The sequence below is a fragment of the Vigna angularis genome, chromosome 6 (assembly GCF_016808095.1).
Source record: "Vigna angularis cultivar LongXiaoDou No.4 chromosome 6, ASM1680809v1, whole genome shotgun sequence".
NCBI lineage: Eukaryota > Viridiplantae > Streptophyta > Magnoliopsida > Fabales > Fabaceae > Vigna > Vigna angularis.
This window is the reverse complement of record NC_068975.1, coordinates 6,686,586-6,758,674: the sequence shown is the minus strand read 5'-3', so window position 1 is coordinate 6,758,674 and position 72,089 is coordinate 6,686,586. Positions and strand designations below refer to the sequence as shown.

Sequence of the window (72,089 nt, the reverse complement as noted above, 5' to 3'; positions counted from 1 at the left end):
GTTTCAACACTTCTTTTCTAACCATCTCCTTCATTACATGGTTTAACCTTCTGTGAGGTTGAACACTCGGTCCATAATCCTCTTCCATAAAGATCTTATGCATACAATAAGTTGGGCTAATACCTTTAAGATCTGATATTGACCACCCAATCGCTTCTTTGTTAGCTTTCAAAATTTCTATCAACTGTTCTTCTTCTTGTAGAGACAAAGAGTTACTGATGATAACTGGCTTTTTTTCATCTTCTTCTAGAAATACATATTTCAAATGTGCTAGTAGTCTTTTTAATTCTAGTTTCTTTGCTTTGACTTCTTCTTCTTGACTAATTATTTCAAACTTTGTTTCCTCAACTGGAATTTTTTTCAATGTTTCCAAGTCCATCAGATATTCTTCAATTAATTTCTCTTCTCCTTCATCTAAATCTTCACGAGCATCAACAAGAGTTTTCTCTAATGGAGAAACATACCGCACCATCTTTTCTAGCATCATACAAACTTCATCAAGTTCGTTAAATTGAAAACACTCTTTATCATCATTCGAATATGTCATGGCTTTGATTACGTCAAAAGTGATTTCTTCATCATGAACTCTCAATTTAAGCTTACCATTCTCCACATCAATTAAAACTCTAGGAGTCTTCATAAAAGGTCTCCCAAGAATGAGAGCTACATCACTATTCCCTTCCATCTCCATTACAATAAAATATACAAACTTGTCAACCTTCACTAAAACATCTTCAACCACTCCATATGGATATTTAAGAGACCTATCTATCAGTTGAAGAGCCATTTTGGTAGGTTTGATTTCCAAACCTTCAATTGTTTTACACATGGATAGCGTCATTAAATTAATGCTAGCTCCCAAATCAATTAATGCTCTTCCAACTTCCAAATCTCCTATGGTGCATGGAATAGTGAAGCTTCCTGGATCTTTAAACTTAGGAGGTAATTTCTGTATGATTGCACTATAGTTACCCTGTACCTTGATAGTTTCCTTCTCAATGTATTTGTTTTTCTTTGTAAGAAGTTCCTTCAAAATTTTTGCATATGATGGCATTTATTGCAATGCTTCAGAGAATGGTATAGTAATTTCCAGTTTCTTAAACAACTCCATGAATCTTTCCAACTGTTTTTCTTTCTCCTTCCTTGAATAGTTCTTTGGATAAGGAAGTGGTTTTTCAAAGTCTCTTTCTTTTTGTCTCTTATCTCTCTCTTCTCTCTTTTTTTTTTTCTTTCTTCTCATCTTCTTCTTCTTTCTTTTTTTCTCTCTCAACTCTTTCTTTCCACTCATATGTTTCTTTTTCACTCTCATTTTCTTTCTCCTCTCTTTCTTTTTCTCTCTCCTATAACACTTTACCACTTCTGGTCACAATAGTTTTACACTCCTTTCTGATACTACCATTTTTCATCTTGTTGACTATTCGCTCAATATGGATCTTCATATTTTCAAATGCAACTTCCACATTATGCATTCGTCTTCAAGAATTTTTTGAAAGTCTCGTCAAGTTTTGTTGTCTTCTCAGATGGAGTAAATTGCATTTGCCATTTTTTGCTGCTGCCATTGGACCATTGAAACATTTGATATTTCTTGTGGTAATTGAGAAAGGTTCGTAATTACTTCTTCCAACTGTTGAGAAATAATTTTATTTTGAATAAGTAGGGCATCATTTGATCGTAGCAACTCCTTTTCACTAGGATCTCCTCTTTCACTGTTCAGTTCATTATCATTTGTAGCCATGTTTTCAATTATTTCTGTAGCTTCCTCTGGAGTTTTCCATTTGATATTTCCTCCAGCTGAGGCGTCAAGCATCATCTTGGTTTGTGAACCAAGACCTCAAAGGAAGATCAGGACTACTTCCACTTCATCAAAACCATGCGTGGGAGTTTTTCTTAGTAAGCTTTTATATCTGTCCCATGCATGACCTAGTGATTCCTCCATACCTTGCCTGAAAGATGAAATCTCTTGCTTTCCTTTATTTACCTTTGATTGTGGAAAGTATTTGTTTAGGAACTTTGTCACCACTGCTTCCCACTCTGTAAAGCTTCCTTCTGGAAAAGAGTTCAACCAAAGCTTAGCGTTGCCTCCTAATGAGAATGGAAACATGCTAAGTTTGATTGCTTCGTCCGACACCCCATTTATCTTTACTGTGATGCAAATCTCGTTAAACGTTGTGAGGTGCTCATATGGGCTTTCGTGAGACAACCCATTAAATTGGTTGCTCTTAACCCGTTGGATTAATGCTAGTTTCACCTCCATATTAGCCGCATTAACTCTTGGTCTTGCTATGCTATTGAAATGCTCAGGTCCAGCTATATTAATGTAATCTGCAAGAGTTCTTCTGGCATTATTATTCTCAATCTCCTCAATGCTATGGTCAGAACTTTGTGGTGATGGTTGTAACAGAGTTTTCGGAGAAGGAAAAAGTTCTCTAGATGTACGGATTCTTCTCCTCCGTCTACTCTCCTCTAATCCTTCAAGAAGAGGTTTTACAGTTTTCTTGCTCCTAGTTCGGATTGCTTCCTGCATACACAAGAAAACAAATCCCTAGAAGAATTGGTTAGCACAAAAAGATATAAAAGAAGATATAAGATCACAGATAAGAAGATAAAATAAAAACAGAAAATAAAAACAGAAAATAAAAATAGAAAAATAAAATAAAATAATAACCGAAAAATAAAAACAAAAAATAAAATACAAACAGAAAAATAAAAACAGAAAATAAAAACAGAAATTCAAATTTCAAAATTCAAAATTCAAGTCAAAGATAATCAATAATCACACAAATGAACTAGTTAAACCACGAGTCCCCGGCAACGGTGCCAAAAACTTGATGACAAATTTATGAACACCGAAAAATGACGCCACAAACTTGTTTAACCCTCGGCAAGTGTGACCGAATCGTATCAAGTAATAAACTCGGTAAGACCAAGTATCGTTCTCCCAAAGGACTCATGGCCTAGTTAATTATCTGATTTCTTGATTATTTAAGACTTGTGAACAATTGATTGTAGGTTTTAAATGCAAAAGACAATAATTAAATATGTATGCATGAGTTTTGATCAATGGAAAGGAGGAAATCAAACACTTTAATGTATTAGATGGATGAGTATGTTGTTGGGGTAATCAATTTCATCTTATCCACTCTCATATACTTTAGGAATTCATCATTCTTTTCATCAATGTTAATGCCACTCTCTAAATCACCTTGCAAGAAGGCCTATCCTTAATTACGAGTTCATACAATTCCTAGCATCCCTAATAATTAATTCTGAAGTGTAAAAGCTTAACGACAACCAACCCTCATATTCCTATGTCTAGGCAATATGCTATTGGGAGAAATTCCCCGAATCTAGATTTCCCCGTACGTTCCCATATCGACAAAATCAATAATCATGGCATTGAATGAGTTAAACAATGCAAGCTTTAAGCAAGGAGGAAAAACCCTAACTAATGATGAAAGAAAGCATGTATCTTAAAATAAGATGTTAAAACATAAATTCCATATATAAGTGTTTCACAAGACTACATTGATTCCCCAACAAGAATACAAGGTTTAGTTCACCATATTCATGGTGAAACTAGATGAACAATAATGAAAGAATGAAAAATAGAACCCTAAAAAGATGAGAAGGTAGCCTTAGCATCAAAGATCTTCCTCCAAGGGGTGGAAAGGTGTGTGTTTACTTCGTCTCTAGCCAAAGATACAAACCCTAGGAAGTCTTAAAGCTTATATACTATTCGTAATATTACAGAAAAGTGGGCCTAAGCTCAAAAGACCACCGCTCAGTGGCAAACTGCCGCTCAGCGATACTAGCGCAAAGTCAATTTTCCCCTCAACTGCATTTTCACCCCTCAACGGAGCCAACCGGTGTTCCTGTGTGCCGCTCAGCGGTAAACAGCCGCTGAGCGGTACTTGCAGCTTCTCCTTTTGCACTTTTTGAGTTCTATTCTGATTCCATCTCTATCCTTCTTCACTTCTTGCACCAAATTCACCTTAAAACCTGCATAAAACACTGAAATCAAGCATAAACCTGTCCAGCTCTCTTATTTTCAAAAATATGAACAAAAGCATGATTCCAAGCTAGTTTCTCAGTGTTAAAGGTTGCTTTTAGTATCAATTTTAAGCATAAAAATAACAGTTTTTCAACTGTTATCAACTATCCTTCATCATTCAGATGCGATTCAACATTTGCATAATCGCCAATTGATGAGAGTTGAAAAACTGTTATTTTTATACTTAATTTTGACCTTAAAGACAACCTTTATGACTTACAAATTAGCTTGAAATCATGTTTTTGCTTATGTTGCGGAAATAAGAGAGTTGAATAGGTTTTATGCTTGGTTTTCCTTGTTTTGGCAGATTTTAAGATGAATTGAATGAAAGAAATGAAGTAGCTAGGTGTTGGACTCAGAAAAGGAAGGAACCAAGCTCAAGCTCTATTCTTCACCTTCTAGGGTTCTATCTTTCATTCTTTCATTGTTTTTCATCTAGTTTCGCCACGTCTATGGTGAACCAAACCTTCATTGTTGTTGGAAAATCGATGTAATCCTTTGAAACTCTCATGTATTGAATTGGTTCTTTAATCTATATGCTTTCTTTTATTAATTGTTAGGGTTTTTCTTCTATACTCTATGCATGCTTTATTTAACTCATTCAATTGCATGATCATTGATGTTATTTGTATGGACACATATAAGTAAATCTAGAACTGAAGAAATTCTCCCAAGAGCAATATTGCCTAGATATAGGTATAGGAGGATTGGTTGCCTTTAAGCTGCTATGCGATTGTAATGCATGAATAATTGCTAGGGAGACAAGACATTGTTAAATAGTGATTAGGAGTAGGCTTTCTTCACCGAGACATCAGGTTTAAGGTAAATTAGAATGTGGCATTAACATTAATGAAGAAAGATGAATTCTTGAATACATGAGAGTGGATAGGATGAATCGGAAACCCCAACAACATAATCATTCATATTATACATCAACCATTTTTGCATCTTTCAAGTCCATTGATCAAAACTTTGCATTCATGTTTATTTTTCATTATTCAACAATAATATTTTCGGTTACAAGTCTAAGATAATCAACAAATCACATAATTGTTTAGGCCGTGAGTCCTTTGGGAAACGATACTTGGTCGTACCATTTTATTATTACTTGATACGATTTGGTACACTTGTCGAGGGTTAACAAGTTTTTGGCGCCGTTGTTGGGGACTCGTGGTTTAACTATTCTATTTGTGTGATTATTGATTAACTTTGACTTGATTTTTATCTTTTTATCTTTTATATTTTTTTTATCTTTTTGTTTTATCTTTTTAGCTTGTTTATCTTTTTGTGCTAACAAATGTTTTCTAGGGTTTTGTGCCTCAGGATGCAATTCGGACAAGAATTTAACTATATGGGCACTCAATTCTACCAAGGTAATCTCAATCATTGGAGGGAATCTCACTTAAGCATGGATCAAAGTCAATTTTTGCAAGCTGCCGGACAATTTGAGAACCAACCACAACAACAATGGCAGCAACAAAGCTCTCTGTCAGGAAGAAAGGCAAAGTTGGATGACGTCTTTCAACAATTTATGCAAGAGTCCATCTCCACTCAGAAAAGCATTGAAGGATCATGTAAAAGGATGGAGATGCAGATTGGTCACTTAATTGAGAGATTGGAAGATTTTGGGGTTGAAACTGAAGTTAACCCTAGGGATGAATGTCAAGCCATTATCACTGGAAGTGATAAGACTTTAGATGAGAAAGAGATAGAGAGAAAAGAAAAAGAAGAGTTGAGTGAGAAAGATAAAGATGTAGAAAAAGAAAGATAATTGGTTGAGAGAGAAGAGAGAAAGAAAATTTGTGTGAAGATTAAGAAATTGTGTGGAAAAAGAGAAGGAAAAAAGAAAGTAAGAGAAAACATTGTGTGAGGATAAAGAAAGTGAGAGAAAAGGAAAAGAGGACGAGAGGAAAAAAGAAAGAATCATCTGAAAAATCCCTACCTCATCTAAAAAAGTATCATAGGAAGGAGAAGGAATTTGAGCGCTTTATGGAAATCTTCAAGAAATTGGAGATTAAAGTCCCTATGATTGAGACATTGAAACATGTTCGTGGTTTTATCAAATTCTTGAAGAAGTTCAGCAAAAAGAAGAAAAAAGAAGATGGCACTTGAGCTTTATTGGATCAAGCTAGTGACGTTAAAAGAGTTCTTGCTGGGAGGCAACCCAGTGATTTAAAAACTTTTAATTTTTGGTTTGGTGATGTAATTTTGAACTTTTGGTATTTTTGTTTTGGTTATAAGTTTGTTACAGGGTTTACATCTATTGATGGATGTTAGGTGGAAGAGTATCTACTAAAGGATACTATGTTTGTATACACCTACTGATGGGTGTTGGTAAGAAAGATTTGCACTTACTGAAGGGTGCTAGAGGATTTTGGGTCAGGCTCGTGACGTTAAACAAGCGCTACCTGGGAGGCAACCCAGTTGATGGACTTTATCTCTGTTTGTTTTGATTTTGCTCTAGTTGCATTTTAGGGATTGGATGTATGAGTGATGTGAGAACCTAAATGCATGGGGTGAGTGAGAGGCATTGGTATAGGACACCTAGGGCAAGCTAGGAAGAAGGAGAGTTGGTGCTGCAAATGCCGCTCGGCGGTATTTATCGTTGGGCGCAATTGTTGCAGATTTGGGTGAACTGTTTTGGGCTTAGCGAGATTAGGCCCATTAGGTTATTTTTATACCCTAGGGTACGACTTTGCTTCCACTTTCAGATCTTCCTCTTCCCACACACTCTCAAGCACTCTCCAAAGAGTTTTCTTCACTTTTCCCATCTTCCCCCTTCACAAATATCTCTTTCAAACACTTTTGCACCAAGTTTCCACTCAAGTTTGGGGGTTTTGTGAGAGCATTGCTGTTGGGGGCTGATTTCTTCACTTTCTTAGAGCATTTTTCACTCATCTAGCATCTCCACCCAAGTAAGTACAAGCATTTTACATTCTAGGGTTTTTGGAAAGCATGGATTGATATGAACATGGTTGTCTAAGCATGATTCTTTAGGGATTTTGATTTTTATGCATGATTAGATGAATTAATTGCTATTTGAACTGACTAAAATGCTTGATTTGGGTCTAGAACTAGGAAGATTGCATGTGGGAGGAGATTAGAACATGTTTTGGGCAATTTTAAAAAATCTGCAGAATCGCCGCTCAGTGGAAATTTTGCTATGAGCGTGATTCCTGCAAAGTGGTTTTTAAGCTTGTTTTGGCTGCTGGCTTGATGTACAGATTGTGCTGAGGGGCTCTGTTTGCCCTTAGCGGTGATAGGAATGGTTTTAGGGTGTTGTTTGTGGTTTACTAATGTTTAACGATGTTTCTTATGGTTTTGTGAATTGTGTTTGATGTAGGGATGACCTCCTAATCGGGCAAGAGGATTAAGACTTTGGGATCAAAGAGGAAGGATAAGGAACCATACCGCTCTTACTCCAACAAGTTCCTTTCCCGCAAGCATGAGCGTCACTTCAATGCTATCCAAGATAGGAGGCTATTAATGGAAAGGAAGGCTGGACTGAAACCTGATTTTGCTCCACAGTTTGGAGAGAAATTGGAGAACAGGAATTGGGGGAAGCTAGCCATTTATCCTGTACCAGCTAACATAGCAGTGGGAAAGAATTCTACACCAACACAAGGAGATTGGGTGATCATCCTACTGAGGATTATTTGAGCTATGTTAAAGGACACGTCATTCAGTATGATCCTGATTCCATTAACAAATTTTTAGATACTGAATGGGCTGGTGAGCAGTGTTAGTTTGCTTTAAATATGGAAGAAGGAGCGGACTTTGGTGATGTGGAGAGTGTGCTATGTGTGCTTGGAGGGCACTTTCAGAGAAACAGGAATGGTGCAGTTGTGAACATCAAGAGAGCTGATCTGACTCCTCTAGAAAAGTATTGGATGACAGTTTCTCATGCCAACATCCAGTCGTGCTCACATGTCTTGGATATTACTGTTAGTAGGGCACTTCTTTTGTACTGTGTGCTCAGAGGGATGAGCATTAACATTGGCCATGTCATAGCTAATGAGATACAGGTGTGTGCCAGCACTATGAACAACAAAGCACCCTTGGGTCATCCCTCTTTGATTACACACCTATGTGAGCTAGTTGGGGTGAATATCTCGGCACCACCATTTGAGAGGCCTAGGAAAGCTATTCATGAGGCTTATTACAGAAAGTATTGTGGAGGTGATGAGGCAGCTCAGCCAGTACCACCACGCCATCCTCGTAGAGGGAGATGACCACCATAGGGCCAGACATCTGCAAAGCCTCATGAGGCAGAGCCATTTTAGATGAGGGACATGTATATGTCTCTTATAGATGCTAGGATGCAATCCATTCAAAGAGGGTAGGTGGCCACAACTGAGATGATTATTGGGATGTATGATACACCTCCAGCACATAGGTGGGACGAAGCAGAAACACACTTTTCACCCCCTTGGGGGTAGAATTGGAGATGGTGACGGCTCTCCTCTTCTCTTTCTCGGGTTTTCTATCTCTTCCTTTCTTTCATTCCATTGTTCATCTTGTTCTTCCATGACGATGGAGAACTAAACTTATTTTGTTGTTGGCGAATCAATGTATCATATGATCAAGGCCATTTGTTGGTAACCCTTTATTAGCCAAATGCATGATTTTAGCCCAATAAAAGAGAGCACAATGTGTTATATCCTTTGAACCCTTAGCTTTCAACATGATAGAAAACCCTTTTTGAAAAGCTTTACCTTGAGTTGAGTTGAAGATATCTTGTGGTATTGATAAATGTTCAAGTTTGGGGTTGTTGGGAGGTTTAAAAAGGGAATATGAAAAGCATTGAGCTAAGCATGTGAAAAGTAAAATAAAAAGGAAAAGAAAAGAAAGAAAAAGAAAGGTTCAATGCAAAAGAAAGTTGGAATGAAGGAAAGATGGTTATGTTTAGATGATTAACTTAACTCGTGGATTTTGTGATCCAGAAAAACCAATTTTCTTGTTAGCCCAGCCACATTATAAGCCATAAAAAAGTCCTTGTGATGATACTTGCTTGTGAATTTGTTTGATTGTGCTTAAATGAAAGACAAAGTTAATTCATGTGACATTGTGATAGTACAGTGAAGGACTGACCTCTTATACACTTGTGTGTTTGAGTGAAACACTTTATCTGGTGAGGAAAGATTCCATGAGCACATGCTTACATCTATCCTTAGTTAATAGATCATTCACGAGAATAACATTTGTTGGATACTATGTGATTATGTGAACATTAAGGCATGTGTGCATCTTGACTAAATTCTTTGTGATGAGCTGATTTGAGTAATTACTTGTCTTGGAAAAAAGAGTTTTGAATGTGGTGAACCATTGTATGGATTGGTGGAAGACTGAGTTACATCTTGTTTGCTTGAGGACAAGCAAAGTTCTAAGTTTAGGGGTGTAATAATAGTTGAAAAAATGTTATTTTTATACTTAATTTTGACCTTAAAGACAACCTTTATGACTTAGAAATTAGCTTGAAATCATGTTTTTGCTTATGTTGTGGAAATAAGAGAGTTGGATAGGTTTTATGCTTGGTTTTCCTTGTTTTGGCAGATTTTAAGATGAATTGAATGAAAGAAGTGAAGTAGCCAGGAGTTGGACTCAGAACAGGAAGGAAAAGTGCACAAAAGAAGAGTCGTACTTACTGCTCAGCGACACTTTTACCACTGAGCGGTACTCTGAAGTCTCGTAGTCAACGTTGAGGGGCAAAACTGCAGCTGAGTGTCAAAATAGAAGAACCGCACCTATCGCTGAGCGCTAATTACCGCTGAGCGCCATTTAGTTTGGGCTTATTTTCTGTAATTTTTAGGAATCTATATAAGGGTTTAGCCGAATTAGGGTTAGTATCTTTGGCCAGAAAGAGGCAAAATCACACTTTCTTCACCCCTTGGAGGAGAATTTTGGATGCTCAAGCTCTATTCTTCACCTTCTAGGGTTCTATCTTTCATTGTTTTTCATCTAGTTTCGCCACGTCTATGGTGAACCAAACCTTCATTGTTGTTGGAAAATCGATGTAATCCTTTGAAACTCTCATGTATTGAATTGGTTCTTTAATCTATATGCTTTCTTTTATTAATTGTTAGGGTTTTTCTTCTATACTCTATGCATGCTTTATTTAACTCATTCAATTGCATGATCATTGATGTTATTTGTATGGACACATATAAGTAAATCTAGAACTGAAGAAATTCTCCCAAGAGCAATATTGCCTAGATATAGGTATAGGAGGATTGGTTGCCTTTAAGCTGCTATGCGATTGTAATGCATGAATAATTGCTAGGGAGACAAGACATTGTTAAATAGTGATTAGGAGTAGGCTTTCTTCACCGAGACATCAGGTTTAAGGTAAATTAGAATGTGGCATTAACATTAATGAAGAAAGATGAATTCTTGAATACATGAGAGTGGATAGGATGAATCGGAAACCCCAACAACATAATCATTCATAGTATACATCAACCATTTTTGCATCTTTCAAGTCCATTGATCAAAACTTGGCATTCATGTTTATATTTCATGGTCCAACAACAATATTTTCGGTTACAAGTCTAAGATAATTAACAAATCACATAACTGTTTAGGCCGTGAGTCCTTTGGAAAATGATACTTGGTCTTACCATTTTATTATTACTTGATACGATTTGGTAGACTTGCCGAGGGTTAACACCAATCCATGCTGCAAGATGTGGTGGATCTTATGTTATCCGATTGTGTTGGTAACTCTCATATGAAATTTCAGAATAGTACATAAATCTTTAATCAGAAGTACTAGAATCATCACAATGGATCTTGCTCTGGTGTTGAACAACTCTCTTTTATTTTAAGAAGTTATTGGTTTTTCAATTTTTCAAGTTGATTTTGTGTTTCAATCAGAAGTACTAGAATCTCTGAAATCATTATCCTTTCGTTTCCCAATCCATGTGAATTGTGATTGAATTTTATTGAGTTTGTTATGTTCTTATAATTTTATAGGTTAGTTTTTTATTTGATTTCTGAACTTTGGTTATTAACTTTTAGTTTATTTACTTTTAGTTTATTTAGCTTTCACAAATTTAAATGTGACATTTTGATCAAGTTATTTTCATCCTCAAGTTTTTTCACCTTTAAAAGGATTTTTTCTTTTTCACATATGTTATTGGCTTTGACTGATTCATTTGATGACTATAAGTTGTAGGCCTTCCACATTTGACAATTCTTTCTTGGCTCTTTTGAAGATTAATTTGATGTATTATATAGTTGAAATTTGCTCACAAAGGTTTGGATTATTTCTTCCCAGAGCCTATTTCAACTAAGAGAAACCTTCCTAATAATATGTTAGGAAGTTAAAGGTATACGTGAGAAGGAATAAAAGGGAAGGAAATTAAAGGCGGGAAAAGAGGTTAGTTTGTTAGTAGAGAGAGAGTATAAATAAAAACAACATAGATAGAGAAGGGGTAATCATATATTTTTTTGCTTTTGGGTATTAGACTGGACATATTTTCCAGTGAAGGAAGGAAGGCTTCCTTTAGGGATACTTACTTGTATCTCTTCTTTCTTTACATTACAGATTTAATAAAATACGTACATATACTTTTATCTTCTGCTGTTTTGAGTGTTGTGTGAGAAAAGAGTGATATGTTTTGGTTCCTTGAATAAAGGAACCTAACAACTTTGGTCCGACCTGCCGGATCTGTTGCAGAGAGAAGAAGAATGGAGGGACAAGTGATGGCGATTGAGTCGACAGTGGAAGAAATGAAGGTGGAGATGCGAGCGATGACTTACGAATTCCAACGAGCTCTTGGACGACGAACCAGGAACCAAAATCGAAGTTCCGAAGGAAGCCGTGATTCCCTCAATGCAGAATAGGAACGACGACTACCGAAAAACTTGGAAGATGGATCGAAATAAGACAAAGGAGAAGTTCAACGTAGTGGGATGAAGCGCGTTGAACTACCTACATTTGAAAGTGCGGATCCCATGGGCTGACTCGCAAAGGCGGAGAAATCCTTAGACCTCTAGAGCATTACAGAGAAGGAGAAGATGAAGCTCGTCTATATATGCATGAAGGGAGGCGCGAGCTATTGGTTCCGCTTCTCGCAGAAGAAAAATAGACATCCGACTTAGAAGATGTTCACCGACGCTCTAACGTGGAGGTTTGGCGAACTAAATCAGGGCATTATTTTTTAGAACCTGGTAGCGGTGCGACAAAAAGGAAGCGTCAACGAGTACATCCAAGAGTTTGAAATCTTGGAGCCGCAAGCATCGGGTAAACCATATCAGTCCTCACTTTCTATCCCTTTCGATCTTGGAGGTAGCATTATATCAGGTGTTGAGGCTGATGTGGCCACTAAGTGAAGATCAGATTCTTCCTCGTTGATTTGTGCTTAGTTGGGCCTTGAGTTGACAATGTTGAACAATGATTGCCCTCTTTATGACATAGTAACAGAACAAAAAGTTCCTACAGATATGGATAAAGCACTTGAAGCTGAATATAATACCCTTATAGATGACATTGTATTGGTTGTTGCTTCGAAAGGTGAACAAACAATGAAAATGTCTCTTGAAGACGGTTTAGAATATGGTCTCAAGATTCGACATACTGCACGCACCGAAAGTAGTGAAGAAACTGAACAAAATAATTCTGCACATAGACCATTTGATTCCAAAAGGGACAATATTGTGGAAAAAAAGCTTGATGAGGAGATTTTGAGCCCTTAGGAGAGGAGGGTTATGGATTGGCACTCTGATCATTTGGAGTATGGTTGTGCTGCTTCACTTAATGATGTTTCTCTTCCCCACTATAATCAAGATGATGTGTATGAGGGTTTCGGAGGAGCTCATTATATGATTAAAGAGGGTTATTGTTCTGTTGTTGAGTCCCTGGGAGAAGGAATTACAATTCCCTTGAACCACGTTGTAACAAATGTGTCATATGGTATCAAGGAGCCTGGTCAAAGTTATAAAGTCAAAGTTTCTATAGCAAATGACAATGAGTTCTTTGGTGGTGTTGTCCTTGTTATTATTCTACTTGGTTGTTTGAAGGCTGAAACTATACAGTTCTCCCGACTTTTGCCACAATGGAAATATTCTTTTGTTCAGTGTCTTGGTTATGGAGTTCTAAATAAAGTGGCTTTGGAATTTTCTAGTGTATTTTGGGATGATGTTGTGGACTACTTTGGAGCAGCAGTTGAGGAGAGAAACAGTAGAGGTCACTACTTTATGTTATGGAATGTTAGGAAAACAATTGGGGCTCTTGTGCTTATTGCATTAGTGGTTGGTAAATAAGCCCTAAATGGTCAAAGCTTGAGCTCTTATGATCATGTTAAACATGCATTGAAGGTTCTCCGAAAACCTTTTGGGTAGGATTCAATTCCAGATCCTGTTGCCTATTTTGTGACTGATTGGGGTAGGGATACTTTTAGCTATGGTGCTTATTCTAATGTTGCGGTTGGAGCCTCAGGAGAAGACTATGATATATTAGGGATACCAGTTGATAACTACTTGTTTTTTTCTGGTGAAGTAACCTGCCAAGAGCACACATATGTTGTTGGTGGTGCAATGATGAGTGGACTACGAGAGTCTATTCGCAAAATTGACATATTAAGCACTGAAGATGATTATATTGCTGAGGTGGAGCCATTGGAAGCTGTACAGGGACAGTTAGACATGGAAAGGGATGAAGTGAGGGATATAATAAAGAGACTTGATGTAGTAGAACTTTCTAACATAATGTACAAGAACTCTTTAGATGGTGCTCAAATTTTAATTCGTGAAGCTTTGTTAAAGGGAATGTTTAAGTGGTCCCTAGTGGGAGCGGAAGCTATGCAGAAACTCAAGGAAGCGGTTACTACAGCCCCTGTACTGGCTCTACCCGATTTTGGCCAAACCTTCTACGTGGAGTGTGAGGCTTCTAACACTAGAGTAGGGCTAGTTTTGTCGCAAAGCAAGAGGCCCGTAGCTTTCTTTAGGAAGGCATTATCTGAATCTTCCCTTGCTAAGTCCATTTATGAAATGCTAGAAGTTAATTGAATGCAAGAAGAATGGAAGACATTAGAGGAGGATTTACCACCACCCAAGCCTCCAGACCTGAATTGGAGGGTAGTAGCTAGTGGGTTCCCTTCATATGATAACACAATGATGAAGAGGAGCCATGAGATCAAGTTTCATGGTTCCAACCTTGAGGACAAGGTTGAGGTTGGGGAGGAGGGTAATGTTAGGAAGTTAAAGGTATACGTGAGAAGGAATAAAAGGGAAGGAAATTAAAGGCGAGAAAAGAAGTTAGTTTGTTAGTAGAGAGAGAGAGTATAAATAAAAACAGAATAGATGGAGAAAGGGTAATCAAATATTTTTTTTATTTTAGGAAGGCATTATCTGAATCTTCCCTTGCTAACTCCATTTATGAAATGCTAGAAGTTAATTGAATGCAAGAAGAATGGAAGACATTGGAGGAGGATTTACCACCACCCAAGCCTCCAGACCTAAATTGGAGGGTAGTAGCTAGTGGGTTCTCTTCATATGATAACACAATTATGAAAAGGATCCATGAGATCAAGTTTCATGGTTCCAACCTTGAGGACAAGGTTGAGGTTGGGGAGGAGGGTAATGTTAGGAAGTTAAAGGTATACGTGAGAAGGAATAAAAGAGAAGGAATAAAAGGGAAGGAAATTAAGGGCGGGAAAAGAGGTTAGTTTGTTAGTAGAGAGAGAGTATAAATAAAAACATAATAGATGGAGAAAGGGTAATCAAATATTTTTTTTCTTTTGGGTATCGACTGGACATATTTTCAGTGGAGTAAGTGAGACTTCCTTTAGGGATACTTACTTGTATTTTTTCTTTCTTTACATTAAAGATTTAATAAAATACATACATATATTTTTATCTTTTGTTGTTTTGAGTGTGGTATGAGAAGAGAGTGATCTGTTTTGGTTCCCTGATTTCCTAAATCAATGATGGAATTTTGGGGTTCTCCAAGGTAAGACCTAATAGTGGACAAACTTTCAAGAGTTTGAGAAGGTATTCTCGTGTTATATCTTGTTTGTGTATATATTTGTTTTTCACGTGTTTGTGCATTTTATTCAAATTTTAGTAAGTTATGTCCATATATTAATAGTTGTTCATATGTTCTGTTTAATATAGTTTCAAAGATGCAAATATGGACAATTGCTATTTTTTACCTTTTGTACAGATTCACAATTTGAATCATATGATTTGATACATATAAAAGATATAGTAGATATTGGTTTGATTCTAATAATATCAAAGATATTTACCGCATGATCACTGCAATTTTGTATCATGGATATGAATCACCTCTTGTAAATAAATTGAAAAATCAGTTAGCTTAGATCGGTAAACATAAAAGAATGGAAAGTGAACTTATGATCTTATCCTATTTGATTATTTGTTACTTTATTTTTCACTCACTAATTCAACACATGTACTCTTTCAATATTATGTTTCAATTCCTTTATGCTAATAATAAAGTACCAAACACTACACTTTAACATCATTGACTTAACCAAGTTTTTAAAACTTTCCCTATTACCTACTTTTGAGAGGCAAGAGAGGATCACCAATAGCTTTTGCATGTCATTCACAAAAAGAGATTCCCTAAGTTATCAGTACTGTCATTATTTTCCTTTGGTGCATCCATCGTTTTCTAGCTCTATTATAACACCTTGCTTTCAATACCTATTAGAAATATCCCTCCTGGTTTGGTGAAGAGCATGATCCAAAGTTCAAACCTAATAGATTTAGTTTAAGATGTTATAGTTGCTATAGTTTAATCTAGTTTCATACAGGGCTTGAAAAAAGAGCGAATCTAGCTTGATGTAGTTTATTAAGAACATTACCAAAATCAGGAAAAAGAGTATGGTGAGCACACAGTCCAAGAAGAAATAATTTATGTCAAACCGTTCCTACGTCAACTTACTGGTATATAGTAGTTTTATTACTGTATATTCTTTTTCTATGTTTCCACAGCACACATGTATTTTTGATAATATTCGATATTATGTTATATAATTTGAAGAACATTTGTGAATGATCGAAGACCAGAAAATAACTTGTATACATATAGTTTTCCTCTTTGTGGTTTGATGGCACGCACGTTATTTCTTTGCAGATAGCAGAATTTTGAAAACCACAGAGAGAAAGACTTGTATATGTAGTTCTTTCCATGTGCTAAACAATTCAAAATCTAGATTTAAATTTTGTCCTATTGAAGATGAGGCACGATGATGTTGAAGGAGATGGTTGTCCAATATAGTTGATTCTGCATTCTAGATTTAAATTTTGTCCTATTGTTTTCAGATTGGAAAAGATTCTTACTTGCTTTGTTAATTATGGAGAGATTCCGGAAAATGATTATATTAAATATTTTGCATCAAAATTCTCTTTGAAGATTCCAAATGGGCAGATAATATGTATTTATTTGTTGGGGGTTTCTCTTCTATTGAGTTTAATTTGTTTGATGATTTGGATTTCTTTTTGACATTTAATGTCTCTGATTTCATCGGATAGGTGCTAGTTCTATCAGTGCTGATGAGAACATGTTTCTCCTAATTCTCCTTCTCCTTGATGGGTTGAAATATTCTCATGGGAGCCTATAGCTTTTTTCTATCGTAATTTTCTGGTCAATTCTAATTTCTTAAATTGATGCACTTCAGATTCTATGGCAATTGCGGCAAGAGACAGCCTCTATGCGTGGAAGTCAAATGCAGTGCCTCTATGCGTTGAGTTTATGCTTGTGTATTATATCTTCACTATTCAAGCAGGGTTTCTACTACACATTTCGTTCTATGAAAGTGAGTAACATTATTGTACCATTTATTCATTATTTGTTTCTATAGATGTGTTGTACATAATTAATTTATTTTATTGATGATGAACATGATTGACATCTCGTAACCGTGAAATAAATCAAATTTTTCAATTTTTGTTGAAGACAAAGGGGCTTCTTTATGTAGATTATTATTATTAGATTAATATGTTGTATGTTACACCTTACATCCCCATATGCCTAGTTTGCTCCAGCTACTTCTTGTCAGTCATAAAAAATAATAATAAATGTCCTAAGGGTGCGAACTGAAATTTGTTCTCGACTAGTTCAATTGATTCCTGTCTTGGAGATGAGAAACATTGGAAGTATAATACCTTTGTTTTATTCAGTTGAAAACTTTGATCATATGGAAACTTTATTTTTAATTATCAAGGGAGACTGTGAATCAAACTACTAAACGTTAATAATGATATGTTCTTGGATCACTTTTCCAGGAATGTTCTTGGGACATGGAGAAACAGTTATTGCAAAACTTGAACTGTTGAGGAAGTTTCATTTTGAATTTTTTTTGTAGGTATATTTACTGATAAAAGTGATCTATATGTTTTTGGAGTTGTGTTGTTGGAGCTTTTCTTGGGAAAGAAGCCTTTGAAAAAACTAGCACCAACTCAATGCCATGTAGCTATTTACTTGTAGGGATATAGATTTATGCATAATGTATTGATGTTCTGTAATGTTTTTCTGTTTGTGATCATTGTAAGGCCGTGTCATTTTTTGGCTTGTTTAAGTGTGCTTCTTGATAATTTTTCTGGTTGTGATCATTGTAAGGTCGTGTCACTTGTAGAGATATAGCTTTACCCCTTAAGTTAGGATTTTAATGATTTGATGTAAATTTACTGTTAAAGGAAGATAGTTGATTCACTAGTACAATGAAGGGAAATGGCACCGATTAGATTTGCTTATAGGCACCGGTTCTACAACCGAGGCATATGCAGGTGAGGCAATAAGTCTTCCCCTTTTGACCTTGGGTCTGAACCGAGGCATATTTAGTTGCAATACGGCCTCGGTTCTTTCGTACCCGAAGCAGTAAACTTTTTGTTCTTTTTTTTATTTTTTTTCGCAGGACATACTGCCTCGGTTCCGCCTGAACCGAGGCATAAAGCCACCCTTTACTGTCTCGGTTCTAGCCATACCCGAAGCAGTAGACCCGATTTTAGTTGCGGTACGGCCTCGGTTGTTTCGTACCCGAAGCAGTAAACTTTTTGTTTTTTTTTTTATTTTTTTTCGCAGGACATACTGCCTCGGTTCCTCCGAAACCGAGGCATAAAGCCACCCTCTACTGCCTCGGTTCTAGCCCTAACCGAAGCAGTAGACCCGATTTTTGTTTTTTTTTTATTCTGTCAGTCTTTCTGCATCGGGTTTTGACGTTAACTGAGGCTAAAGGGGGGGTATTCTACCTCGAGTATGACCTTAACCGAGGCATATTCCCTTGTTTTTTTTAAAAAAGGAGGTCTGTTTCTGCTACATTCCCCAGTACAGAAACAGACCTGCATATATATTTACAACCAGAACAGTCCAGAAAAATCCATAAACGTATATTTTGAATGAAAATTATAATAAAACACGTTAAATATAATCATAAATCAACTTCTTAGAATCATAAATCAACCAATGTAATCATAAATCAAGTTTGAAGCATAAATGAATGTAATGTACAAAGTTAAACTAATAATAATGTAGAAAAACATAAATCAACTTAGAAACATAAACTTAGAACTTACTATATCCTAATATCTACCACATACTATTATATAAATGAATTACATATTTAGCCAGTGTTTTCCTCACAAGTTGAAGTGACTTCTCTGGAATTGGAGCAGTCCTATTGAATCTCTACATAAAACACAATGATTTCAATTAGTGTATATGAAATCTAAATTCTAGAGAAAATAAAATTCAAACCTAAATATTACTGTTTCCCATCCAGTAGTGTAATGTGCACGAATAATGGTCATCATCCAAACGTAGTAACCACATTCATATGACCCCGTTTGTCTATTACACTACAATATATCATCATAATTATAAAATGTTAAATAACATCATTTGAATGGAACCAAATGTAACAAAGTATGAACTAAAATACCAAACCTTAAGGGCAACCCATGCAAGCTTTTTAGCTGTAGCAGTAGATCTCCCAGATAACATCATGTGTGTTGCAAGCGAACTATTAAAAAAAATGGCTTTAGCATACATTTATACAACAAAGAAAGTTGAAACCTTGAGGTTCTTACCAATCTACTATATGTCTAAGAGGGCTGGGCGGAGACTTGTGCAATGAACAAAACCAGACAACAGTGTTCTCCGGTATGGAGATCACAAGTAGCTGTCAATGACACCTGAAATTGGTAATAACTTCATTATCATATATTGAAATTAATAAATGAAACTTTAAAGTTAACAAACTTCACTTACCCATGTATATAAGGGAGAAAATATATCTCCTTCCCCATTCCAAAGCAGGTGGTGATGTATGTTTGGATATCATCAAATTATTTCTTTCATGAGTCATAGAGGGGTCAATGAACCCATATACATCGTTGAACCCCTTCTTGTTACTAACATCAAACATATACCTAAAATGAAGAAATAATCTGATATAAGTAAATATTAAATGAGTCTTCTTCAGGGGAGGACTTCCCTCTTGACCTATCTGCTGTTAAATGCAAAAATGGTTATGTTATAACGTCAATTAGAAGTAAATATTAAAATTAAGAAGTATATAGTACGAGTGTTTACCGGGAGATTAGATACATCACCAACCAAATGTCTAGGCCAGGCGACAAAGGACTTAAATGCTTCTTCCACAGTGAAGAACTCATCTGTAGGCACAGGAAGAATAGCATCCGCTATGACAACTTCATCCACCGTGACCTTGAACTCATCTTCTGAAAGTTGTACACCATGCACTACAGTGGCTGTCTCATAAACTGTACCACGAGCCACTAGCATGGTCCCAGTATCAGAAAGAATATATAACTGATATGGACGAGTTTCATCCATGTCGTCCCCTGGGGCACCGGCAGCTGAACAACTTCCTTTACCGCTTCTACTTGTCAAATTAAATGTTAGGTTATGCAAAAAGTAAATTAGTAACCAAAAATGAATATGTTTACCTGTAGGGGGCACAACATGTTCCGCTACAGGAGATGGTGGAGGACGATTGCCATAATCCTCATATCGCTGCTGGAATTGGTGCGCAACCATTTCAGCAACTTCATCATACAACTCTGCTCGAACCTTCTTTGTGATCTCCTGCGTCATCTCTTTTCTTATTTCCTCCTTCATCTTTTCGTATGAATATGGACGTGAGAAAGACCCAAAAAACTGTCGTATGCCTATGCCAGTCCCAGCACCACGCACCCGTCCTGGGTGCTCAGGTCGTCCAATAGCTGTGGCAAGAATATCTTGACGACCTTCTTGTGTGAATTGACCTTGGGAGCTCTGCTCAACCAAGGAGTCCTGTCACATAACAAAAGTTCAAAATCATTTGAAAGATCTATGTAATATATATAACAAAATTAATTTAAAAATATAAGAAATGACATACAATTCTTTCAGATATTTCTTTGGCAGACTCAGAAGTGTAGGAGCCTGATGGTCTTATACGGGCTAACTTCCACATCTCGTGCCGAGATGGTGGTGAAGGAGGAGGAGGAGGGTCACCACCATCAGAAAGTGGAAGTCTACTCTCTGACTTCTGCTTCATTATTTTTTCTTGAAGCTTCCTATATCCACCACGAGACAATAGGTGTGGATTTTTATTTTGAGCGCTTAGTCCCTATGCTTTTGACCTTTTTTCCTGTGACAAAATGAAACAATTGTCATGGTAGTTTATTATGAATGATGAATTGAATGATTTTACTGCACTTACTTGCCACGCCTCGGATGAACGAAGCTCTACAAACTGACGCCATGTATCTTCGTCAATTGCTGAATATTTGGAACATGGATTTTCATTACTTTTTGGTCCAAATATATATCTAGACGTTAATTTTTTCTTAAACCCTCGAAATCTTTCTGCAATTGCAGATAAACACTTATTCCTTAAGCTCTCGACGTTTGGCATATCAAATGTTATCTGCAACAAAGAAAGTAATAATCTTATATCAATTTGGATTTATCAATATAATGAATATAGAATTTGGAGCAATATTGCTTAACTTACTAATAGATCTTGCTAGATGAGATTCCGATCAGCCTCAGAAACATGGTCAAAGGATGGAGTAAGTATAGATATACGATCACGTGCTAGTACTCCAAGGTAAGACCTAAATACATCTGCATTTGGGCCAGATGCAACTCCAGTGACCACGTCAATAATGACAGGTGTCCTCTCACCTGCATTTCTTCTAAGTATAAGCTGTCGTAACCTCGTTGCTCCTCTGGTTCGTGTAGAAGTGGTGGGGACTTCATCGCCTGACGAATGAGGTGACTCAACCATATATCTGTCACAATAAACAAGATGAAATATAAATAAAGCACTTATAAAATAACATATATTATAAAACAAAAGCCATAAATATTTACACAAACATGAAATTCATACATAATCATATGGATTGATCGTATATATATTCCCTCATTGTGATCTTCTCGTATTGCTTGTATATCATCAATTAGAGGGTCGTCATCCAAATTTATTGTCGTTTTAAATGGATGGCTGTCAGCGATATGAAGATTACTTAGATTCTCTTCTTTATCTTCAATTTGCCTTTTTCCTTGGAGAGCAACATACCAATGGTCAGACGCAGGATCTTTGACATAAAAAACCTGACTTGCTTGATATGCCATGATGAACGGTTCGTCTCTATAACCAACCTTTCGAAAATCAACAAGTGTCATACCAGATTCATCTATTTTGACACCACTCTTATTGTCTACCCACTTACATTTGAAGAGTGCAACGAAAAACTTAGTGTAATCAACTTCAAATATCTCTTCAATTCTACCATAGTATCTCATGGATCCAACTATAGGATTTTGATCTTTGGATGTGGAAAACTGTAGCGACTCAGCTTCTAGACTGATGCCACTATTTTGTACTGTGCTTTTATCATCCAAAGTCTTTGTATAGAATGTGCAATTATTAATTTCGTAGCCTGTACAACATACAACATCAAACTTCAAGCCATTTGCTAACCACAACAAAGTCTCAGAGGATCGTGATTCTTTCAAAACTTCAGATTTGAACCAGGACAAGAATGTTCTGTTATGCTCCATCAACTGCCATTTCTCTAATTGTCGTGGATAGTTGTCCTTTACAACGGCTTTGTGTGCTTCCAAAAATGGGATCACTTCATCTGTGTTGTTTAATATGTACAGATGTGCTTGCATCAATTCTTCACGACTTTTCGTCACCACATTCACACCTCGGATGCTTTTACTTGTAGAATATCTACTCAACCATGATGTCCGACGGACTCCTATCGGATTTGCTTTAGTCATATACTTAGACCAAAAACTCAATACTTTCTTCAGCAATATATCTTTCAATCATTGAACCTTCTGGACGATATTGATTTTTGACGTACCCTTTCAAAATCTTCATATAACGCTCAATAGGGTACATCCATCTTAAGTATACTGGTCCACACAACTTTATTTCTCTGACCAATTGAACAAGTAAATGCACCATGATGTCAAAAACGGATGGAGGGAAAAACATTTCTAGTTGACATAAGATGATGATAATTTCGCTTTGAAGTTCATCTAACTTTGTAGGATCGATGACTTTACTACAAATTGACGAGAAAAATGAGCACAATCGAGTTATGGTCAGCCTAACTTTTTTGGGAAAAATTCCACGAATTGCCACTGGTAACAACTGTTGCATCAAGACGTGGCAATCGTGAGACTTCAGTCCAACAAGCTTTAAGTCCTGCATTGACACTAAGCTCTTGATATTTGAAAAGTATCCTTGTGGTACCTTCATACTCTTTAAACAAAGACAAAAACTTATTTTCTCTTGTTTGGACATTGTGTAACATGCAGGGGGCAAATAAGTACGTTTACCAATCTCTCTTGGTGCCAACTCTTCTCGGATCTTCATGTCAACCAAATCCAAACGCGCATTCACTCCATCTTTTGTTTTTCCCTGGATGTTTAGTAGTGTACCAATCAAGCTATCACACACATTTTTCTCAACATGCATGACATCTATGCAATGTCTAACATCTAACTTTGACCAATATAGAAGATCAAAGAATATTGATTTCTTCTTCCAAGGGGTCGTTACAGAAGACTTCTTCGACGTTTTCCCAAATATATGATGTACTCTATTAACTTTCTCAGTAACTTCAAGTCCAGTAAGTGGAATGGGTGCATTGTCTTTCTCCTGTTCTCCATTGAATGCTTTCTTTAACCTTCGATATGGATGATTAGATTGTAAAAATCGTCGATGACGCATATACACTGTCTTTCTTCCGTGTTTTAATTGTTGAGCTGCAGTGTTTTCTTCACATATAGGACATGCTTTATGACCTTTCACACTGTACCCTGACAAATTACCGTAAGCTGGGAAGTCATTAATGGTGAAAAATAACATGGCATGCATCATGAAAGTTTCTGAAGCAAAGGAATCAAATATTTCAACCCCATCAACCCACAACAACTTCAAGTCTTCAACTAGTGGCCTTAGATAAACATCGATGTCATTTCCAGGCTGCTTTGGACCAGATATCAACATTGACAACATCATGTACTTTCTTTTCATGCACAATCCAGGAGATAAGTTGTAAATTATCAGTATAACGGGCCAACAATTGTGATTGGTACTTAAATTACCAAATGGATTCATTCCATCAGTAGCTAAGCCAAACCTTAGATTTCTACATTCTTCACCAAATTGGGGGAATTCTTGATCAATAATTTTCCATTGCTTTGAATCAGCTGGATGACGAAGCAGCCCATCAGTTGTTCTCTCATCTGCATGCCATCTTAAGTTTTTAGCGTCTTTGGGATTCGCGAACAAACGCTGAAGTCTGGCAACTAGTGGAAGGTACCAAACTACTTTCAAAGCAGAACCATTCTTTTCTGTGTGACCACCATCTTCACCGTTGTTTATTGACTTGTATCGTGATAACCCACATTTTGGACACTCTATCAAAACTTCATTCTCATTCCTATATAATATGCAATCATTCGGACATGCATGTATCCGTTTATATTCCATACCCATCGGACAAAGAATTTTTTTTGCATCATAATTACGATTGGGTAACGTATTTCCATCTGGCAGCATTTCATTCAACAACGACAACAATTCTGTAAAACTCTTATCACTCCATCCATTGCTCGCCTTTAAATTCATGAGCCTTAACACCGCTAACAACCGTGTGAACTTAGTTGAACCCGCATATAGAGGAGTCTTCGCATCAGTGGACATCGTTTCATACACATGCGCTTGGGCAAAAGCTTCTGCGCCAACATCGCGGATCATGTCCTCTAAGTTGTCTTCTTCTGCTTGATCTTCCATATCCATTGTGAAATCATAAACATTTCCAATTGGAGAGACAGTTGGAAAGTCTGTTAATTCGCCGTGCCATATCCATGTTGTATAACTTCGTATGAAACCATCACAGATAAGATGTTCCCTAATATCAGTTGCGTTCAACTTCCTCCCATTCAAACAGTTCACACAGGGACATCTGAACTTGACTTCATCATCACCACTTCTACTCGCATTACGTTGCGCAAACTCTATAAAGTGTTCTACCCCTCTCTCGTACTCAGTGCTGATGCGTGGTAAATTAATCCACCCTCTATCCGTACGCATGTTTACTGAAATTGTTTACACAATTTCAATAATCTTGAATGATCACTTTGATCGTGTTTGTATTCAAGGTGTGACCCTATCCCATTCAAGAAGATTCACTTTTTTTAGTTTATTAAACATATCAATTTTAAACAACATATCTTAAATTTCACGAAATTTTGCCAGCATTTCGCATTGGTCTTCAGGTTACACGAAATAAAAGTGATTATAAATCACAATCAAATATGCACCCGAAGATCAATACAAAACACAACAGTAAATTTTCATGAATTTAGACATATATATTAAAATTGATATGTTATAATAAACTATAAAAAGTTATTACTCTTCTTAAACTGTCCAGTCGGACAATTCAAGATTCAATTCTTATAAATTATTATTACCATCTCCTTTGTATTCATTTTTAAAAAGTATATTTGTTTATAAAAATCTGGAGATAGTAAATAATTTCTGTATTGAATCTCAAACAGGAATCTAAGGCTAATTAAAAACAAGAATATATCCAAACAAGCAAATAATTACATATGCTACATACAACATCAAATAAAAGCAAAGGACTATTAAAATTTAACACAGACAAATATCAATCAAATACTATTAAAAGCAACTATGAAATGTTTTTCATAACTATTAAAATTTTAAATTTAGTTACGAGTTAATTCAGAGTTTTTCATATTATAAATTGCATTACCCCATTTAAATAGTAAAATTCTCATATCTTTTATTCTCTTGATAAGGTGCATTTTCGTTCCAACCTCTTAAATTAACCTGTTACTTCTTTACCTAATTTTCTTAACCACTTACCACTCTCAGAGTATATTTTTTTATTTAATTATAATTAGAAGTAATTAGAATGACTCATATAAGTGAATTGGTAAATATAACTTTAAGACTTAAAAGTATTTTTTTCCTTATATGTTATTTAATTTATTTTTATTTAATGTTAAATTTTTAATTCATATTTTTATTTTTGTAAATTCTAAATAGTGTATTCAGAATATCTGCATAGTGTATTCTAAATAATTAATTTTTATTTTTCTGTATCTGCATGCCAATGTTGATTCCATTTTCGTCCAATATGGTTCTATTTTTTAAAATTGTACAGAGTAAGTCCCATTTTGTTTCATTTTTTGTGAATTATGTGATAGTTGGCATGTGAGGTTCTCAAGCATTATTCCAAGTTCCACATGCGAGACACCCTAAAATGGTTGAAGAAATGGGACTCTTGATTTAAAAGGAAATGGTGAGAAGAAAAAACAGAAGAATATTCAATTTCCTCTATCCGGTTTCTCACTGTATATGATTTGCCTGCTACATTTTGTATTATTTTCCAAAACAGAAGGATATCTCATACACAAAAGAGAATAACAAAGAATACAAATTTCAAAGCTTATCATTTTTGTCTTGACAACAAAGGCAGGTAAAAAAAAACAAAAAACAAAGGAAAGATATCATCAGCTTCCACCACCAAACAAAAAACACTTGATGTTGTTCCAAGTTTGGGTCCCATTTCGTGAATAGTCAGCTTCCACCACCCAACGTACACGCCAAGAAATACTACCACCACTGTCTCGATACAATAAGAAATAAGCCAAGCATGGATCGAAAATCTGGTGCACTAATTACAGAATCACTAATTCCTTTCTTCATTCAAACAATCAAGGGGAAAATTAATTCCAATCAAGGGGAAAAAATCAGGGAAAAAAACCAATATCAATAACCACAGACATTCCTTTCTTCATTCAAACAAATATCAATCACCACAGACAAATGAAATTGTAAAGAACTTACCGTGGCGGCAAACAACGGCAGCAAAGGTAGTGGAGCGACGGTGGAGAGGCGGGAACGATGGCAGAAGCAACGCTTGGAGAGAATACTCCTACTGTTCGCGAGAGAAATAGAGCAACCCAACCTGGATAGCGCTTCGCCGGAGACAATGGAGGTGAAGGAGCGGGTGGAACTGTAGCGGCACGACGGTGGATGCACGGAGAAGACGACAAAGGCCACGCGCGACAAAAATCGAAACGGCAGTGGATGCACGGAGCAGTTCGCGTTTGGCTTTGGTCTTTGGTCGGAGAGAAATCGAAGGGCTGGTCGAAGAGAAAGAACGGCTGGTCAAAGAGAAAACTCTGGTGGAAGACTAAGAACTGTAAATCACTTTGGAAAAAATAAACCAAACGATATTACCTCGGTTTTACAGAAACCCGCAGCCGTAGGTGATGGACAAATTTGTAAGCACCAAAATATGATGTCACAAACTTGATTTTCAATCGGCAAGTATGACCGAATCGTTCAAGTAATAAACTTGGTAAGACCAAGTATCGTTCTTCCCAAAGGACTCACGGCCTAGTTTAGTTATGTGATTTGTTGATTAGCTAGGACTTACAAACGAAATATTTGGATTTTTATATGCAAGACGAAAAACAAAATAAACATGTATGCATGAAGTTTGATCAATGGCAAAGACAAAAGATAAACACTTTCAATGAAATATATGAATAAATATGTTGTTGGGGGTCAATTTCATCTCATCCACTCTCATACATTTTAGGAATTCAACATTCAAATCATCATTGTTAATGCCACTCTCTAAAGTACCATTCTAGATGGCTTCTCCCTAATCACGAGTTCATACAATTCCTAGCATTCCTAATGATTAGTTCATAAGTGCAGGAGCTTAACGACAACCAATATAATATTGGGAGAAATTCCCCGGATCTAGACTTCCCCGTACGTTCCCGTATCGACAAAACCAATGATCATGCATTGAATGAGTTAAACTATGCAAGCATTAAGCAAAGAGGAAAAACCCTAACTAATGATGAAAGAAAGCATAAATCTTAGATTAAGATGCAAGCATAAATTCCATATATGAGAGCTTCAAGAGATTACATTGATTCCCCAACAAACATACAAAGTTTAGTTCACCATATTCATGGTGAACCTAGATGAATTACAATGAAAGTATGAAAGAATAAACCCTAAAAAGGTGAAGAGGTAGCCTGAGCATCCAAGATCCTCCTTCAAAGGGGTGGAAGAGAGAGTGTTTGCCTCGTTTCTGCCAAAGATGCATAACCCTAGGAAACCCTAAAGCTTATATATCATTCGTAAATTACAAAATATTAGGTCCAAGCCCATTAAAGTGCCGCTCAGCGGTAAGTGCGTCAGCTCGGTTCTTCCCCTCAGCGGCCATTTTGCCCCTCAGCGGTCCTCCCGTGAGCTTCTGAGTTCCGCTCAGCGGTAAACTGCCGCTGAGCGGCAGTTGCGGCTTCTCTTTTTGCACTCTTTGATTCCTTTTCTGATTCCCGCTCTCTCATTCTTCACTTCTTTCACTAAATTCACCTTAAAATCTGCACAAAAACACTGAAATCAAGCATAAACCTGTCCAGCTCTCTTATTTCTGAAAATATGGATAAAAGTATGATTTCAAGCTAGTTTCTAAGTCTAAAGGTTGCTTTTAGTATCAATTTTAAGCATGAAAATAACAGTTTTTCAACTGTTATCACAACCCCAAACTTAGAACTTTGCTTGTCCTCAAGCAAACAAAATGTAACTCCATCTCCAACCAATTAATATGATGGTTCACTCATTCAAAAATCCTCTTTTTCAAGATAAATTACAACTTCACTCAAACTTATGACCAAGAGTCCATTCAAGATGTGCACATGCTTTAGTGTTCACAAAGTCATTTAAATTCCAACAAATGTTATTTTTCATGAATGATCAATCAATTAAGCATGAATGTTCATGTGCTTATGGAATATTTCCTCACTAGGTAAAGTGTTTCACTCAACACACAAGTGTATAAGAGGTAATCACTCATTCACTCTACTATCACAATGTCACATGAATCAACTTTGCCTTTCATTTTACCACAATCAAAAACATTCACAAGCATGCATCATCACAAGGACTTTTCAATGGCTTATAATGTGGCTGGGCTAACAAGAAAATTGGTTTTTCTGGATCACAAAATCCTTGAGTTAAGAGAATCATAACAACACAATCATCTCATTCATTCCCAACTTTCTTTTACCTTTGCATTTGCATTGAGCTTTACTTCTTTTTCTTTTCTCTTTGCATATTCTTACTTTTTAGCTCTTAGCTCAATGCTTTTCTTTTCATGTTTTCCCAACAACCCCAAACTTGAACATTTAATAATACCATACAAGATCTTCTACTTAACTCAAGGTAAAGATTTTCAATCAAAGGTTTTCAGTGTATGTTCAAGGCTAAGGGTTCAAAGGATAGAACACAACGTGTTCTCTTTTAGTAGGCTAACTTTATGAATTTGGCCAATAAAAAGGGTTCCAACAAATGGCCTTGATCACATGATGCAAAACAAGCAATTGATTCAATCATAGAAAACCTGGGCAAAATCATTCATGCTTTCAAAGTAATAGCATTCAATCATACCAAAAACTCTGGAGCTCAAAACCTCACATATAAGCTCATTCACATTTGACATACACATCCTGCTTAATCTCACAATCACAATCATGATATCATGCATTTGTTCACAAAGCCTGTGAATCACCTGTATAAGCATTTTAATGTGCACATCTATCTCAACATCAATCAATCAATAAGCATCATCAAGCAGTACTTATCACACAATCACAGTTAATAGCAAACCATCATAACAAACCAGGTTTTCAATAGAGTACATCAAACCCTAATCTAAAAACAAAAACAAATAAGTTCAGAAAACTTAAACCACAAAAGCATAATCATATGATAGCATTCATCAGTAAATGCTATCTCAGCTCCTAATCAGTCTAAGTTGTCCTCTGTATCTTCCTCTTCCACCTCATCTTCATCATCATCAAATGCATCCTCCTCCTCAGCTTCATCTTCTTCCATCTCTCTAGTTGAAGCTTCAGCTGCTCCAGCTCCTCCTCCATGTACTGGATCTTCTGGCCAAGCTACTACATTGTGGAATTCATCCATAGTCCACCTGTGGGCTGGAGGTGTATCATACATCCCCACTATCATCTCAGCAGTGGCCACCTGCCCTCTGTGAATGGACTGCAACTGAGCACCTATAAGAGACATATACATGTCCCTCATCTGAAATGGTTCTGCTTCATGTGTATCAGCAGATGTCTGGCTCTGTGCTGGCCCTCTCTCTCCACGAGCACGGCGTGGTGGAACTGGCTGAGCTACATCCTCACCTCCACAGTACTGTCTATAATAGGCCTCATCAATAGCTTTTCTTGGCCTCTCAAATGGTGGAACAGAAGTATCCACCCCAGCTAGCTTGCAAAGGTGAGTAATCAAAGAAGGATGTCCTAGTGGTGCTTTGTTGTTTGAGGTGTTAGCACATACACTAATTTCATCAGCTATCACCTGCCCAATATTAACATTCAAATTTCTGATAGCACAGTAGATGAATAGTGCCCTGCTGAGAGTAATATCTGACACATGTGAACATGGCTGAATGTTGGCATGAGAAAATGCCATCCAATATTTTGCAAGAGGAGTCAAATCTGTCCTCCTAATGTTAACCACTGAGCCAGATCTATTCCTTTGAAAGTGTCCTCCAGGTATACATAACACTCTCTCCACATCCTCAAAATCAGCACCTTCCTCCATGCAAAGAGCAAACTGACATTGCTCACCAACCCACACAGTATCCAGGAAGTTGTTGATAGAATCAGGATCATACCTGATAGCATGGCCTCTGACATAGCCCAAATAATTCTCAGCTGGATAATCACCAATCTTCTTTGCATTGGCGTAAAATTCCTTCACCACAGCTATGTTGGCAGGTGCAGGATAAGTGGCTAGCTTTCCCCAATCATTCCCTAACACTTGCTCTCCAAATTGAGGAGCAAAGTTAGGTATCATTCCAACCTTTCTCTCCATCAGAAGTCTCCTGTCCTGAACCACCCTAAAGTGCTTCTCATGTTTCCTTGAGAGGAACCTGCCAGAATGGGGTTGCTCTGGTTCCTTTTCCTTTCTCTTGGTTGCCATGGTTTTCAATCTTTTTCCTGATGAAGATGCCATTCCTACATTCAAAACACACACAAAACCACAGAACATGATGTTAATCATTAGTAAAACACAGAACACAACTCCTTTCGAAGCTAAACCACCGCTGAGGGCCAGAATTTCCCCTCAGCGCCACCAGTGCCACATTCCAACACGCAAAATTTCAGAAAAATCAAATCTGGCAGAGTGCCGCTCAGCGGCAGATTACCCCTCAGCGGTAACTCTGCAGATTTTGGAAAAACCTATTTTAAAGCTGTCCTAACTCCACCCAAATGCAATTTTCAGTTTTCCAGTTCATAATCATGCAGTTTAATCGGTTCAAACATCAAATATATCATCAAATCATGCATAGAAATCAAAACCCCTAAATATTCATGCTTTGACAATCATATTCAAATTCAAGAACCCTAGAATGAACAAAATGCATTTTACTTACTTGGGTGGAGATGCTAGATGCAATGAGAATGCTTCCAAGTTAGAATGCTCTCTTCCAACCCCAAACTTTGATAGCACACTAGTGAAAAAGTGAGTGGAAGAGATATTTTCTTAAGAGGGAAAAGTGAAAAGATGTGGAAAACCTAGGAGAAGGTGTGTGGAAGTGTTTGTGCAGAGAAAAGCCAGAAAGTATAAGACTTTGCGCAGCTTAGGGTTTAAAAATACCCTAATGGGCTCGGGTCCCGCTAAGGGGAACTAAAGCCCAATCTGCGAGAGTACCGCTCAACGGTAAAATACCGCTCAGCGGTAAAATACCGCTCAGCGGCACTTTCGTGATGTGCTCCTCTCCTTCTTTTCTTAACCTACGTGTCTTCCCTACATGCCCCTCATGGGTTCCCTACAATTCAATGTTAAACATGCTTATGCAAATCCTAACTAAAATAAACAAACAGAAACAATCAATCAACTGGGTTGCCTCCCAGGTAGCGCTTGTTTAACGTCACGAGCCTGACCCAAAATCCACCAACACCCATCAGTAGGTGCAAAATTTACTCATTAACACCCATCAGTAGGTGTTACAAACCTAGTATCCTTCAGTAGATACTTAACCCTCTAGCATCCTTCAGTAGATGCTGGATCCAACACAATATTTACAAGATAATGTCCACAAATTAAAAGGTACAAAAACAAAATAAAATCAAAAGTTTTTAAATCACTGGGTTACCTCCCAGCAAGCGCTCTTTTGACGTCATTAGCTTGACCCAGTAAAGCTCAAGTTCCTTCTTCTTTTTCTTCTTCCTACTGAACTTCTTCAGAAATTTGATCAAACCAGGAACCTGTTGCAGTGTCTCAATCATAGGAACTTTAATCTCCAATTTCTTGAAGATTTCCATTAAGCACTTAAATTTCTTTTCCTTCCTATGATTCTTCTTTAGATGAGGATGGGATTTTTCATATGATTCCTTCTTCTTTCCTCTCATCTTCTTTTTCTTACGCTTTCTCTCCCCAAATTTTCTCTTATTCTTTTCTTTTATTTTTTTCTTCCCTTCTCTTTTTCTCCTCCACTTCTTTATTTTCACACAAATCTTCTTTCTCTCTTCTCTCTCAAACACTTCTTTCTCTTTTTCTTCATCTTTATTTTTCTCACTCAACTCTTCTTTCTCTTTTCTCTCTATCTTTTCCGCATCTCCCTCTATTTTTTTCTCATCAAGAATCTTGTCACTTTCGGTGACATTGGTTTGCCCTTCCTCCTTAAGGTTAACTTCAGTATTAACCTCATCATTCAATCTCTGACTAATGTAACGAAAGTGCATCTCCATCCTTTTACATGATTCTTCAATGCTTTTCTGAGTAGAGTCGGAATTTTTCAAAAATCGTTGAAGGGTGTCCTCCAAACTTTCTGATAGAGAGGGTTTTCGCTGCCATTGTTGTTGTGGTTGATTCTCAAATTGTCCAGCAGCTTGCCAAAATTGGCTTTGATCCATGCTTGAGTGAGGTTCCCACCAGTGGTTGAGATTACTTTGGTAGAATTGAGTGCCCATATAGTTAAATTCTTGACCAAATTGCATTCTGTAGACATTAAGCACAAAACCCTAAAAACAATCGTTAGCACAAAAAGATATAGGAGAAGTTATAAGATTCAGAGAATAAAATAAAATAAAAATAAAAACAGAAAATAAAATAAAATAAAATAAAAACAGAAAAATAAAATAAAATAAAATAAAATAAAATAAAATAAAATAAAATAAAAACAGAAAAAATAAAAACAGAAATTCAAAATTAAAGTCAAAGATAATCAATAATCACACAAATTAACTAGTTAAACCACGAGTCCCAGGCAACAGCGCCAAAAACTTGATGGACAAATTTGTAAGCACCAAAATATGATGTCACAAACTTGTTTTTCAATCGGCAAGTATGACCGAATCGTTCAAGTAATAAACTTGGTAAGACCAAGTATCGTTCCTCCCAAAGGACTCACGGCCTAGTTTAGTTATGTGATTTGTTGATTAGCTAGGACTTACAAACGAAATATTTGGATTTTTATATGCAAGACGAAAAACAAAATAAACATGTATGCATGAAGTTTGATCAATGGCAAAGACAAAAGATAAACACTTTCAATGAAATATATGAATAAATATGTTGTTGGGGGTCAATTTCATCTCATCCACTCTCATACATTTTAGGAATTCAACATTCAAATCATCATTGTTAATGCCACTTTCTAAAGTACCATTCTAGATGGCTTCTCCCTAATCACGAGTTCATACAATTCCTAGCATTCCTAATGATTAGTTCATAAGTGCAGGAGCTTAACGACAACCAATATAATATTGGGAGAAATTCCCCGGATCTAGACTTCCCCGTACGTTCCCGTATCGACAAAACCAATGATCATGCATTGAATGAGTTAAACTATGCAAGCATTAAGCAAAGAGGAAAAACCTTAACTAATGATGAAAGAAAGCATAAATCTTAGATTAAGATGCAAGCATAAATTCCATATATGAGAGCTTCAAGAGATTACATTGATTCCCCAACAAACATACAAAGTTTAGTTCACCATATTCATGGTGAACCTAGATGAATTACAATGAAAGTATGAAAGAATAAACCCTAAAAAGGTGAAGAGGTAGCCTGAGCATCCAAGATCCTCCTTCAAAGGGGTGGAAGAGAGAGTGTTTGCCTCGTTTCTGCCAAAGATGCCTAACCCTAGGAAACCCTAAAGCTTATATATCATTCGTAAATTACAAAATATTAGGTCCAAGCCCATTAAAGTGCCGCTCAGCGGTAAACTACCGCTCAGCGGTAAGTGCGTCAGCTCGGTTCTTCCCCTCAGCGGCCATTTTGCCCCTCAGCGGTCCTCCCGTGAGCTTCTGAGTGCCGCTCAGCGGTAAACTGCCGCTGAGCGGCAATTGCGACTTCTCTTTTTGCACTCTTTGATTCCTTTTCTGATTCCCTCTCTCTCATTCTTCACTTCTTTCACTAAATTCACCTTAAAATCTGCACAAAAACACTGAAATCAAGCATAAACCTGTCCAGCTCTCTTATTTCTGAAAATATGGATAAAAGTATGATTTCAAGCTAGTTTCTAAGTCTAAAGGTTGCTTTTAGTATCAATTTTAAGCATGAAAATAACAGTTTTTCAACTGTTATCAGTAGGCGAGATACTAACGCGGTTCTATCAAACCCCGATGCCTAAACATCTTTAAAAAAATTCAAAAAAATTATATATGCCTCAGTTTCATTTAAGGCCGAGGTCGTATCGAATTTCGGCACCGGCTCTATCCTAACCGAGGTAGTCTATGCTGCAGTTATGAATGGAACAGTCGCGGAGGGAGGGGTTGATAAAGGTATACTGCTTCGAGTGTTACAACTAACCGGTGCCTATACTAGCAGAAAATAACAAAAAATAAAAAATATAATAGCTATATGCCTCGGTTGGAACCCTACGATGCCATAGCTTAACCTTTCTGCCTCGGTTCTGCGGATAACTGAAGTAGTATGACTGTCAATCAACTGCGTGCAGAGGATGTGCATAGGAGCAGCACAGAAGTACGGTACGTGGCAACGTTTACGCCTCGTTTCTGACTGTAACCGAGGCAGTAATCTGAATTTAAAAAAGTTGTCAACTGATTTACATTAGAGCAGGGGCAACGTGGCAGTGCTTCAGGCATCGGTTTCTGACTCAACCGAGGTAGTAGACCTCTTGGGCTTCGGTTCCATCTTAACCGAGGCATATCTCCTTCCCTAAATTTACAATTATGCCACCGTGCTTTTATACTCTTCGGTTTCAGTAAAACCGAGACGTATATAGCGCGTTAAAAGCCCATATTTTTACTAGTGATTCTCGTATTGTTCTAATATTCTTACAAAACTTGTTTATTTCAATATATGATTCTAGACTGTTAATATGGCTACAAGGAAGCTTACTATCAATGTCATATCGTACTCTTCTATGTGATTGGATTGGAGAGCTAGTGGTAAATAGTAATTTAGTTTTTTTTCTTAGTTGAGGTTAAAGTGATAGAAACTGGTTCAAAGAATTAGGATTAACAAGAGACAATAAAATTTATGAAATTTATAGATGTAAATTAGATCATTAATAATGAATATATAATTTCAAATAAAAAATTATCTAAAAATAAGTCATTCATCATTAATAATTGAAACTCATAGTTTTAAACCTATCGGAGAAATAGAAATAAGTAACCAGAATCAATTAATATAAAAGAATAAAAATAATATAGCAAGAAACTCTTTTCTTATGTGAGTAGAATGGAATCAAGGACATAAAGAAAATATGTGAGATATGTGAGAAGTGTGAGATTTAACTTCTTTGGAAGGGTTTTACACTATATAATGATAAAAGGGAGTAATTTTGACATTAATTCTAAAAGTTTATGCCATCTTTTGTCATATTCTCTAATTATGAAGTAAAAGTTTGTTTAGAGTATTTAATAAATTAACAATGTTTAGAGTATACTTTATATAATAATATTTAATTTTATTTTCAAATTATTTAATTATGTCTATTATTATTAAAGCATTTTTTATGAAAATTAGATAATATTTGAAATATAAAAAAATTGATTTTCATTCTCGACGGTCTTGGAAACACTCCTACAAGTGTCAGTGGTTCTGGAAATCTCCAGTAATTAGCGGCGGTTTTGTCGAAACCTCGACAATTTTAAAAATCTCTAATAATTACCGGCAATTTTGGAAACCCCTGGTAATTACCGACGGTTTTGTGAAAATTATGGTAATACCGACGGTTTTGAAAACCCTCGAAAAAAGTAGTGATTTTCAGAAAATCGTAGATAATTATTACTGACACTACTTGATGGAATCCTCCTTGACGTAGTCCTCCTTTTATATTTTTACTTTTCCTAGCTTAGCTCTTAAGGAGCATGGGTTACTATAAATACCCATCTTCTTTATTGTATTGTGACTTTTTGAGAATAATGAGAATTAGACTTTCTGAAATAGAAACTATTCTCTCTTGAAAGTCAAGCTAGAGAGTCCAAAGACTTCCTCTAGCCACCTTCCAAGCACACTCTCATTCTTCCATTTCTCCAAAATTCCACGGTGCTTTCTCTCTCATCCTCCACGCTGACTTCTCACCGCCACATCTCGTGCACGCGTCAGCTCCTCGTTACATCAGCTTCTCGCGCCAGCCACGTCTCCATAGCGCATTCTTCATTCCATCACGCCTCCACACAGCGTCATTTGCATTTCACTCTCTCAATAGCTCCTTGGCCATCAACCACATCCCTTTTCACCGTTTTGTTTTGGTTTCATCCCAGATTCCACGTTCAACCTCTGTTATACCTTTCTTCCATCATTGCAACCCTAGATTCAGGTTTTTCCACCGAATCTCATCTTCTCCGCTAGGTTTTCGTCTCACTTTCTCCTTCATTTTCATTATTCCTTCATTTTTCACCGAACAAACCTTATTTCCTCCGTTCATCCTTCTTTTCCACCATTCACTCAGTCATTTGAACCGATTAATCGGTTCATTTGATATTCTGCGCCTCTCTAGGGTTCCTTAGTTCCAGCTTAGGGTTCTTCGTGTTCATTCTCAGATTTGCTCCGTTCCAATCAATTCCGCTGCATCATATCTCTAGAGGAAGCTTCGAGGAGTCCGCGTCGCGTCTTCGGTCTCTCCTCGGGCGTTCGTCCATCAAGTGGTATCAGAGCCTGGTTCGAGCACGCTTCAGAGGTAAGTAGTCTCGCGTTCTCTGTTTTTCCGTTGTTTTCGCTTGAGTCTGAGTTGAGTTGTTTCGATTCGGTCTTGGCCGATTCATATTTTGTTCATTTGATTCGCGTTTTGTTTCGTTAAATTTCTGTTTCGTTCATTGTTTCTGTTTTGAGTTTTGTTTCATTTGATTCAGTGTTGTGTTTTTTTGTTTTGTCTCGCGTCTTTGATTCAAATCGCTGTCTTGTTTTGAGTTCTATATTCTGAATTAGGTGCATCTGTGCATTTTTTTCTGTGTTTGAGTTAGTGTTTCATCATTTTAAATCGGTGCATTCTATTTTGAGTCAATTTTCTTTTGAAATCGAATTCTGTTTTGTCATAGTCATGTTAGTTGATTTTTCTTGTTCATAACTTCAAGTTGTATTTCTTATTTGAGTTGTGTTTGTGGTGATCTGATTGTATGTTCAATGTGCATACCGTATGAGCTATGACATTCAATACTGAGAGCTCGGATGCATGAAATGAGCAGCAGATCTGATTTGAATTTGCTGTTGTGAACTTGTTTTAATAAGCTGTTGAATCTGAACATTGAAGCTATTCTGCACTTTTAAAATTGAGTTGGAATGCTGAGATGACTAGTAACAAAGTGCCAAACAGAAAAGCTGTGATATGCTCAGCATTAGCTTGGTTGTTAGTGTGAAAGTCACAGCAGAAATTACTTGCAAGCAGTAGACCGAACTGCATATTTCATTGCTTGAGTCTTTTGCTTTGTTTTTGTTCATTTCAGTAGTAGATCATTGCTGGAATTTTTATATTTAATCCTAGAGTCTTTGCAAACCATTTTTAAATTTTCTAAACTGCAAAACTAAGTTGTTTCAATGCTTGTTAATCACTGTTTTGGTCCAAAATGAAATAAAGGCATGAGTTGAGTAAATCAGTTCAAAAGAGGCAAATTCTGAAAAGAAAAACAAGGAACTGAACATGTGAATTTGAGTAAAAGCCTATGAAATTGTGTAAACTGGCCTTGAATGATCAAAACAAGCATCATTAAACTTGTTCGAATGGATTTCAGTGTGTAATTGTGTCCAGAATTGAAATTGCTAAAAATAGCTATTGGACAAGTTCAATTTTGCATCTGAAATCTGTGTTCAACACCCAGTTCTGCAATTCATTACTGCATTCTTTTATTTGCTTTCTTAATCTGTTCTAGATCCCTTGTTAGGTTTTGTTTGTGTGCTCACCTTATTCATTACCTTGTTTCTTGTTTGTCTTGATTGACTTTCCTGGTTTTTGTCTCAATGTATGTGCATTCTGTTCTGCTGTTCCTAATTGAAGTTTTTGTTTGTTTTTGTAATCTGGTCTAGAGTTTATCTTGAGTCAGTTTCTCTGTTGAGCTGTCAATTCCTTTGCTTTAGTGGCTGTCCTGTTCTGTTCTGGTTTCTGATTTTGACCTTAGCCTAGCCATGCTTGATTGAGAAGCTTGTTACACTTTGGTTTCTGGAATTTGAAAGAGGGTTTGTGTGTTTGGTAGCATCTTAGGTGGTGGTGGTCTGAAAGACTTTCCAGCTTTGTACTGCCAAGGGAGAATCTCCCTTCCAAACCTTTCCATTTTAAGTGCTTTAAGTTTTCAAATTGAAGCCTGAGTGTAGTGAGTTTCGTGAGGCTAATTTGGCCTAATTCCTTGGCACTTTGAAATAGAGAATTTCATTGTTTATCTAACTGTGTTGTTGAATGTTCATTGTGCAGGAAAAAGAGTTTGAGTGATCAAACTAAAGCAGCTGTGATTGTACTCATTTTAATCTGCTCTTGCATTCATTTTGAACCTTAATTTGTTTGTTGAATCACTGCTACTTTACCTGTTCTGATTGCATTTTGAACTTCTTCATTTTGTTGCATCAACACTGTTTTAATTGCCAATTCCTGATTACACATACTTCTGCACATACTGCTGCACATTGTATTTCATTGGTTTGATCAGATTGGTCTGCTACTTTTGATTAATCTTGAACATTGTTGTCACCAGTTTTTGTCCATTGATTCTGATCAGTTTAATTCACTGATTTGCTATACATGTTATACTGGTCATTTAATTGTGAATCAACTTATTCTTCAATTTTCCTGCATTGTATCATGTGGTGGATCTACTGTTTTTAGTGTAGCTGTGTAGACCTGATTTAATTGGTGTCATATAGCTAGTGCATCAGTTACAAGAATGCAGTGTAGGATGTCTACAAGTGAAGAATGAATCTGCTGATTAGTTGAGCACGAGGAAGAACCTACAACAAAGTCCACTAAAGCCAACAACTAGAAATAGCATTAATTAGGGAAGTTGCTTAGCTATATTGCTTCTGTTTGTTTAAACTGTTTGTGTTATAGATTGCAATTTGTTGGATGTTGTGATTTGCTGAATTGGGTGTGATTTTCTTGTAGTTTATTCCTAGAGAGCAAAAGACATCTTCTTTGTGACTGCATCAGTTGCACTAGACCGAGTGAAAAGGAAGAGTAGACAAAAGCTAGGAGATCCAAGGCTGGTTAACAACAACAAGAGTGTATTCGTTGAGCAACCAGTAGCAGCCATCTGAATTGAAGGGAGTTTCTTTCACCTTAAATTGCTCCTGTTTTGGTTGAACTATTCCTGTTATAGCTTGTATTGCTTAGCATTATTTGGAAGTTGATCTGGTATGATAATTTTTGTACACTAGGATTAGCCAATCTGAATCTGATTCTGAATTGGAATTGTTCTGCATTGCATTGGATTAATCTGATTTTGATTAGACTAGGGTGGTTGTTAATCAGTTTGGTTTCAGCGTAGACTTATATCCTTTTGAATCTGGTATAATGACCATTTGCATGTGTCTAATAGAATCTGGTTTGATTTTGGTGTGTGCAGAACTGATTTGTTGAGAGTTTAGCTTGAGCAGGAAATTACTGAGAAAACAGCAACCTAAGCATTTAATTTGGAAGCTTTGAACTAAAGGGAGTTATCTAGTTTAATTGCTTCTGACTGTTTAAACTCTTGTGGATTTAAATTGCTCATTGTTGAATTACATCATCTGCTGAATTGGTGTGAATTATCTGTGCAGAGTTGTTTTCATTGGAATTCAAATTGTCTAGGAGTTTATTTGAGCAGCAGCAGATTCTTAGTGGAAAGCTTGTGCAGCCAAGAGAAAGGGAAGTTCTTACTGCCCTATATCCTCTTTTGCAATCTGTTTTAACTAAGTGAATACTCATCAGTTTTGTGCATGTGTGATTGTAGGATGGGCATGGCAATAAGATTCAAGACAATTGATTCCAGAAGCAACAAAGTTGAACCAAGACTAAGATGTCAAGAAGCCAGATTGGGCACATGGTTTTCCTGCAGGATGAATAGGACCGTAGCATAGGATTGTTGCTTTTGTAATTGTTTTTGTTCAATTTGTTTGTAATAGGCTTGTATTAGCCTACTGGTAGCTTTAATTTTTGTTTTGTAAAAGGGCCTTTTATAAAGTCCAAGTGTTTAGGAGGAGTCCTTGGTGCTCTTTCAAACTCTTGGCAACTTTATTTGCTTTAATTTTAGCATAGCTAGACAGGTGAGTGTGTCTTGTTAGCCAAAGCTACAAGCTTCACCATAGGAGTAGACTTTAATATTGACTTGAGTTGTGTATTTCGTAGGGGTCATTAGAGTCCGCTGGTTTCTTAAGTGTTGTGCTTGATTTGATTTTTGTGTTCACGTTTAGGAGTGATTTAGGCTAAAAGGGATTAAACTCTAAGCCTTATCACATTAGAGTCCGAGAGTCTAGTCTTTTATTTGTGCTTAATTGTTTGTGATTGTTTGAGTTATGTACTTTGTTTCTAAAGGTGATTTTAGTTTAATGGGTAATTAGTTAGTAGCCTAAGACATTTCTGGCAAGGCAAGACTTGGTACTTAAGCAGCTCTTTAGCTCACCTCTCTTACCTGGGACTTGTCTAAGTGAAAGTTTTGAACCCTTTAGATTAAGAAAACTTTTAAAAACAAAGATGTCTTGTTATTCATATAGGTCTTCTAGGTTAGGCAAAGTTGATGAAATGTTTAAACAAGCTAGGAATCTTCCATTCTTTGGTAAGGACATAGGTGCATTAACATACCTAGCTTGGGAAAAAGAAATTGATAAAATAAATCCTTGGTTTTGTGAAGAGAGTGAATATTATGTTCTTAGTATATATCTCTCTAAGTTAGAAGAGCATGCAAGAGAGTGGTGGAATGAAAGACAATATCATATTAGGAAAGGTAGAAAGTCCTCCATACGTGATTGGCATGATTTAAAAGCTTGCATGAGAAGAAAGTTTTTGCCTTCAAGCATTAAAAGAAACCTAGAACTAATTGGGGATTGCATTGATGATGGAAAATTATTTCTTGAGAGTTTAAATGATCATGGGTTTCTTCGTAGAGAATTAGAATTTGGGGCAAGACTTAAGGAGATCAAGGATAAGAAAAGAGAAAGAGAGATTGAGAGAAAAGAAAAGGAAGAAAGGAAAGAAGAAGAGAAGAGAGAGATAGAACAAATAGAGAAAAGAGAAGAGAGAAGAAGAGAGGAATTAAGAAGAGAAGAAGAGAGAAAAGAAGAAAAGAGAGAAAGGCAAGAAAGAGAGAAGAAAGAAAAGGAGAAGAAAGAAAAGGAGAAATTGTTACTGATGACAAATCCTATTCTTTCAAAGACTGTGGAACCTAAAAGGGAAGGTTTCCAAATCTTAACTTCTTTTCCAATAATTGATTACTTTTCAATTTTTGACTTCTCTTTCAAACCAATTGTCATGAAAACATTTTCAAAATATGACAATTCAAATCTTGAGTTATTGTTATCTTTAAGAAAACAATTAACTCAAGATAAAATTGAATTTGGACTTCTAAAATTTTCAAAGATTACTAATCAAAGTATTAAAAGTTCTTATTCTCTTGTTTTTAAAGAAAAATTCTTTCTTGGATTGATATTAACCGAAGATATATTTGATGTGTATTGCAGATTCGTGTTTGATCCAGGAGGAAGAAAACTAGATCTAAAAGAATAAGGCCACTCCAAGATGGCCATGCTCCCAAAGATTGTGTGGAGCTTCTTCATAAGGCGATTGTCAGATTTGAGGACAAATCTTTTCTTAAGAGGGAGGGCATGATGGAATCCTCCTTGACGTAGTCCTCCTTTTATATTTTTACTTTTCCTAGCTTAGCTCTTAAGGAGCATGGGTTACTATAAATACCCATCTTCTTTATTGTATTGTGAATTTTTGAGAATAATGAGAATTAGACTTTCTGAAATAGAAACTATTCTCTCTTGAAAGTCAGGCTAGAGAGTCCAAAGACTTCCTCTAGCCACCTTCCAAGCACACTCTCATTCTTCCATTTCTCCAAAATTCCACGGTGCTTTCTCTCTCATCCTCCACGCTGACTTCTCACCGCCACATCTCGTGCACGCGTCAGCTCCTCGTTACATCAGCTTCTCGCGCCAGCCACGTCTCCATAGCGCATTCTTCATTCCATCACGCCTCCACACAGCGTCATTTGCATTTCACTCTCTCAATAGCTCCTCGGCCATCAACCACATCCCTTTTCACCGTTTTGTTTTGGTTTCAGCCCAGATTCCACGTTCAACCTCTGTTATACCTTTCTTCCATCATTGCAACCCTAGATTCAGGTTTTTCCACCGAATCTCATCTTCTCCGCTAGGTTTTCGTCTCACTTTCTCCTTCATTTTCATTATTCCTTCATTTTTCACCGAACAAACCTTATTTCCTCCGTTCATCCTTCTTTTCCACCGTTCACTCAGTCATTTGAACCGATTAATCTGTTCATTTGATATTTTGCGCCTCTCTAGGGTTCCTTAGTTCCAGCTTAGGGTTCTTCGTGTTCATTCTCAGATTTGCTCCGTTCCAATCAATTCCGCTGCATCATATCTCTGGAGGAAGCTTCGAGGAGTCCGCGTCGCGTCTTCGGTCTCTCCTCGGGCGTTCGTCCATCACTACTTTTCCCAGCGATTTTCAGAACCACGGGAAACATATTTAGAAGTGGTTAAAACCACTGGTAATGTAAAAAATAACCCCCGGTAAAATTATAAATTTTTGTAGTTTCATTTTGGTTTCAAGTGATTTAAGTAATAGAACAGTTCTCCCTACACCTCCAAATTTTCTTATGGGGCATATTTGGTTTGGAGGTGCAGGGGAGATGTAGGGAAACTGCTCTAAGTAATATGCTATGTATCGTGTGTTTTATTTAAGGTTTTCCTTGGTCAAGGTTGTAACATTCCGATTTTTGGGATGTCTTGATTACGAGGAAAAATTTAAAATTTTTAAATTCATAATACCATCGCAGAAATCAACTTATATAATACCTAAATTAATAAAATCAAGACGAAATAAAGCAAACCCTATTACATTGTTTCTAAAATTTATAGCACAAAAGCTTTAAATAACCCAAGTCGTCTTCCCACTCTCGCGTCTCTATCATGCATTTGGAGCATCTGTAACATCTCCTGCTCCCGTATAAGCAAATGTCATATGATCATCGCAAAACACACACACAACCACAACACAAACAAATATGGGTAAGCTACCATAGCACAACCAATGACAATAAAATTTGTACATAGAAACAAGCACAACTTTATAATAAATCAATCATCTACAGCACTAGCCTACTAACATAATCATTTTTACACTCTTACCATCATCAATATCCTCATTAACCCTATCACGATTATACCATCAACGTTACACTATCAACATGGTCTCCAAACACATCGTCACTATGAATCATCATCACATGTATCTCCATCGGAGGTCCTTATATTTGTGGGTTCGTTTCAATTGCGTCCTCCAATTTTGAAAGTGATCAATTTGGTCCCTAATTTAACAAAATTGAATCAATAATACCCTTTCCGTTAAATATAATGGACGGCGTTAACTTTTTAAACATGTGGCATGTTGAGGCATCCTTTTATTTGCAGGTGGCACAGTTTTATTTGAAGGATGCTTCAACATACCACATGTTTAAAAAGTTAATGACGTCCATTGCATTTAACGGAAAGGGTATTATTGACTCAATTTTGTTAAATTAGGGACCAAATTGATCACTTTCAAAATTGAAGGACCCAATTGAAACGAACCCACAAATATAAGGACCTCCGAACCTATTAAACCAATTTGTAACTTTCTTACATAAGTCCAGTGGTTTTCACTTGATTTTGGTGTTTAAGTGTGAGTTGAGTGTAGGAATTCATGTTTGGGCACCTCATGATGGAGGAAAGGAACAATGTTTGTGATACTTCCAACTTACGTGAAGTCTTGAAACTTGTGCACCAAAAAACACAAGTAATTGTTTACAACTTGTTGGTAAACGATTATGCGAAAAAAATCAGGGTTTTGTACAAAAACTTCAACTACAGGAGTCAGTTGTGGTAACCTAGGTGACCATTGTCAAAATTTGTAACTTTATTACATAAGTCTAGTGGTTTTCACTTGATTTTGGTGTTTAAGTGTGAGTTGAGTGTGGGAAGTCATGTTTGGGCACCACATGATGGAGGAAGAAACAATGTTTATGAGATGAGCAACTTAGGTGAAGTTCTGAAACTTGTGCACCATAAAACACACTTATAATCTTTTACAACTGTGATGTAAAGGATCACACGAATAAAGTCTACCTTTTGTACAAAAACTTGTACTGTAGGAGCCAGCTGTGGTAACCTAGGTGACCATGGTCAAAATTTTAATTTTTTTAACATAAATCCAATGGTTTTCACTCGATTTTATTGTTAAGAAGTCCATTACACACGAGGTTATCTAACTTGGTATATTCATTTAAACATTGATGATGAAAACTTTAAATATTCATAAAGTACTTGAGTATTAAAAACATTACAATATTGAAGTAGAAACACAGTAATCCATGAATGTTCCTAATGAAAGTAATTAACTCTAAACAACCAATTCTAACTACGAGGTTCGTTATCAAAGCCGTTGCGCAAGTGTTGTAGTTGTTCCTCAATGTTCCCAACTCGCGATTCGAGTTCGTCAAATCTTGTCCCCATGGCCATGTCCAAGTTTCTAAATCGCGTTTCGAAGGCGTCAAATCTTGTACCAACGAAGGTCTGCAGTGGTTCGATGTGGTTGATGACATCACTTAGTGTTTTAGAAGAACTAGCTTGTTGATTATCCTCGTCTTTTCCGCCTTCACGCTGTTCATTGGGGTGTTCTCTTTGGGAACCCACACTCCCTCATGATTTTGCACATAACCAAATGAGCCTATAACTTCAGATCCTATCCTTTGTTTCATCTTACATTTCCTTTTTGGGTTGTCATTGAACTTGCAGTTATAAGATAAACAAAACAATAATGGTCGAGAAGATGGTTAGGGTTTGCGCAACACGAAAATGCCAATGCTGGAGAAGATAGTTAGGGTTCGTGCAATTCTACTTACCAAAAAACATCACGACAGCGAGAAGGCACAATACCAATGCTGGACAGGGATGTCGAAGACGATTTCAATGTTGCACAAGACGGATGTCCAAGACAACGAGAAAGCAATACCAACGGTCCAGTAGAAGGTGAGGCTTTAGGGTTTGAACACGAGAGAATGAGAGAACAAGAGAGATGAGAGAATAAGAGACATGAGAGAACGCGAGAGATGAGAGAGCGAAACTACGAATGAAAGAAGAATAGGGAAGGCGCGAAACAAAATTTCATATTTTTCCCTTCCCATAATACCCTCACCTGATTAATTGTATATACATATTTTTTTTCAAATTCAGCCAATTGACTATCGCCACATGGCGTTGTCAAATCGTTGGCAAATAAACGTTGTTAAAGAAACGTTTTCGATTATATAAATCCCTTTCTCGCTCTCTTTCTCCATAATTGTAAAGAAACTAAAATAAATAAAAACAATCAGTGGCATGCACCCACTGTATCAAACCATTTTATTAGACCAATTTCTTTTCTTTCTAAAAGTTAATAAGAATTAATTATCTTTAATGCTAATACTTTTCTTTTTCTGCATGCATAATTGATTACCTATCGTAACATTATTACGTTACAGCTACCTACCCATCTATCAAAACTAATTTTCTTTTTAAACGATTCACGTCTCTAAATTCATTTCATTGATTACAAAGACTGCAGAGATCATTAATCATTCAAACAAAACACAAACATCTAACAAAACATTCAAAACGTTCATAATTAAATTATCAATTAACTTTCCATACTCCAAATTGTTTTTAAGAATATATTCACATCATCATACAATAAAAATAAAGGTAAGATTCTCATACCTTAGCCAATTATGAAGCTTTAAGAGTGAAGATTATCTTCAAAAAATACTTTTCTCCTCTTTGAGTCTCTCTATCTAACGCTTGCTCTCTTTTCCTTTCTTTCTCTCATATTTTACGTACTTTTTTTTTATGCTTCCTTTCCTTTTATTTCTAATTTAATAAATTATTATTTTAATTTTAAATTAAACTTAAAAGTAACTACTTAGATAGTGCTCCCTAAAATCTCTCAACCAGTTTTGTAATTGTTAAACTCTAATCTTTTATTTTTCAATTTATTTAATTTTTGCACCTCAATATACAAAGGGAAAAAACATTATTTCCCTTGGCAAAATATAACTAAAATAAAACAAAAGCTTCCCATAAACCTATCTCCCTAGTATTTGAACTCATGTCCATTTAATTTTGACACACATATCTATCAATAAGCCAACACATCACATTTAAAAATGCAGGACATCATAAATTTAACAACCATACAATAACATATTTTACACTTATATCAACAAAATAAATAAATAACATGGAACTTTATGTTTTACTCAAGACTTGCACACCAATTAGGATACACAACACCTTGTAAACTCATGCAGATTTTAATTAAACATACTCAAGTCTTATTTATAAACTCTACATTTTCTCGGGTCTTACAAAGGTTGATTTAGGGGTTGTTACGTTAAAATATCATGCATTTAATGCTTGAACTGTGTGGCCCTTCTGTGGCTATGGAATGGTATGTATGTGTGATATATATAGTGGTGTGGGGCTATCTATGAATGAAAAGGGGTGAAAGCATGCTCAAGGTTTCATGCAGGTTATGTGAAAAGAGAAAGGTAAGGTCTAATAGTGGACCCACGTGGGGTCTATTTTGGAAGGTACATGATGGTTTGTCATGTAGTAGATGAGTTTGTTGAAAGGAAGGGGTGTGGAAAGTAAAATGTTGACTTAATCTTGAGTTAAGGTTGACTTGTAACCTGGTGGAAATTGTTGTAATCGTTCTCTAGGAGTATGTCTTCTATTTATACTTTTTTGAACCAAAATTGTACCTTTCCTCTCGTGGGAGGATAAAAAGGTAGAATTCTTCGTCTTTAAGAGACAGTTGAAGAGGTGGGACTCTTCATCCTTGAGGGGTCGTAGAAGAGACTAGGCATCAATTGTTACCCTTTCCTCTTTCGAGAGGGTAAAAATGAACTATGATTTATTTTTTGTTAAGTTTAAAGACTTATTGAAAATTGAATTTTCGTAATGATATTATATTTTAAAATTTTAAAATTTTTACTCGTAATCATGACATTCCAAATTGAGATGTTACAAGTTGCAAAATATGCAGGACAGGCTTAAGCAAGTTAAAATACTCAACCCCCCTACACCTTTTGTTGTGGGTACACTCAGATGACTTATCCTTGCCATCCCTTCTTGAGACAAGACAAAATTGCCTACAACATCTTTAGTTTTGAAGTTTAAACAAACAACATTAAACGAGTTAGTCTTGGATATAGTCTTAGAGTGTAAAATAGTCAAAACACTAAAACTTATATAGGAACACTAAGTATAAAATAGAAGGTGTCCACACAACAAGTCTAACAAATCTAATTCACCAATAAATAACAAAACACTAGGAATCCACAATAGATAAATAAGGATCGAAGAAAACTACTAGGAATTAAGGGTCTAGTAACAAACATCTATAAATGACTTCCATAGGACATACAAACACTAGATGAATCTCACCAAACAATGATGAAACTAATTCCAGACATAGTTGGAAATAAAAAAGAATTGAGAAAGATATAAGAATTCTATGCAACACTAAACAACTTCCAAAGTTAAAAATCTAATAACCTAGAAAACTCGTAGAAAAAAACATAGGCTTAACCTAGACACAACATTAAATAATTCCTAAAAATTTAAAGCGTCTATAAGAGAAGTCCTGTTAAAACGTAGAATCCTTCTTGTACCAAACGGTAATTAACCAAAAGTCTCAAATAGACAAAAGTGTCAGGAAACATGGTGTGATATTCTCTCCTTGGAAGCAAAATCCAAGTGATCACGAAAGCAAAATCCAAGTGATCACAGAAGCGCACATCTTGTCCTCCTCGCTTAGATGATCAATATTAAAGAAATCATGCTTTCTTACCTTGTGTGGATTTTTTAAGTAGATGTTGTAAATATCAATCCTGTTGAGGCCTGGTATGCCAAGATGTGATTTACATCCTCCTATGTAAGCAAAAGCATATAACATGTAATCACAGAACATGTAACACAGAATACTCATGTGTTATTAATTATGTGTCATCATCAAAAACATAGATATTACTAAGATTGTGGGTTCAGCTAAACCAGTGCTCCCCCTATCAACAATCTCAACAGATTTCAAGAAAACCAAAGATTTTGCATAGTTTTTTAAAAGATTAATTTTTAAAGCAAAATCCAATTCACTTCTTTCTTCACCCCCCCCCCCCCCCCCCCCCCCCCCCCCCCCCCCCCCCCCCCCCCCCCCCCTTTTGGCCTGAGATATAAGGCATCAATTTTCTGACATAATTATCCAAACAAAACTTATATTATCACTTTCCAAACAAGCATAAACCCTATGACAACAGATAGGCTAGTTCATCATAAGATGCTTCATACTGCCATATGTATTCGTATTCAGGAAAGGCCAACATCTTTGAAGGAACAATCGACAATGTCACGGCTTTATCAGACATGTCTTTCACTAAAGATTTTCTAGCTGCAAGACAAATGGAAGCTGACTTTCCTGTTTAGGATTGTCAATTAGTCGGACAAGACTTGAGTTGCTTAAAATCATTGGCAGAAGAAGATTTGGAAGAATCTAAGGTAGAGTTCTCAATGATTTCCTGTTGTTCAGGGGTTTCTTACATTTTTGACAGAATGAGGTTTTGGAAGTAGGAACTGCTGGCCTTACGCGATCACTAGAACTTTTCTCAATCTGATTAATTGTCTCCCGTGCTCGACGCAACACATCCTATTGAGCTTCATCAACACAGATTGATGTTCTCTCTATAAATTTCAAAGAAATATGAAATTAGAAATAATATTATAAGATAGCACAAAACCTAGATTTGAAAGAAGGATGCCATACCTTGATTGTAGAAGGGTGATCGGTGAACTCGACAGTGATCGACAAACTCCACTTTGATGGCTTGGTCACCAAAAATGATGAATGTAGAAGAAAAGATTTAGGGATTAAGAGTGCAAAGAGGGACGATGAAGAACAATTGTGAACGAGCAGCGAACGAGAGTGAAGAACAATCGCGAACGAGAGCAAAGGAAAATAGAAATTAGGGGATTGTTAGAGTGAACGTCAAGTATCGCGACTGAAATTGGGGAGTGAGATGGGAAAATTAGATTCAAAGAGATATTATGATAGGTTTTTGAAAACTAGTCATAATACACTATCAAAATTTGGCACCCAATCTCATGTATTATGACAAGTATTCAACCAACAATCAAAAAGTGTTTATTATGATAGATCTTCACAGATACGTCATAATACATTTTGCACTTATTTACTAATTTGCCACTGCGTTCAATATTATGATTGGTGTCCATAACTCTGTAAAAATAGGTTTCTTTTTTATTACGAAAATGTCATCGATCAACCTATTATGATTTGTGGTTTTCACTTGTCATAATAGGTCATCATAGAAACCTATTTTTCCACTAGTGTTAAGATGCACCTAGTGCTGTCAAAATGGTTGTAACCCGCGGGCCAACCTAGCTCACCATGTGTTTGAGCCGGGTTGGGTTTGCAATAAATTGTAATTTTTTTATGCGGGCTAGTTTTCAACCTGGCTCACTAAGAACCCGACTCACCAGGTTGAACCCGTGGTTCACTGGGTTGAACCCGTGGTGAGCCAGGTTGGCTCACCAACCCACCTAATTTAATTTAATTATTTATTATTTTATGTTTCAATATTATTAGTTAGCATTTTTTTTTATTATATTGTGGATGGTGATAAATAAGATGTTTCAAGAGAGAAAAATATTTATCTATTCAAGACTCTAATATTATAAATGGACAAGTGATACAAATATTATTAATATTAAAAACTTATTTGTTCGTCTTTTGTACATATTTTGGGATTACCCTTGGATTGTATGATACTTTTTTTTTATTTTGAATTGTCTTTGAAGTTTAACATCATTTTAGTGCGACGTTTATTTAGATTTGAATTAAATAAATTGTAATTTTTTATTTTAAAAAATCTTATAATTAAATGAGCCAGTGAGCCAACCCGTTTAACCTAGGAACCTGTGGTGGTCGAGCCGGGTTCGAATTTTGTCAACTCACTAATAAGTGAGCTAGGTTGGGGTGGCTCACTAAGTGACCAACCTGTGATGAGTCGGACTGGGTTACCCATTTTGACGGCTCTAGATGCACCATATATTTTTCTTATGATAAAGGGAAAAAAAGATAAATTCTAATTTATAATAGACTACATGCATACTTTTTAACTCATTAAGGTATATAAAATGCATCTCCTTTTTTTTTTTTTTACATTAAATTCATTAGGTGTAATTTTGTCTTACATGTTTCTCTAATCTTATATTATTTGCATAAGTTTTCTCTCCAATCTATCATGATTTTCTTCTTATCATGTTTTTACTCTTATATATTGTTTTGATCTTGTTATTATAATTTCTTTTCTTGTATAATAAATGTTACAAATTAAATCTTACATAACCATTTTTTCATGTAACAGCTCACAAGTCAAGAGGGAAGTCCTACACCGAAGAATACCCATTTATTTGAGGACGACCCTCTTGATGCGTTAGACGAGCTTGTTAACACTCATTCAGCTATGGATGATGTAAGTTTATGAGAACTTTTTTATATAAATTATTTTTATCAAGTTAGTTATATTAGATCATTTTATTCATTTCAGGTATATGTCAGATGTTAGTAAGAAGAAGGGGTTCAGTGATGTATATGGGTTCATTGACTCCTATATGATTCATGAAAGAAATAAATTTGATGATATCCAAGCATACATCACTGCCTACTTTGCAATGGGGAAGGACATATATTTTCTCCCTTATATAATTGGGTAAGTGAAGTTTGTTAACTTTAAAGTTTCATTTATTAATTTTGGTATATGACAATTAAGTTATTACCAATTTCAGGCGTCATTGGCAGTTGATAACGGTTGATTTCACCATTATTTGAGAGTAAATTTTGATAACAAATGAACCCTTTTTGACTTAGAAACTTGCTTGTTCTCATGGTTTTAGCTTGTTTTGGTAAATAAGAGAGTTGAGGTTATACTTGAAGATTTTATCACTAAATTCCCTTGATTTTGTAGGAATTGAGCTGAATTGGAAGAGGATTTAAGTTGTCAAGAAGTTGAAACTCATAAAGGACAGAAAGAGCACCAGAAGAAAAGCCTGCAGAAGGTCGCACTCACGCTTGGGCGCCCTTTTGTGGACCCTCAGCGTTGGAACTTCGCAGTCACACCTGGGCGCCATTTTTGGGGCGCTGAGCGCCAATCTTCTTGTAACGTCTCACGCTTGGGCACCATCCAAGGGACGCTGAGCGCCACTCCTTCGCAAGCTCGTTAGGGCGCCCTAAGTAGGGGCACTAAGCGGTGTCAACGTTGGCCATGATCCAATTCAACCCTATTTAAGGATTTGCTCAACCTAGAGAGAGTATCTTTTGACAAAATTAACAAAAATTCAGATTTTCTCCAACTCTCTAGAGGCATAAGTGGATGCGGAAGCTCTCCTCTTCAGTTTTTAGGGTTTATCTTTCATTCTCATTCCATTGTTCATCTAGTTTCCCCATGACAAGGGGGAACTAAATTCAATTTGTTGTTGGGGGATGATGTAACCTTGTGAACTCTCATGTATTTGAATTGATTTTAATTATATATGCTTCTTTCATCAATTGTTAGGGATTTTGTCCTTTGCTCTATGGTTATGTTTTGATCGTTCATGACATGATTTAATGGTCTTCTTTGTTATTGGGAAATACCTAGAAACCACATTCTAGAGAATTTCTCCCAAGAGCGATATTGTCTAGGGATGAGGATAGGAGGATTGGTTGTCTTAAGCTTCTAATCGTAATGCAGAATTAATTATTAGGGATGCAAGGGATTATGGTCTAGTAATTAAGGATAGGCTTTCTTCGCCGAGGGATCAAGTTTTAAGTACTTTAGAAAGTGACGCTAACAATTGAATGAAGGAGACAAATTTCTATATGCATGAGAGTAAACTAGGTGAAATCTAAACCCCAACAACATATTCATCTGACAATTTCAATATCATTCATTTACCTTTGTGTTTTTCTTTACTTGATCAAAAGTGCATTCATATTTACTTTCTTGTTTTTGCATTCAAAAACCCTAAATTGTTCTTCAAAGTCTTAATTAGTTAAGTAATTACATGACTGTCTAGTGTCGTGAGTCTCTTGGGAAACAATACTTGGTCTTATTATTTATTATTACTTGATACGATTTGGTATACTTGCTGACATCTTAACAACAGCTACTTGTGATCTCCATACCGGAGAACATTACTGTCTGGTTTTGTTCATTGCACAAGTCTCCTCCCAACCCTCTTAGACATGTAGTAGATTGGTAAGAACCTCAATGTTTCAACTTTCCTTATTATATAAATGTATGCTAAAGCAATTTTTTTTAATACTTCCCTTGCAACACATATGATGTTGTCTAGGAGATCTACTACTACAACTAAAAAGCTTTGATGGGTGAACCTTAATGTTTGGTATTTTAGTCCATACTTTGTTACATTTTGTACCATTCCAATGATGTTACTTAAAATTTTATAATTGATGACATATTATAGTGTAATAGACAAACTGGGTCATATGAGTGTGGTTACTACGTCATGTATTGGATGATGACCACTATTTGTGCACATTACACCAGTGGATGGGAATTGGTAATATTTAGGTTTGAATTTTATTTTCTCTATAGTTTAAATTTGGTTTAATAGGTTCGGAGGTCCCTATATTTGCGGGTTTGTTTCAATTGGGTCCTCTAATTTTGGAAGTGATCAATTGGGTCCCTAATTTGGTCAATTTGATTCAATAATAGCATTTTCGTTAAATATAAATGGCATCCAGGTAGCACCGTTTAAGCTGTATAGATGAATTTTTAACATTTTTAATTGTTAAATATATTAATAAATGAAAATATAATTAGAAATTATTAAAAATATTAAATTAGGCCGGTAGTGGGGACCCAATTGATCACTTCCAAAATTGAAGGACCCAATTGAAACGAACCCACAAATATAGGGACTTCCGAACCTATTAAACCTTTAAATTTCATATACACTAATTGAAATCATTGTGTTTTATGCAGAGATTCAATATGACTACTCCAATTCTAGAGAAGTCACTTAAACTCGTAAGGAAAACACTACCTAAATATGTAATTCAACTATATAATAGTATGTAGTAGATATTAGGATATAGTAAGTTCTAAGTTTATGCTTCTAAGTTGTTTTATGCTTTTGTACATTATTATTTGTTTAACTTTGTACAATGGATTGATTTATGCTTCAAAGTTGATTTATGATTACATTGGATTGATTTATGCTTCTAAGAAGCTGATTTATGATTACATTGAATGTATTTATGTTTTAATATAATTTGGCTTAATTACCTACTTAGTCCCCATGTTCGGAGGTAATTTGCTGTTTAGTACCCGGTTTTAAAAATGTAGGCATTTGATACCTATGTTTTGAAATTTGTATCAATTGAATCCTACCCACTTAACGCCGTTATAAATCTAACATTTTTCTGACTGTGTATGTGATTTGTGGACGAGCGTTTGTGGACGAGCGTTTGTGGATGAGCGTTTGATAACGCTCGCCCTATGGACGCAAGTACGTTCAGTGGACGCTCGTCCCGCGAAGCGAACGCCCAGTCACGCAGAAGAGGACGCTCGTCCAGCGAAGCGAACGCCCAGTCAGGCAGAAGAGGACGCTCGTCCAGCGAAGCGAACGCCTAGTCACGCAGAAGAGGACGCTCGTCCAGCAAAGCGAACGCCCAGTCACGCAGAAGAGGACGCTCGTCCAGCGAAGCGAACGCCCAATCAGGCAGAAGAGGACGCTCGTCCAGCGAAGCGAACGCCCAGTCAGGCAGAAGAGGACGCTCGTCCAACGAAGCGAACGCCCAGTCAGACAGAAGAGGACGCTCGTCCAACGAAGCGAACACTCGTCCATAACCGCTCGTCCATAAATCACATACACAGTCAGAAAAACGTTAGATTTATAACGGCGTTAAGTGGGTAGGATTCAATTGATACAAATTTCAAAACATAGGTATCAAATGCCTACATTTTTAAAACCGGGTACTAAACAGCAAATTACCTCCGAACATGGGGACTAAGTAGGTAATTAAGCCATATAATTTCTACTCAAAATATATGTTTTTGGATTGTTCTGAACTGTTCTGGCTGTGAAATTATATGTAGGTCTGTTTCTGCAGTTGGGAATGTTGCAGAAACAGACCTGTTCTTTAATAAAAAGGGAAATATGCCTCGGTTGTGACCATAACCGAGGCAGAAAACCCCCCTATAGCATCGGTTCAGGCCCCAACCGAGGCATAAAGGCTGACGAAAGAAGCAAAAATAAAAAATAAGAAAAGACCCTACTACCTTAATTAAGGTCCCAATCGAGGTAGTAGAGGCGACCATACGACCTCGGTTCAGGGGGAATCGAGGCATAAAGCCCTGCGAATAAAAAAATCAAAATGCATACTGCTTCGGTTCGCTACGAACTGAGGCAAAATCCTACACTTTTATGCCTCGGTTCAGAACCGAGGAAAAAAGTCTACCCCTTTTTGCCTCGCCTTAATATGCCTCGCCTTAATATGCCTCGGTTCGGGAACCACTGTCTATTGGCAAAAATAATCACTATCGTTTCCCCTAACTGCACTAGTGTATACTCTTTCACTATGTTATGTTCTGACATAATGTCTAGTGTTTGTATATACAAATGTTAAAGCTCTATAAAATCTTGTTTATTTTATGATTATCTCATTTTTCACATGCTTAAAAGTTAACCCTGATATTTTGATCTTATATATTATTTTTATTTATCATTTTCAAACAACTAAAATAGAAAGATGTGCTTAGCATGAAAAACTATATTTTATCAAAAACTAATGAAAATAATCTATTCTCCAATCTCTCTTGTAAAGCTCTAGCGTATTTTAAAAAAATAAAAATAAAAGTATCTAAAATTATTGTATCTATATCATATTACGTGTTTCCTTCTTCATAAATTGATTTTATTTGATAATAAAAAAAGGGACAATTTGTTAACATTAACAATTGGGTCATGATAACATCCAAGTTTTTTAGGATCTTTTCTCAGTCATTCATGATTTTGATAATAAAAAAAATGGTTAAATATGTTTTTAATCCCTTAACTTCGCAGTGAAAATTGAAATTAGTCCCTTTTCAAAACTTTGGCCTAATTTAGTCCCCAAACTTTAGAAATGTATGAATTTAGTCCTTTTAACTAAATTTTGTTAGGTTTATTTGATTATTCAAGTGCGTTTCATGATAGCATTTGAATTGTTTACACCGTTTGACATATTTTTGCTTTAATATTAACTGAGAAAGGCATTTAAACATCAAATAAAATTAACAAAATTTAGTTAAAATGACTAAATTCACACATTTCTAAAGTTGGGGGACTAAATTAGTTCAAAAGTTTTGAAGAGGGATCAATTCCAATTTTTCACTAAAAGTTAAGAGATCAAAAATATATTTATCCCTAAAAAATATCAAATTTTGAATATTTACTGAAGTTACTTTATATTAAGCAAAAGACAAAAATTCATACCATCATATGAAATCTCAAGACAGAGATCTTAAGTTTAGACAAAATTTGATTTACTAGGTGCATGTCGACTGTTACAAGACACTTAAAAGCTCTTGTAGGTCTTACTTTACATCCATGGACACAATACATGAAAACTAAATGAACTCTCTAAGACGTGTTATTAGACCGAAGTTACAAAGCCAAGAAACTCTTAACTCATATATAGCATGACCTTTCCATGAAGACGTGTTCAAAGGCTTCTACAAGAAAGTTAGTTGATGAAAATAGTGTTTTGCATATATATAAAAGGATCCTAGCACACCTACGTACTACAAAAATAATATATTATAATATATTATAGGAGGGGTTATGTTTCGGGTTTTGAAAACCTAGGTACTTCCCAGCGGTTTCCCTCAGGTCCTTTCAATTATTTCTTTTAATAAATCTTCGAATCCTTCTTGTTACCTCACTTTCCTCTTTTTTTCTCCATTTTCCATTTTGTTATTCACTGTCTTCACTGTCCTCACAGCTTCTATAACCCAAATGTCCAGTTTCCATCTTGCACGTGTTCACAGTTCACAATAGTCTCCTCTCCACTGCAGTTCTCGACTTGCACTCATTTTCACGATTCGTTAGGGAGTGTGCGACAGTATCCTTCGTCGTTGGTCCCTCACCGGTAAGTTCTCTTCTTATGGATTCCCTAATTGCTTCGCCTCTCGTTTGAACTCCATTTTCCATCCCGTTACACTATTCTGAAAACCCTAGAAATTAGGGAACCTAATCCCTATTGGAACTTTGTGAAATTAGTTTTACAAATGTGGATATAAAATAGGGTTGGATCCAGAGATTTTGTATATTTTATCTTTCACTGTTTTGAAGTTTATGAATCTCTTACAGTTGTTCTACCTTTCTCTTGCTTTATATGTATATGCACTTTCAATTTTCCTATTAGAGCTTGACTATGACCTGTTGTTTTGTTAATTTGGCCATTTCACATAAAGCATTTTTTATTTCGCTTTAATTAAATAGATTATTAAGTTATATGCACAATGTTGTTTCTTTTCTCAGGTTTTTTTGTGTCTGATAGAGTATGATCCTCCATTGTGCAAAAGAAGGTACTCGTTTCTTTCACATTCTCCTAACATTTTTTATAATCTTTTCTTTCAAGATAAATTGCATAAAGTATGTTTCTTCTGGATCATTGGTTGTTATTCGGAAGTGGAGTTTATTCATGTGCTTTGGTTGTTGTGGTCTGTTTGCAATTTGCTCTTCTTCATGTAGAATACACACCATTGTCACCATAATTGTAATGATTGTTTTAGTAGGCTTTAAAAAATGAACTTGTCTCAGTTGGATCATAGTTATGACAACTTTTCCTAATTAAAATCTTCAAAAAGTTTAAAAGATTGAAATAGAAGTTGACTGAAAAGATGAAAGGCTTGTAAGGAGATTAATATTTTATTATAAATGAAGATCTATTTAAGATAACAAAAAAAAAGAAGGAAAACTAAAACATGCATTACTTTCAAATGTCTAATAAACATTTTTTACTCAATATAGTTTCAATGTTTATTAGACAGAATTAATGTAATTCTTTCCATTAAATACATGCATTCCCAGCTCCATTATTATTCCTAGTTGGCATAAGGTTTTAGGATTTGTGAGTTCTGCTGTATTGTTCACATAACAGTAATGTAATCAGAAAAAAAAAATGTCATCTATCTCAATTAATGATGCACATAGATAGTTTTCGACAATCAAAAGAAAATTGAAGTCTCAATTATGAAACTTGTCCATTACTCTGACGTTGAGTTTCTTGACTTGGAAGGAATTTATGGAATATTCAAAGCGTGTGATTCTTGAAGAAATTGGAATTTGATGCAGCACGCAATAAAACTATTTTAATTCTATCTCATGTACTTCCTTACTTGAAGAACTTAGAAGAATTGAATGTGAAAAAATCCGATGTAATGAAAATAATATTCGACATTGATGAGAGTGAGGTCAAGACGAAGGGAGTAGTTTTTGGTTTGAAAAATTTTACTTTAAAAAACTTGTCAAATTCCAAACATGTATGGAAGGAAAACTCAACAGGAATTATCAGCTTTCATAATTTGCAAGTGGCTGTTAATGGTTGTGAAAGTTTGATAACATTGTTCTCTTCATCCCTAGCAAGAAATCTCAGGAAGCTTGAGACACTTCATATAAACGAGTGTGGAAAACTGGTAGAAAAATAGTGGAAAAGGAGGATGGAATGGAACATGGAACCAAAATAATGTTTGAACTCCCTTGTTTGTCGAGTCTATGTCTTGGAAACATGCCACTCTTGAGTTGCTTTTATCCTGGAAAGCATGATCTGGATTGTCTGTTATTAGAAATCTTATTTGTGTGTTATTGTCCTAAATTGAAGCTATTCACATTAGACTTTGATGAAAATCAGAAAGGACCTATACAGGCTCAAGTTAGCCCACTGTAACAACCTATGTTTTCAGTTGAAAAGGTAACGAAGCATTGACATTTACACTCTTTTTAGTTTCCTTTTCTTTCTATTTACCTTTTAATGCTTCTAACAAACAACACTTACACTTTTTCTTTTGAATTTGTTTGTCCTCAATTGTTAGATTTCTACCAAAATAAAGGCTTTGGCACTCAATGAAGAAAACATTATGTTATTTAGAGAAGTAGAGTTGCCACAAGACATTCTTTGCAATATAACTTATCTTTCGTTGTGCTTTGAGGTGATGAAAATGAGAAAGATAGTTTGCCTTTTGACTTCTTTCACAAGCTACCCAATTTATTCGGTCTTATGATACAAAACTACTTTGGTTTGTGAGAGATATTTCCCTCTCAAACACATCAAGTTCACGACAGAGGACTTGCGGGATTGAAACAATTACTCTTAATAGATCTAAAAGAGTTAGAGTTGGTGGGCTTAGAACACCCTTAGGTACAACCGTACTCTGAAAAGCTTGAAGTTTTAAAGCTTGAGAATTGCCCTCAGTTACAAAAATTAGTTTATTGTGTAGTGTCTTTCATAACTCTGTGAAAGGATGGAGTATTTATTCACATTTGCAACTGTCAATCTTTTGGGTAAGTTCTCTTTCTAATGCCTTCATATTAGGGAATTCTTTATGATTCAGAAGCACTTTTTCTTGGTATTTTTCATTTTACAAGCCACTTACTATTGCTCTTTTTACTTTTTGCTAGTATAGTTTATAGAGCAAAGTAAATAATTGTACACTTAGTATCTTTGGTTAATTTTTCTCAGCAATTTAACCAACCATGAATATCATAGAGAGCACCAGATTAAATGGAATCAAGCATTTCATTTACCTTGATATTTATGAAAAGATTGCAATGTTTTATAAAAATTACCGAATTGGCTCTTTTGATCGCTTTAGTTGGCTTACAACATTCTTCTTTTTCGTGCTCCAATTGCATTTTTCATATATGTGGCTTTTGAATATGCCAATTCTGGCTTACTGAATGAGAAGAGTGATGGAGGTGCAGACTCAGAGGGAGATTTTTGATACAGAGAAGAGTGACACTCTAGATTCAAAGTCCAATGACAGAAGGAACAAAATGATGTTTTTTGGTGTGATCTATGTGGTCAATTTCAAGATAAAACTTTTGTTGTTGTTAGAATTAATGAGCTTTGTTTCTCATCACCAAGACGGGGTGAATTGGTGTTTTTATCAAAATTAATGTTTTTCAAATCTTTTTCGCAAATGATATGATTCTTTAAACATTTCTTGGACAATAAGTAATATGCATGCAATGTAACAATATGCTTAATCAATTAATGACAGTATGTAATCGATTAATGCAGAGAGATAGGGAGAAGAAAAATCAAACTCTGATTTCATACTAGTTCCAGTTTCCTTCCAATCAACCCGAGATTGAAAGCCCATTGCACCATAGAGATATGAGTTTTTACAACAAGGTCTTTACAGTGACCAACCTGTCAAAATGTAAACAACCTTTCTAACTCACTAATCTAATATAACTAATACAAAAACCTGCAGTAAGAACAATCCTCTCCTATAGTCACCCCTTTGAGAACCCTCTCAAACTCCCAAGAACACCACGTTCTTCTTCTTGGTTGCACGCACTAGGAACCACAAATCAAAGATTGTGAATCTTCTTCTCCTGATCAAACAACAAGCACCTCAGTTGTGCAGAACGATCAACCTCCTTTAATCTAGTCAAGTTTGCCTCTCAAGAAATCTTCAAGAATAGTAAACCACTTCAAGTTCTTGTTTCTTGGAGCTTTTGATCACCTCTATAAAACTTATCAAACGATAAAAATGTAAATCTCAATTGTCTTATAGAAATTCAATCAATGCGTCAATATATAGTTTAAGTCAATCCTGACGCAATTTAATCGATTCGCCAACTTATGTAATCGGTTACTTTACACAAGTGTAACAGAATTACAATCAACTTGGCTCCTTAATTGAATATGCAATTAATACAATCGATTCTCATTAAATGCTTAGTTAAACATATTTAAAAATATGACCTTTATAGCAGTTAGACAAGCATAAGTCAGTTTTCAAATCTTAACAAACTTAATTGAATACACAATCCATGTAATCGATTAAGTTTCAACACTTAGCAGATTTTTGAAAACTTTCTTTTCCAAAATTCATCAAAGCATATTTGAAAATGATATGTGCAAACACATGAGTTTTAATCGATTTACCAACTAACGTAATCGATTCAAAACTTGTTGTTTTGCCACAATTTAAAACTCAAGCTGTCTGATGACCTTAATTGATTATCACAAAACTTTAATCGATTAAGTAATGTAGATATGTTTTTGTGCATGTGGGTTTTCTATTTCCAAAACATATATTGTGAATACACAGATATGATCACTTTACAAACAACAATATGCATCAATCAACACAATATGTCAAATGTGACAATCACAATATATGCATATTTCACAATAAGCATAAACACATATAACACAGTACACACACATGTGATTTTATTATCAATGTGTTGTCATCATCAAAAACAAATATCACAGGGATTGGGTTCAGCTATCACAGTGCTCCCCCTATCAACAATCTCCCCTTTTTTGATGATGCATAACCATGATTAATAAAATCATGTTGTACAGTACACAATCAAACACAGTTTCAAATATCTCAGTAACATAGTTCAATTACTAGTAACACAGTTCAATTACTCCAAATACTTCTCCCCCTTTGGGCATTAGCAAAAAAGGACATGTTGTACATGGTAATTGAAACAGAGATAATGAATCAAATAGAGATGCATCATTCAAGATAACAAAATTATTATGATGCTCCCCTTATCAATAATATTCACATGAACTTAACATTTTCTCCACCTTTTTAACATGTGAACTAAAATATAACAGGATACAATACTCCCCCTTATCAAGATGCAAAACAGAGATATGACAGAGTATTTATTAATGAAATGTGTTCAAGTAATGTATCAGAGTATATGACATAAACAATATCAGAGCAAAGTAGATACAGCGTGAAACAACCAATTTAGTTTAATCATTTTTAACCTCATATTAAATTCACAGCAGATTAAACACAATGAAGTAGAAAATGAATAAACATATAACCAGTTAAGGTTTAAGGCATAGAAATAAGAAGTTTAGAAACTTCAAACCAAATGACAAATCACAATCGATTATATTTTCTTCTTAATTGATTTAATGTTGTAGAGTAATGTAAATTTCTCCTTTTAGCTCAGCTAGCAATCAGTATTCCTGCATAATCTTTCAAACTCATCTAAATCAAACATTTTAGTCTTTATGCAATAGAAACACAGTAATCATTATCACAATTTAAGTATGATTATGCAATGATGTGATGTAACAATGAAATACATATATTGCATACATACAAGTGATTGAATTTGATTAGTGCTATTTTATACTACTATGATCCAGAATTCCCAAATCATTTCTAATAGTATAAAATTTTTCTTTATTCAAAGATTTTGTGAAAATGTCAGCCCATTGATGCAAGGTATCTACATATTCAATTTTAATCTCACCCTTAAGGATGTGATCTCTTATAAAATGATGCCTTATTTCAATATGCTTTGTCTTAGAATGAAGAGCATGATTGTTAGTTAAGTTTATTACACTGGTATTATCACATTTTAGAGGAATATGATCTAAAGCTATACCATAGTGTTCTAGTTGGCTCTTGATCGAAAGAGACTGAGCGCAACAACTTCCAACTGCAATGTACTCAGCTTCTGTGGTAGATAGTGTCACACAAGCTTGTTTCTTTGAATGCCAAGATACTAGAGAACATCCTAGCAGATGACATCTACTACTGGATTTTTTTCTGTCTAACTTACAACCACCAAAGTCTGAGTCACTGTAACCTTCTAAAAAAATGTTTGATCAACTAGGATACCATAGTCCAAGACTTTTGGTTCCTTTTAGATACTTTGAAATTCTTTTCACAGTAGTTAAATGTGATTCCTTTGGTTTTGATTGAAATCTAGCATAAAGACAACCACTATGCATGATATCTAGCCTACTAGTAGTTAAGTATAACAAAGATCCGAGCATACCTCTAAAAAGTTTTTGATCTACAACATTGCCTTTTTCATCAAGGTCAATATAACAATTTGTTGCCATAGGTGTGGTAGCTTCTTTGTAGTCTAGCATCTTGTACTTTTTCAACAAGTCAGCACAATACTTGGATTGTTGTCTAAAAATGCCACTCTCAACTTGCTTTACTTGAAGTCCCAGAAAATAGGTGAGTTCTCCCATCATGGACATCTCAAACTCATTTTGCATTGTCTTAGAAAATTCTTTGCATAGTAGAGGATTAGTTGAACAAAATATAATATCATCAACATAAACTTGCACAAATAATTTATCACTTTTAGAGTTTTTGATGAAAAGGGTTGAATCAACTTTACCCCTTATAAACCCTTTTTCTTGATTAAGAATTCACTTACACGTTCATTCCAAGATCTTGGTGCTTATTTCAGTCCATACAGAGCCTTTTTCAGTTTGAAGACATGATCTGGATACTCATAATCTTCAAAACCTGGTGGTTGTTCAACGTAGACTTCTTCCTTAATAAACCCGTTTAGAAATGCACCCTTTATGTCCATTTGATACAAGTTAAACCTCATCACTGAAGCTGTGGGTAGCAGAGTTCTTATTGCTTCCAATCTGGCCATAGGAGCATAAGTCTCATCATAATCGATTCCATCTTCTTGACTGTAGCACTTTGCTTATTTTTGACGATTTCTCCTGAATCATCCATTTTGTTTCTAAAAACCCACTTTGTGACTATCACCTGCTGAGTTTCTATTCTTGGAACCAGTTCCCACACGTTGTTCCTTTTAAACTGATTTAACTCTTCTTGCATAATCATCATCTAGTTTTCATCAGTAAGTGCATCTTCAATATTCTTGGGTTCAATCTTAGACACATATGCAACATTCATACAAAATTGATTGAGTTGCTGCCTAGTGGAAACTCCTCTCGTGATGTCTCCTATGATGTTACTGGTTGATACATTCTTTAGGAGGATCAGTTGTATTCTCAGAAATTTCCTCTTCTTGAATTTCTTTGTTTTCCTCTTCCTCTCCTACAGAATCACCTGCATCTATAGACTTTCTGGAATGCATTTGATTAATAGTAGTATCAATATATTCATCAAATGCTACATGTACAGATTCCTCAATACACATAGTTCTTTTGTTATATACTCTATAAGCTTTAATGGTAAGAGAATAACCAATAAAGATAGCCTCATCGGCTTTTGAATCGAACTTTCCTAGTGTTAACCCTCGACAAGTGTAACCGAATCGTATCAAGTAATAAAACTGGTAAGACCAAGTATTGTTCTTCCAAAGGACTCACGGCCTAGACAGTTATGTGATTTTTTGATTATCTAAGACTTGTAAAACCAATTCTTTGAGATTTTAAATGCAAATTACTAAAAAGTAAATATGAATGCATATATTGATCAATGGAACGGAAAAAGCAAAGCGTGATTGAAATTATATGAATGATTATGTTGTTGGGGTTTATCAATTTCATCCTATCCACTCTCATGTATTAAAGAATTCATCTTTCTTCATTAATGTTAATGCCACTTTCTAAATTACCTTAAACCCAATGTCTTGGTGAAGAAAGCCTATTCACAATCACTAGTTTACAATGTCTTGTCTCCCTAGCAATTATTTATGCATTATTTCTCACAAAATTTTAAAGGCAGTCAATTATCATACTCCTATGTTTAGGTTTATACTACTATTGGGAGAGATTCCCCAGATCTAGATTTCCACGTATGTGTCCATATCGACAAAATCAATAATCATGCAATAGAATGAGTTAAACAAAGCATGCATTGAGCAAAGAGGAAAAACCCTATCAATTAATGAAAGAAAGCATACATATTAAAGAACCAATTCAATACATGAGAGTTTCAAAGGATTACATTGATTCCCCAACAACAATAAAGGCTTAGTTCACCATATTCATGGTGAAACTAGATGAAAAACAATGGAAGAATGAAAGATAAAACCCTAGAATTTGAAGAGTGGAGCTTGAGCATCCAAAATCCTCCTCCAAGGGGTGAAGAAAGTGTATTTTGCGTCGTTCCAGCCAAAGATAACTGACCTAGGTCGACTAAAACCTTATATACTATTCTAAAAATTACAGAAAAGTAAGCCCAAGCCCATAAGAATGGCGCTCAGCGGTAAGTGCGTTTTCTCTGTTTGACGTTCAGCTGTATTTTCCCCTCAACGGTGGCTACGGGACCTCAAAACACCGCTCAACGGTAATTTCCGCTGAGTTCCAAAACATAAACAAAAACATGATTCTAAGCTAGTTTCTAAGTCATAAAGGTTGTCTTTAAGGTCAACTTTAAGTATAAAAATAACAGTTTTTCAACTATTATCACCTAGGATTTCCTTACCATTGTTAAGAACAAAACACTTACATCCAAAAATCCTCAGGTGTGTGATATTTAGCTTCCTTCCCTTGAACAGCTCGTAGGGAGTGAGTCTCAGCATTGATCTGATCACATTAAGCATGTAGCAAGTTGTGCTTACTATATCCGCCCAGAAGTACTTTGGTAAGTCTCTCTCATTAAGCATAGTTCTTGCCAGCTCTTCCAATGCTTTGTTCTTCCTTTCTACAACTCCATTCTGCTGAGGGGTTCTTGGTGCAGAAAAGTTGTGCGAAATTCCCATTTTCACACAGTAGTCATCAAACACCTTATTTTGGAATTCTTTTCCATGATCACTTCTTATGGACTTTATCCCGAGTTCCTTTTCGTTTTGAATCATAGCAGCAAATTTCTTGAACACCCTAAAAGTTTCACTTTTGGCAGAAATGAAGAAAGTCCAGGTATAGTGAGAAAAATCATCAACAATCACCAAACCATACAGATTTCCTCCAAGACTTCCGACTCTTGAGGGACCAAACAAGTCCATATGTAATAATTCAAGGGGTCTAGTAGTAGACACCTCTCTTTTATTTTTTGAAGACATTCTTGTTTGTTTCCCTTTCTAACAAGCGTCACATAATATGTTAGAGGCATAACGTATGTTTGGAAGACCAATAACAAGATCCTTAGACACAAGTTTGTTTAACTGACCCATGTTAATGTGAGCTAGTCTTTTGTGCCATAATTATGCATCATCTTCTTTAGACATTAGATATACAACATATTTGAATATGTTTTCCTAAAGTCAATCATGTAAATATTGTTGTATCTGTTTCCAATTAATAGTAATTCATTTGTTGACCCATTACTTATCAGACAATAGTTTGGTTCAAACGATATCTTCAATCCTTTGTCACACAGTTGGATAATACTAAGCAGATTATGTTTCAAACCTTCAACAAGCAAAACATTCTCAATTTTATATGTTGAGGGTGTTTGGATTTTACCAATACCGATGATTTTACCCTTGTTGTTATCACCGTAAGTGACATGACCAGTAGTCTTGTGAGAGATGCTTATGAATTTTGTTGGATCTCCTATCATATGCCTTAAACACTCGCTATCCAGATACCACATGGATTCCTTTGCTTCTTGTTCCAGACACACTTTTGTTGTTTCTGACTTCGCCATCATGATGAGATCAGTTCCTGATAGATTCTCTTTCTTCACTTTCTTTTCATCATCATTTTGATGTTCGTCAGTTTTCTTCCTTTTGAGAAATCTAGTAAATCTTTCAGCCTGCAAATCCACCCTTGCAACTTTGGATTCCAGTCTATTGATACCATCTTTTCTATTTCACAATAAACCTACTTCAAGTGACTCATAAAAATCATTAGTGATTGAATTGCACTTATCATTACACGTAACATGCACACACTCAAAAACAGATTCACTCTTCCTCAATGTTTGAGAAACAGAAGCCATCTGAGGATCGAAAAATCGATTATACAACAAGGCTAATCAATTTGTTTTTCAAATAATTTTTAAGAACTAGCTATGGTGCCAATTATTAGAATTAATGGGCTTCGTTTCTCAACACCAAGAGAGAAGGGGGGGGGGATGAATTGGTGTTTTATCAAAATAAACGTTTTTCAAATCTTTTTCGCAAATGATATGATTCTTTAAACCTTTCTTGGACAATAAGCAATATGCGTGCAATGTAACAATATGCTTAATCAATTAATGACAGTATGTAATCGATTAATGTAGAGAGATAGGGAGAAAAAAATCAACCTCTTATTTTTATACTGGTTCGACCTCAATGCCTACATCCAGTGTCGTTCCAATTAACCTGAGATTGAAAGCCAATTGAACTATAGAGATAGGAGTTTTTACAACAAGGCCTTTAAACCGACCAACCTGTCAAAATGTAAACAACCTCTCTAACTCACTAATCTAATATAGCCAATACAAAAACCTGTAGCAAGAATAATCCTCTCCTGTAATTACTCCTTTAAGAACCCTCTCAAACTAAAAAGAACACCACGTTCTTATTCTTGGTCGCACGCATAGGGAACCATAAATCAAAGATTGTGAATCTTTTTCTCCTTATCAAACAACAAGCACCTCAGTTTTGCAGAACGATCAACCTCCTTTAATACAATCAAGCTTGCCTCTCAAGAAATCTTCAAGAATAGTAAACCACCATGTGCGAAGAGGAAGAAATTTGGCTTCTCTGGCTTTCTGTTTCATCTCTGAGTTTCTTCTGTTGTTGTAGCTTCTGAGTATGTAATTTTCCTGCTTCTGTAGAGAGAATTTTGACATTGGATGTTGTAATATTGTGTCTTGTAATATTGTTGTTTCATCTGACAATGTAATATTGTTGTTTCATCTGAGAATGTAATATTGCTGTTTCATCTGAGTATGTAATTTGCTGTTTCATCTCTGAGTTTCATCTCTGGCTTTCTGTTTCATTTTTAACGTTTTTCAGTTTGGGATTCTGGAGTTTGAAATTAGAATCAGAAAAAAAAAAGATCCTACTACCTCGGTTTATGTTCTAACCGAGGCCGTAGAGACAGACAACATAACTCGGTTTGGAACCGAGGCAAAAAGGATACCACTTTTTGCCTCGCTTGAATATGCCTCGGTTCAAAAACCGATGCCTATGAGTGAAATTAACCGGTGCCATATCCTCTTCCTGCACTAGTGTCAGATATGAGTTATGGAGCCTCAGCTCTCAAGAAAGTGATTATGTTATCACTATAGAATATTATTTAGAGTTCCTCTAGCATAAGTGGAACGTACCTGACGTTTGACTTTGTCATTCTATTAATAAGCAAAATAAAAATAACTTTACCTAAAAATCTAGTTAGTTACACATAAATATCTTAACCGTTTAAAATATCTAAGATATTTTATCCAATAAATATCTTACTATACATAATGCCCCCCAAGTCCGAGTTAACCGTTCTGTTTTATGGACGGGGTAACTATAGGACTTATGAGTTTGAGGGAGGCTATATTCGCTGTGTTAGGGAGCGTGTTTCCGGTCGTTGCTCATCTGTGGACTGAACGACAGGTTTTATGGGTTTTCTTTTTGCCCTAGACCGAGCAGTTGAACGTTTTAACACCTGAGGCCAAGGATGACCGAGCGGTTGAGGTCGAAGGACCAAAAAGATGCGAGGCCGAACGGCAAAAAGCTGGAACGCTTAAGGCCGCGAACGGCGTAATGATTGAGTGTTTGAATCCGTGAGGACATGTATAGCCGAGCGGTAGAGGCTGTGTGGCCGAACGTCGGTGAGGCTGAATGCTGGAACGCTGAAGGCCACAGATGGTCGAGCGGTAGAGGCCAAGTGGCCGAACGTCAGTGAGACCGAATGGCCGAACGGTTGAGGCCGAATAGCCGAGCATCAGTAGGGTTGAATGGCTGAGCGCTCGTGGCCTTGGATGGTTGAGCGGTTGAAGCCAAAGGGCGAATACCTTTGAGGCCGAACGGCCGAATGCTTGAAAATTTGATGTTCTTGGGCCAACATAAGGTAGGCTAGGAGATGGTCCCCTAAGTTTGATGTTTTGGGTGTTCTAGGGCGAACATCTACCAGAGGGAGTGTATCCCTTTATTCAATGCACCTGGATGTTCTAGGGCGAACATCTACCAGAGGGAGTGTATCCCTTTATTCAATGCACCTGGGTGTTCTAGGGTGAACATCTACGAGGTCTGAGAGTGTTTTCCCAATTTTGAGTGCTTGAGCATGGACGACTCTCTAGTGTCCGCTTTTGTATGCAAGGTGTGCTTATCTACACTGTAGAATGAGAAAAAGAGTAGCCAAACAAACCAATGCATTTACAAGATTTAGAAAATTAATATAAAAATAGATTATGTTATAAGGCCGATCAGTTGATAGAGTAAGATCGCTCGGTCTTCGGTTGATTGTCTCTTGTGACCTGTAAGATACATAATATCAAACATATAGGTTAGACCGTTCGATCGAGATTTAAGTCGAGCGACCGATCGTCAGTGAGGCCGAATGGCCGAATATCAGTGGGACCGAACGACCAAATGCTGGAACACTTGAGGCCATGGATGACCGAGCGATATAGGCCGAAAGGCCGAACGTCCGTGAGGCTGAGTGGCCGAATGTAGGAACGCTTGAGGCTGAAAATTTCCAAACGGCAATGAGACCGAATGGCCGAACGGTTGAATGTTTGAACACGTGAGACCATGCACGGCCGAGCGCGAGAGACCTAACGTCAATGAGGCAGAATGCTGGAACGCTTGAGGCCACAGATGGCCGAGCGTCAATGAGGCAGAATGCTGGAACACTTGAGGCCACGCATGGCCGAGTGTCAATGAAGCCGAATGCTGGAACGCTTGTGGCCATGGATTGCCGAACGGTGGATACCGAGTGGCTCATCCTCACGTAGAGGGGGTAGGTCATGTGTGGAAACGGCAGGAGGTCCTAATGCTTAGGGGTACTTTGGATAGGGCTAACCTCGAGTGGCAGCTATTGAGTGTATCCCAATTACTATATCACTCGGGTGCAACGAGCTGAGTGGTTCAACGTTTTAACACCTGAGGATGGCCGAGCGGTGGAGGTCGAAGGACCAAAAACATATGAGGCCGAACGGACGAGTGGTGGAACGCTTGTGGTCAGGGATTGGCGAACGGTGGAGACCGAGTGGCCGAACGTCAGTGAGGCCGAGTGGTTGAACGTTTTAACAGCTGATGCCAAGAATGACCGAGCGGTGGAGGTCGAAGGACCAAAAACATATGAGGCCGAACGGACGAGTGGTGGAATGCTTGTGGTTAGGGATTGGCGAACGGTGAAGACCGAGTGGCCGAACGTCAGTGAGGCCGAGTGGTTGAACGTTTTAACAGCTGATGCCAAGGATGACTGAGCGGTGGAGGTCGAAGGACAAAAAACATATGAGGCCGAACGGCCAAAAGTTGGAAAGCTTGAGGCCGCAAAAGGCCGAACGGTTGAAAGAAGGACCGAAAGGACGAGTGGTGGAACGCTTGTGCTCAGGGATGGCCGAACGATAGAGTCCGAGTGGCCGAACGAAGGAACGCTTGATGTCACGGGTGGCCGAGCGATATTGGCCGAAAGGCCGAACGTCCGTGATGCTGAGTGGCCGAAAGCAGGAACGCTTGAGGCTGAAAATTGCCGAACGGCAATGAGACCAAATGGCCGAACGGTTGAATGTTTGAACACGTGAGACCATGCATGGTCGAGCCCTAGAGATCGAATGTCAATGAGGAAGAATGCTGGAACGCTTGAAGCCACGGATGGCCGAGCGGTAGAGGCCGAGTTGCCGAATGATTTGAGGGCGAGTTGACGGACACCTACCAGGTTCCATAATAGGTAGATTGCCTTTATAATGGCGTGCGCTAGGTGTTCTTGTGGTCGACCTGGTTGGGCGACCTTTAGAGGATGACGGGATCGTTTTGTCTTGGACTCTGTCGATCGCTTATCTTGGTGTTGGACGATCGCTGTTAAGGCGATCGCTATTGAGGGCAATGGACGTGTGCCCGACGAATGCCTCAATGGCATTATCTTTCACGATAACAGGATTGTCCTGTCTTGGAGGTTGACGATCGCTTATTGACGATCGCTTTCTACGTACTCATTAATACAGGACCTGCATATTATTACTAGCCGACCGGATGAAGGGGACCTTGGAAGATCGCTCGTTCTACGTACAGTTGGTCAAAGGTCAGTCCTAGTTTGGACACTCGTTCTTGATGGTCGACTTGGACGGACGACCTTGGAGGATCGTTCGATCTATTTGTCAGACGGACCGGACGGTACAGTATCTAACCCTTGAAAATAGGATTCAGGCCAAGGTGATGGAGGTGTTAGTTGCCGCGTTCAAAGTGGATGGCAGTGACATCGAGTTTGCACAAGAGGCGTGAGAAATGATTTCGTGAATCACGGTTACGGAGGTTGAGCGCGACACCCGCAGTGGAATTGCTCGCCGTAGGGGTTGCCATTGTAAATGCAGAAGTAGTGGCGGAAATGCAAACCTAGTCTTGGCTTGAAGGCGCTGCGGATGGCGCGGAGGTGGAACCGAACGGCGAGGTGGATGGCACGGGGGTTTGAATCTGCGATCTGTTTGGCGATCTCTCGTGTGGGAGTCTACCATGCAAACGGCGAGTTTGCTGCCGGCGAGCTTGCTCATGTGATTAGAACCGAGCTCCTGGCAGAATTGTCAGCCAGACTTGGCCGTGACCTTGCGACGACACCGGCGCGGTTGAAGATGCCACCTAAGGTTTTGGAGACAAAGAGGCGGAGGTTGTTGTCTGGGCGGCTCCGGCCCTGCAAATGGTGTGCGCGATCTTTGGGTTGTGATTTGGGAATTTAGGGCTTTTGTTTGCAGGATTGTGCGATCGTGGAGACGATGGGGATGAACTAATGGTGCCCCAGTGACAGTAGTGCCTGGTGGCGCGACGGAGGCTGATGGACGGACCCGATTTGGGGGCTGTCTCTGCGCTGGGTCTGACCCGCAAAGAGGCACGATTTCGCAAAGGTGCTCACAGTGGTGTCAATGGCTCATAGAGGAGAATCCTTGCGGCGATGCGGCGGCTTCATCTTGTTGGAGTAGCCTTATCCGAAGAAATGATTAGTCGTGACCGAGTGCTCCTCTTGCGGCTTCTGCGGGATGACACTCGGCCCCACGGTGGGCGCCAAAATGTTTCGGTGTAAATGTCCGGTGTGTCTTTGTTGCTTCTAAATGTCTGGGGTGCTCTCTTCTCCTCCATTGTTGTCGTTCGCGCTCCTTCAGCTCGTACCACTCATCAACTTTCGCCAACGGAGGGGGAGGTACATGCGAAGATACTCCGACGCTCAAGTCAGATGTGAGTTATGGAGCCTCAGCTCTCAAGAAAGTGATTATATTATCACTGTAGAATATTATTTAGAGTTCCTCTGGCATAAGTGGAACGTACCTGACGTTTGACTCTGTCATTCTATTTATATGCAAAATAAAAATAACTTTACCTAAAAATCTGGTTAGTTACACATAAATATCTTAACCGTTTAAAATATCTAAGATATTTTATCCCATAAATATTTTACTATACACAAATGTACGGTAAAGGTAAGATATACAAACATAAAATCAACAAAATAGATCAACAATTATATAAAATTTTCCTTTTCTTACGTTGTGTGTGGTGTGAAGTTAAGGTTTATCAAGAGTCAACTTTACATTTAAAATGCATATTAGACCTTTTTGTCAAAAGAAACTGTTTGACACACTAATGATTTCCATTTAATTCAGATAATGTAGAGCTCT

The 72,089-nt window shown here is 36.6% G+C and overlaps 1 long non-coding RNA gene across 5 annotated transcripts; it reads left to right on the top strand.

Moving 5' to 3' along the window:
• Nucleotides 1-56,171: 56,171 nt before the first annotated feature.
• Nucleotides 56,172-59,935, top strand: LOC108342149 (uncharacterized). Of its 5 annotated transcripts, none has more exons than XR_008250166.1 (4): nucleotides 56,172-56,289; nucleotides 56,402-56,548; nucleotides 56,941-58,372; nucleotides 58,494-58,966. It is a non-coding gene; the product is annotated as an uncharacterized LOC108342149 (long non-coding RNA). The 5 variants fall into 5 exon arrangements; XR_008250168.1 differs by having other exon boundaries at nucleotides 56,222-56,265; XR_008250167.1 differs by lacking the exon at nucleotides 56,172-56,289 and adding an exon at nucleotides 59,367-59,935 and having other exon boundaries at nucleotides 56,296-56,548; nucleotides 58,494-58,962.
• The last annotated feature ends 12,154 nt before the right edge of the window (nucleotides 59,936-72,089 follow it).